General features: G+C 41.1%; 1 protein-coding gene across 1 annotated transcript; it reads right to left on the reverse strand.

The window, feature by feature from the left end:
• Positions 1-29,901: 29,901 nt before the first annotated feature.
• LOC308104208 (H-2 class II histocompatibility antigen, E-S beta chain-like) lies at positions 29,902-41,727 on the reverse strand. Its single transcript, XM_080454562.1, has 9 exons — positions 41,627-41,727; positions 41,480-41,563; positions 40,727-40,975; positions 39,162-39,434; positions 36,509-36,728; positions 35,792-35,859; positions 34,483-34,596; positions 34,269-34,325; positions 29,902-32,368 (listed from the first exon to the last, which is right to left on the reverse strand). The coding sequence occupies exons 2-8, from the start codon at positions 41,544-41,546 to the stop codon at positions 34,288-34,290; spliced, it is 1,029 nt and encodes a 342-aa protein (XP_080310688.1). The 5' UTR covers positions 41,547-41,563; positions 41,627-41,727; the 3' UTR covers positions 29,902-32,368; positions 34,269-34,287.
• Between the last annotated feature and the right edge of the window lie 19,221 nt (positions 41,728-60,948).

Here is a 60,948-nt window from a genome sequence, read left to right on the forward strand (position 1 = left end):
AGACAATTTATATCTGATCTCCTGGTAACCTTGACCAGCTCAGCATTGTATTTTCTGTTTTTTGCTTCAATCACTCTCTGCTATAATCATTTCCAAAATGACATTTCTGTTCTAATAGAGAACAGCCAGCTGGGACAACCATAATACTTCCTGTAAGATGCATGTACAACACAGGCAGACAGGCAGGCAGGCAGGCAGGCAGGCAAAGCAATGGACAAGCAGGCAGGCTGGTAGACAGAAAGATGGACAGCAGTGATTCTCAAAGTTTTTCACAGCAATGACCCTCAAATTAATGTATTTGACCACGGACCACCACCTGAAAATATTTGGTGCCAGCAGGGACCCCCATACAAGATTTGGGTTAACATTTCTCACAACACGTGGCAGTGTTTAGTTTCGTTTATTTCGGTCATCATTTAACCCAAAGCAGAGGTCTGCATAGAAGTCATTTTCTTCTGTCCATGTGTACCTGTCTGTGTGATTTATCCTTGAGAAGTTCTGTTTTTAATGGGGTTGGTACGCTCTGAGTATGATTCCAGTACACATGAGTCAAAAGTCTGTGGACAGTTCGCTGGACTCTCCATCCATGTACTAAGAAGGGCAGACAGCAGTAGGCCTAGTATAAAATTAATGAAAATAACACCACCAAAATGTCAAAATCATATCATGAGAGAGCTCAAACCTTGGACTATGGGAACATATACAATTCAATTTGTATAACTGCCATTGTGCCACTAGTAAGCACATAAGCAAGTTTGGACCATTTATAATTACTGTTTTAGACAGTTGTGAGAAGGTACATTAACCTGTTGGTTTAATTGTGATTAAGATATAGTGTATATTCCATGATGATTGCATGGAATAAACAGTGTTTCTTGGCTCTCTCCTGTTTCTCTCAACTCTCTATGAAATACAAAAAAAAACTTCACATTATACCTACATCATTACAGCAATTCAGCTAGTATGGAAACACATGTGTCCCTTTTAAATTTAAAGCAGTAAGGGCACAGCCCCACCGCACTTTTGTTTTACCTCTGGGGCGGAATCTGCCAATGCTTTGTCATTGCAAATGCGTGGATTCTTGGAAAAAATGTGCAAGACCATGAATCCACGCCTTTGCATTGACAAAGTATTGGCAGATTGCGCCCCAGAGGTAAAATAAAAGTGCGGTGGGAGCGTGCCCTAACAATCTAAATCCTATTCATGATTATTGATAGATTACAGAGGACCTATTAACCACCAGTGGTGGAAAAAGTACTTTTTTACTTAAAAGTATCAATACTGCAATGAAGAAATACTCTTTAAGTAAAAGTCCGGGTATCAAAATTTACTTGAGTAAAAGTACAAAAGTATTGGCATCAAAATATACTTTAAGTAACAAAAGTAAAACTACTCATTATGTAGAATGTCCCATTTCACAACTTATCATACGTGTAAACATTTATTAAAAAAATCTACAAGCTCACAAGAACCCGAAGACTTATACCACTAAGACTTATATCTTATATAGTACATGTGCACAGTAATGAGCAGGAACATATCTGTATAGTTTACATATGAATTGTCTCCAGATTTAGGAAAATATACTTTTATTAGACAAAAGTACCAGTCACACATCAACAACTAGTGATGGCACAGATGACATCCTACCTGAGAGCATCTGGTCTTTCGTTCTTTTACAAAAAATGGCTCTAATGCTATCTGAAAATGCAACTCTCTTGTTGGGGGTCCATTAATGCTCAAGTGCATACAGGTGACAAGGTGTTCCCCTTGTAGCCGGTTTCTGAGGTCAGTCTTCACCTGTGAATACAAATAATCAATCAAGATGGGTGGAAGTGGGTCTCATGGGGGTGAGAGTTGAAAAAAGAGTTCAAATATCTACCCTGTTCAATGTTGAGAAATCTCTTTCACAGTTGACACTGGAAACTCGGATGGTAAGACCAATGGCAGCCAGCTTTCTGAGTGATGGGTAGAGCTGCCCCCATTCACCCACCTCAGATGCCATGGCCTGCATCAGATGCTGCTGATCCATGTCCTGAAACATATTCAACACATTAATCTAGGCTAGAGAACTTCTGGAAAGGAATAGTACTCACAGAAATGTAATGATACCTTGAATGCCCCTGTGCTTTGCCACATACTTTACTTCACACCACTAATCAGGAGAGATAACTCATACAGGATAAAAAAGTGGAAGTGATGGAACAAAGAAATAGTCTGATAATGGTCTTTGTTATTTTGTTTTCTAACAAAATATCACTTAAACCTCTTACTTAGTAAAATGGACCTGAGTTGCAACTGTACTTCGTGCGCCTTTTTCACTCTACACCATATCTCTTTGCCAAAGTAGTCAATCTACCAGCTCACAACGCGACATGTTGTGAGCTTGTAGATCTGGTATTTTTGGTGAACTTTCCCCCCCAGAATAGGGATGCTGGGGTTCAACTGATTAAACTGCTGCCACAAGAAAACATGTAACACTCACAGTAAAACATCATTCAAACACACACATGTCTGCAATTCATAATTTATTCAAATACTGCTTTAATGTGTCGCACTGCATGATGCACATTTTATAGACATCCCAGACAGAGCATGAACAAATGACAAATGATCACCATTCAAAGTGAAAATTACATTTATTTATTTTTCAAAACCAGTATTGTTAGAGCTGCAATGCGTAGGGTTCATGTCCTACCCGGGATTCGTACTCTGGTCTCCTGTGTGGGAGACTGTCTACCATTCTTTCAAGAATCCCTGTGAGCCTCACAGACAGTGCTACCTGTCAACCAGTAGGTGTCTTAACCAGACACCAGGGTCTCCATGTCTCCAGAGAGACCACCTCCAACCACTGCAGGTGGATGGAGTCCCAATCCTTGACCTTGGTGCAGTGTTTATCAAACCTTTTCATTTCAAGGACCCCCAGTTTGATGTGCATTATTAGGCCACAGACCCCCATTTTAAACAATTTTGTTTTATCTCTGGCCTGGGACCCTAATCTATATTATTATTTATACCTTGTAAAACCGGATATTCTACAAAGTACTTTAAGTATATTTTGATATGTGTCACTTAATTAAAACAAAGCAAGTCTTTTGCACACCTACGAAAATTAAAACAAAAATAATAATAATTGCAAAATAAATATGTATATATAAAAATGTACTTAAAGTACCAAAATTAAAAGTACTCATTATGCAGAATGTCCCATTTCACAAGTTTTCTAATGTATAAAATATAGCAGAAAATAGCAGATCTACAATTAAGCTCATAATGCGTCACCATGTGACGCATTATGGAGGTGTATTTTTTCCTCCGAAATGTAGTGGAGTAGAAGTAAAAGTACTGAAAACTGGAAGTACTCCAGTAAAGTAAAAATACCTAAAAATAAAGTAAGTAGTACTTGAGTAAATGTACTTAATTACTTTACACCATGCATTGTTTTAGTTCAATGGTTAATATTTTCTCCTCTAAACTTACGAGTCACTTAATTAAAACAAAAAACTCGCAAAACCAATTCGTTTACGTTATGTTAGGCGATGACGTCATCATTTGGACTAGCTTTATACAAATCGCGACCGCGGACCAATCAACGCTCAGGGCCAGCGACCAGCTGACCAACCAGCGAACAGAACTTCCACAGCTCGGTCGGGATCCAGTATTGCCAGATTCTGTGAAAGAAACAAGCAACCAGGTCTAGGAAAACCAGCCCAAAAGAAGCAACTATGGGCCACATGAGCACTTTAACATATACATCAGCTATTTAAAAATAGCAGATCTACAAGCTCACACCGAGCTTGTAGATCGGCTATTTTCAAATAAAATCTTGTGGGGAACTTATAATAAGCGGATCTGGCAACCCTGGCGGGATGCTGCAGGTATAAAAAGGTTCTGCAGGACCGGTGCTGATCAGAATGCTCAGAGACTGTCTCGGTATCGGACGCATTCACCTGCTTTACAGCGATTGAACCTGCTTTACAGCAATATTATCACCAACGGACGGAGGATACATCATCAGCGGAATCTCTACACATTGTTGTCATCAGAGCCAAGTCTTTTGATCAACGTTTTGCTTTCATATTTGTTGCTTTTTAACCAGCTTTTCTTCCAGAAGTTGTAGTCTATTTGTTTCAAATAGGCTACAACTGTCAACTAACCGGTGAGTTTTGATTGATTTCCTTGGGGTTTGGGGGGAACTGCCTATTTATTGATATGTTTGATTTTAGCGTCGAGTTATGTCTAACGTTTAGAAGCTAAGTCAGTGCGGATAACATCTCTTCCGTTACCGCTGTCATCTTTAACGATAAACAAGCTAGCTGACAATGTCAGCTAGCATGGTTATCGTTAATAGATGTGTAACGTCTGTTATGTAACTTATGTTAGGTTTGTTGTTTATTTTCAAACGTTTAAACGTTCTTAACGAGGATTAAAGCCGGGGTAACTGTCGTTTTAACAGGCTACTGGTTCTACTGGGTTTAATGAGTTACATTATAACGTCTCAACATATGAATCAGACAACGACCGCTGTCGTGTGTAAAAAGAACAGATCTACAAGCTAACAAAACAACCTGTTGCATCGTGGGGCGCCGTTAGCTTGTAGATCTGTTCATTTTTGGCAAACATAACGTCTCTTCCGTTGCCGTTGCTGTCATCTTGTCAGGTATTAACGATAAACTAGCTAGCTGACAATGTCAGCTAGCTAGTTTATCGTTAAGAGATGTGTAACGTCTGTTATGTTAGCTGGGTTGATGATTTTCAAATCGTTCTGATCAGGATTAAAGGGGTAAATGTCATTGTAATATTGGTTGTACTGGGTTTAAAAGAGTTGCATTATAACGTCTTATTGTGGCTTACGTTTGAATTGGTATCGTATGACAAGTCATGTTTCAGGGCTACGTTTGAATCAAACTGTCGTTTGTCGTTCAAATCAGAACAGATCTACAAGCTTAGCTTTTAACCTGTAGCATCAATTTGTGGGGCATTGTCAGCTTGTAGATCTGTTATTTTTTGCCAAACAATACCGTCGTACTGTGTGGTACAAAGCAGCCATGCCTGCATGGGAGCGGAGCCATTAGGCTCATTTTACACAATTTTACACAATTTAGTGGAAGAAGTGGGCCCACTCAGACGATTGTATTTAGGGTACTTAAGTAAAAGTAGTAATACCACAATGTAGAAAATAGTCTGTTGCATGTAAAAGTCCTCGAAGTAGCCTACCAAAGTAACAGTACTCATTATTATGAATGGATTTGGCCCAATTTTTTTTTAAATATGTCCTAATATTTAAAAAATAGCAGATCTACAAGCTCACAATGTATCACGTTGTGATACATTGCAAGCTTGTAGATTGGTATTGTCAAATAGATGCAGTTACAAATGGAAATACTCCATAGAGTGTTTTACTTCCATATTACTATAGTACTGTAGCCTACCTCAAAATTGTACTTAATTATTGGCTACAGTTGGTATCTGTTTAGTTACTTTCCACCACTGACATAATAAACTGACATATATCTCTCTGTCTTTCTCCCTTTCATAGGTGTCTCAGCTCTCTCCCTCTCAGCTCTTTGTCTGTCCGTCTGTCTATCTGTCTGTCTCTCTCTCTCTCTCTCTCTCTCTCTCTCTCTCTCTCTCTCTCTCCCTCCACAGAGCAGGATGGAGCTGTATCTCACCAAGATGATCAACGAGTCGTCTTCCTCTGGTCGTGCAAGTAAGTTACTCTATTATTTGACCAATAATGAATTACTCTAATACATTTCTGCTGTTTGACGTTTAGCTCCTCACTAGATCTACAAAATATTTTAATCCAATTTGGAATTTAACAAACATTTCAACTAAAGGCAGCTCTCCACCGCACCGATTTTGGTTCTCAACCTTTTCATATTTAAACTGGGAACCCCCCCCCCCAACATAATCATATTTGAACCCTGACAAGCACTTGGAATTGTAGGAGTTGAGGCATTACATGTAGTTTGACTCGGTTCCACAGATAAATATTGCGGAAATAGCAGATCTACAAGCTCACAACGCCTCGCAAAGGTTGGCTATTTTCATAATATTTGCGTCTTTCTTATATTATTTGACAATTGTTTAGGTATTAAAAAGGTAGGTATTAAAAGTCCTTACATTGTCACTTCACTGTCCTCTGGGGACCCCCCCCCCCCAAAATCATGTGAGGACCCCCCTGGGGGTCCCGACCAACAGGTTGAGAACCACTAAAGTAGACTGCCAGACAGACAGACAGATAGAGATGTATGCAGCATTCTTGTAAGCTGGAAACTCATGGTTTTATTATGGTTTCTCACTCTGTAGGGAGTCACGGCGTTGATGTTCTCCTGGAGGAGAAGACAGAGAGTTGGAAGTGGTCAGTGTCAACATCCTCATCCTCATCTTCATCCCCTTACTGTGACAAGAAAGGTAAGCTATGCTATGCAGTAGATAGATAGATGGATAGATAAGATAGATAGATAGATAGAGTTGTTCCGATACCAGTATCGGAAAAGCTGCCGATACTGCATAAAATGCTGGTATCGGCGAATATGCCAGTCTATGCCATTCCAATACCACGTAATGATGATAGTGTAATATTTTGAATGTTTCAGTTGATGTTGCACTACTGTTTTATACTCTTACTGTACTCTTTCCGTTATTATTTTACTAACTTATAGCTGCAATTTAACAATTAGAATTTCTATGTATTCCTAGATCCGTGGTTCTCAAACATATTTAATTCCAAGGACCCTACAGGTCCATTTGGTTCCATTTGTACACTCTCAGAGTTACAGACCTGTAAGAGTCCCCAGATCTCAGTTTGATTCTCAGATCCTAGATTTCATTTATTTATTACACACTGGTATCGGATCGGTACTCAGTATCGACTGATACGCTTCGGAATCGGTATTGGGAAGGAAAAACTAAAAGCCGTACATCTCTATAGATAGATAGATAGATATTCAACACATTGTTATATTGTTGTTAGTTTTCAAATGCAGTAGAAGCTCATCATGGTTTCATGTTTCTTATCATGTAGGGAGTAACACTGTTGATGTTGTGGAGGAGACAGAGAGGAGGAAGTGTAAGAGGAAGAGGACATCGTCCTCATCTTCATCCTCATCTTCATCAGTGTCCTGGACATCGTCACAGTCCTTCTCCCAAGGCTACAGGTCATTGTCCTCATCACCATCTTCATCAGCATCCTGTTCCTCATCGTCATGGACATCGTGGGGGTCATCTTCCCACAGCCCTGACTCCAGTGGTGTCCATTTGGCCTTGGTAGAGATGGCTAAGAAGAACTTTACCTACATGTATAAGAAAGGTAAGCTATGCAGTAGAATGTAAGGGCGTAACACTTAATCCAAGTAATCGCTTGTATAAAAAAATCGATAATGGATACTTTGATAAAATAATCTATTAATAATCTATCCCTATTTTGGGCATGTACTTAAGGTTAAAAGTTTCAAAAGAAGATAAAAATTATTTGGATATAATAAAAAGTTTCAATCTACAAGCTCGTAACATGTCGCATTGTGATGTGTTATGAGCTTGTAGATCTGTTATTTTCACTATTTTCACTTTTATGCACAAAAAAACACGATTTGATTAATCGAGAGTAGTGGATAGAATAATTGCTAAGAAAATCATTGATAGAGGCAGGTAGCCCTAATAAGATAGATTGATTGATTAAACTTTTTTCTTTTTTGTCTGTTTAGCTCTTTTAGACGACGTATATGTCCAACAAGAGCCATTGGGGACAGGAGGCTATGGGACTGTCTTTGGAGGCTACCGTAGAGCTGACAACCTGCCTGTAAGGATCACACACACACACATACATACAAACACCTTATTTATTTACCTATCATTGATGAAGCCATGAATGATATATTTGTGTCTCTCTCCTCAAGGTGGCGATCAAATACATTCCTAAGGAGAAGGTGGCCTACACAGAAGTGGTGAGTTGTTTTTAGTTGTTTGAAATGTTCACCAGTTCTTCTCTCTATAATATAGTGTCTGTGTCTCTCTCCATATTATGTGGGGCAATACATTTATCTGAAACCAGTCACTGTCATGACTATTGTCAGTCAATGCACCAGTAAAATATGTAAAATATACTAGTAGATCATTATGTAATAGAGTCTTTGTTGCTGTGACTTCAGACTGTGAACGGGAACCTGCTCAGGATTCCCACAGAGGTGTTGCTGCAGAGACAGGTAGCAGGGACCTCGGTTGGTGAGTCTGCAGCCGTCACCCTTCTGGACTGGATTGACCTGGGTCAGCAGGTGGTCCTGGTCATGGAGAGACCCGTCCCCTCCATGGACCTGTTTGACTACGTCATGGAAAGAGGAGGCAGCCTGCCGGAGCATGAGGCTAAGGTAAGAGGATGGAAGGATTGATGGAAACAATTAGATTAAAAAAACTGTGTGTGTGTGTGTGTGTGTGTGTGTGTGTGTGTGTGTGTGTGTGTGTGTGTGTGTGTGTGTGTGTGTGTGTGTGTGTGTGTGTGTGTGTGTGTGTGTGTGTGTGTGTGTGTGTGTGAGGTATGTCCATTAAATAGATCAATCTAGGTCATGACAGTAGTCCAACAGTCTCATAACATGTCTTTCTCTGTCATATCCCCTGGCCCTGTCTCTCTCTCTCTCAGACCATAATAGAGCAGCTAGTGGACGCACTGATAGAGTTCCATCAGAAAGGTGTTGTTCACAGGGACATCAAGCAGGAGAACATACTAGTGCAGACAGGCTCTCAGGGTCCAGTAGTCAGGATCATAGACTTTGGCTGTAGCTGCGCCCAGACAGATGAGGAATATACCGACATTGCTGGTACAATAATGTTTTGTCTTTTTCTTTTTTGTGTGCCAACTTTCCCCATTATCTGCCACTTATGGCAACACTTACATGTGTGTAATCTTGTCACTGCTGACCCCTACTGGTTGGTTGTTGGACTGGTTGGTCCCAGGGATGATATAACACCTCCTCCTATACACATGGAACCACCTGCCGCTTCTTTTCATGTGCCAGTGAGAAGCTTCACCTGGAGGACGTAGTGTGTGTGTGTGGAGGAACCGCCCTATTCCTCACAGTTCAACATGCCTGCTGACAGGCGTCCTTGATCAACCTGTAGGAGTTGCTAGTGCAGCGACAAAAAACACTGATTGGCTTCCCTCCCACAATATTCTTGTTTGACCATTTCTTTCTCTGTCTGCTCTGGACATTGTATGGGCATAACATAAGGTTATGCCTTATGTTATGGCGTGTTTGTTAGTTCTCACTTGCTCTTACCCTTTCTTTCTCTCTGTGTGGATTCTAGGAACCTTGGATTACTTCCCTCCAGAGTTCTTTGGAGTTGGGCGCTACAGGGCAGTCCCCTACACCGTGTGGCAAATTGGAGTGGTGATGTACACCATGTTGTTTGGATGCCTTCCCTTCAACTTGTTCGATGACGACGCCCTCCAAGAGCCACAGATGAACCCGGAGCATCTGTCCCAATGTAAGCCATACACACACTCGTACACAGCAAAATACTTCCTTTTATTTATTTTTACTTATCCTAACTTAAGCTTTAATGTCTTACTGTACCACATACTGTTTACATTTCTGACTCATAAAGTATTCAATAAAATAAAAATCACACCCTGTGTGAAGTGGGCGGTGTCTTGCTAGCTAATCACAATACTGAATGGAGTCAACCAATCATGTACAAAAGAACAAAAGATAAATACATTTATTGAAACACTCTTTATGATGGACGAAACAATAACTTGAAAAAAACAAATTTATGGTTTCTTATATAGGGCTATGCACATGTGTCATGTGACACTGGCCAATCACAGTCCTGAATAGATTGTGCAGGATAATTGTACAAATTTTTTGGCCAATCACAGCGCAGGATAATTGTACAAATTTCCAAACCTCACTTATAGGGGCGGTTTCACTGCCCAAAAATAAACTATGAATGATTGTACAAATGGACCCGCACTCACCCACTTTTTAGACTGCGTATGGATGTTTGCAAACATGCTTGCTTTCACACAGTCTCTTTGTCATTCTCTCTCACCCACAGTACACGCACAGTCGCACACGCACGCACGCACGCGCGCACACACACACACACACACACACACACCGTTTCACTAACTTTTAATTCTACTTTTCAGGTGGCCAGGACTTTTTGAACCACTGTCTCGTCAAAGATCCAGCATCCAGGGCGACATTAACGGACCTGTTGTACCACCCCTGGATAAATCTGGAATCATAGGGTTAGTAATAGGTAAGTAATATTGTTACATTCTTTTTAAATCTTGAAAATACATACATATTTTTTTAAAGTGAACATTTTAACTCAAATCTTTGCATCTGGGGGATTCTACATGTCTTCTAAATCTTTTTTTTTTTTTTTAAACGTATGTTGCTATAATATTAGTGGTTCTCAAACTGTTTTCATGTCAAGGACCCCCAAAATGATATGTATTTGTCCGTGGACCCCCCCACCCCATCTCAAAATATGATGTTCCAGGGACCCCCAGAAGCAAATATTTGAGTTAAAAATGTATATATATTCAAAGATTTGTACACATCTTCACAACTTTATTTTTCAAAAATAGTAGATCTACAAGCTCCTATGAGCTTGTAGATCTGCTATTTTTGAATAGCCCAAAGAAATCTTAAAATGACACTGAGTTCCCTGTCTTAATGGATTAAGGGGTGGTGGTTGATAACTTTTTATCCGTTTTCTATTGATTGATTGAATAATTTATTAGTCAGAAATGTAAACGAGGTACAGTCAGTCATTAAGGCTAAAAGGATAACACAAGAGAAATAGTTGTTAAGGAAAAATACAACAAAACAAATGTCTGTCTATCTTATCTAATTCATTATGGGGCATCTGTGTGTGGCAGAGTTAAGGTAAGTAGGGGAGGGTGATCTCTGTCTTCCTACAGGTTGGTTGGGCACCTGTTCAGCAGGAAGTGAATCTGGGAAGGTTTACATGTTCCTCTGCATGCATTAGCCCTCCCAGAGAAACTTCTCACTTTTTTTCTGTTGGCCGACTACTTTATAGGCTTTTAACTTTAAATAACTAAAAAATGCACAAAAAAACCAACAAAAACTACAAAAAAAAACTTTAAAAAATAAAAAAATAGAATATATGTCTGTCTGTCTATCTATCGTATGTATGTTCACTGGTTTCTTGCAGCCTCTTCTTTTGTCTGTCCTCTGTGCTACTCAGTGGTAGGTTTTATCTTCACCAGTCAGTTGGCCTCGCGTCTGGCAGGCTAGCTTGAGCCGCCCTTAACCGCTATGATCACTGGCCTTGGCGACTTGCGGGGCCAGGCTCTAGGTAGCGTCTTGCGCCTGAGCGTTTAGCGGCGTCTGTCTGTCTGTCTCTCTGTCTGTCTGTCTGTCTGTCTGTCTATGGGGCGTCTGGGTGTGGTAGAGGTAAAACAAAAAAACTCTCCCACCACCGCAGCAGAAAGCTGGGTTCAACACCCAGCAGCAAAAGCGGTGCCTCCAGTTTGGCCTGGCGCTCCATCAAACACAATTGGCCGTGTTTACGGGTGGTAACTTAATCTGGTGATGGATCTAGTGACCGTCCTTTTTGCTGCACTATAGAAGCTACTGTGTGTATGGGAGGATGCACACAGTAGTTTATACCTCCCCAGCTGTGGAGGTGGTGGTGCCAGCAACAGCGACTGAAGGACACTTGGGGAAAATTGGGAATTGGCGATGACTAAATTGGGATCTCCTCTCATGGGTTGTCACCTTGACGTGGTAGAGGAGCTTGTGTTATCCCAGTGACCCAGAGAGCTAAGCTCCTGGCAGGTCCAACCATGCCGGACAGCTCGAAGGGTAGGGATCAGACTAAGGACAACCCCTAGTTAAAATATGTTACAGAAATCACCACAAGAAACCAAAGCACTCCAGCAGACGTCCAAGGATTCACCAGCCACAACAACACCTGTGCAAGGTAGGAAGCCCCTTTGGGCATGAAATGGAATCTTCTGGAGCCAAAAGAATCCATCAGAGATGGAGCCTGGTATGTAAGAACCAGAGCCATTAGAGTGTTACGCCACCTCCGTTCACTTCATCAGGCCAGGTCTTCTACATAGCCTTCTATTGGCGAATAGTGACAAAGCCCTGAACCGGAAGTTTAGGGAATGCACCGGAGTCTATGACCGTTTGTCACTATTTCAAGTTATATGAACCATGTGACCGGCACTGACTGGTGTAACTCTGTAATAAATGGCTCTGGTAACAACTATTATATACACTGTTATGTGACTCTTTATGCCATTGTTTCCTTAGTATTGTTGATGATGTGTTCAGAAGCTCTACTGTGAAGGAAACAGGTTTGTGAGCAGTGTTGCCATGTAAGCGACTTTGGGATAGTTTTTCTGTAAAGTCACTTGTAAATATTGGTGGTTACTGTTTTTTGGGCTTGTTTCTAAAGTGTAGTTTCTTATTTGGGCTTGCTGTCTAAAGTTTTTTAACCCATTAAGACCGGGAAAGCATCTGTCATTTTAGATTTTAACCACTTTAACCATTATTTTATATTTTGGCTATTCAAAAATAGCAGATATACAAGCTCATAGCGTGGTGCCGCGCTATGAGCTTACAGATATGCTATGTTTGAAAAATCGTGAAACTGCTTTGGATACATATATCTTTGAACAAAAACTCAAATCTTTGCTTCTGGGGGTCCCTGGAACAACATATTTTGAGATGGGTGGTCTGTGGCAAATTTCTTTCCTTCAAAATAGCAGATCTACAAGCTCATAGCGCGGCACTCGGTGGCGCGCTATGCAGAAATCTTTAATTTGGTTGAGTTAATTATACATTATAGTCAACGTAGTGTTGCATATCTAGAGACACTGTAGTTTATACAGTAGCCTGCTGTGTGTAATAATGCTTCTTCCATGTGCTTTTGACAGCTGTCTTGGAGGTGAATACTAGTCTTACTCCAAAACACAGAATGCATGGGTGGACTCCTTCCTTAAGCAGAACGGATATCTGGGTACTCTTTCTTCAATGATGTACTATGTTCTCAATATTAAGGTTATGGACATTGGACATTCTTTTTAATACACTATGACAATCCACAATACAATCATCAGTGTTAATTAGGCCTGTGAGGGTATACATTTCAAAAATAGCAGATCTGCAAGCTCAACACATCGTATGGAAACGTGTTGTGATCTTGTAGATGTTTTTTTTCACTTTTCGTCCTATGACGAGGTTTATAGGGCTTAACCACTTGAACTCCAGCATGCCTATTCTGGGGGGAACATTCGCCAAATATAGCAGATCTGCAAGCTCAACGTGTGGCATGGCAATGCGTTTTGAGCTTGTAGATGGATCATTTCGCTATTCATCACATGAGAAAAGTTTATAGGGCTTAAGAGGTTAACACTGAGAATTTACTGTGTAACTGCCCACTATACCAAGACATCAGAGACACATACTTCCCACAGATTACATACACCTTAAGTGAGTTTGAAAACATGACCAATGAAAGAACTCCCATACCTACTGGGAGAAATACTGTACAACAATGTGTGAACACAGCAGCAAGATTTGGGAACTGTTGTGATAAGCGAAGGTTAGCAAATGGAATACAAGGACCACTAACCATTACTAACCATTCCTGCACTATCTGTACCGAGTGGGCCTCTGACATAGACCTTCTGCACATATGAACATATAAACGGAGCTACTACCTCTAAACACTTTTGAAATCTGAGGCTGTTTTCTCTCTCCCTGACTTTTGCAGAGCTGTCTGTCAGTGGAGGATGGTGTGATGCTGATCAACCAGGCCATGAGGAACGTCAGTGTGCTGTCTTCTGCCAGGGTGCTGGCAGACACGGTGGTAGTCAGCGCGAAATCCATCAACAACTGCCTTTCTCTATTTGATGACGCCATACAGCTTAAAGCTCAAATGGTACAGCTACTGTATATATCTTTACGAAGATATACATTACAGGTGACATTTAACCACTTAAACGCTGTATACTTTGTTGACCGGGGTCCCCCAGACGTCTATACTTGGTCCCCTCCTTTTCTTCCTCTACATCAAATCTCTTTGCCAATAACCAAGCTCACAACGCGTCACGTTGTGATCTTGTTGATTGGCTATTTTTGGTGAATGTTTGCAATTTTTTGCTGAATGTTAGCCTCTTATAAAATGCCCAGAATAGGGACGCTAGGGTTCACGTTTAAGGGATTTAGCAGTGCAACTGTAGAATACACCTCTATTACTAGATCTGCTACATTACAAGTAACTAAAGGAGTACTAGACATCATTCAGCCACTAGATGTCACACTTGTAGAAAACCTCTGTTACATGCTATTTGTTATTTCCCCATCACTTAAATAAGGCAGCATTAGTTGATATGCTTTTGCAGTTAATTGTGTATGTGCGCTGTTGATCCTGTTGGCCAGTGGGACCTTTGAGGGGGTTCCAGGGGGTCCCCAGCTAAATTATTGATAGTTAAGACCAAATGTACCCACAGGTCTGTAAATGGAACCATATATGGACGCCTACGGGTCCATTTGGTTCCATTTCTACAGTTTTAAGAGTCATGGGGGTCCGTGGGCTAATACATATCAAACTGGGGGTCCTTGAAATTAAAAAGTTTGAGAACCACTGCTGTTACATACAGTTACATGTACTTATTGTGCTGTTGGCTGCAAGTTGGTCAGAGTGTGTTATTTTCTCTTAAAGGAGTAGTTCACCCAAACAATGACTCATTTTTCTATCAATTACACACCCCATGAAGCATTGAATTCATGGAGATTGTTTAGTTTTTGTCGCATTCCTGACCCAATAATTCCGGTAGGAGTCTCCTTTGAGTCTCCTACCGGAGAGACTGCCGGTCATAAAATTATTGGCTTAGGAATGCGACAAAAACGAAAAAAGGTCCATGAATTCAATGCTTCAGGGGGTGTGTCATTGATAGAAAATAAGTCATTTTATGGGTGAACTACTCCTTAACTCATAACTATTTTTAATTTTATTCAAATGTCCTTTTATAATGTGTCTTAACCCATTAAGGCCTGAGGTTCCGATTCTACAAAATGTCTTTTAAATCCTAACAGTTTTCTGAAAAAAAACGTATGTTATCAGTGGTTCTCAAACTTTCTCATGTCAAGGACCCCCAAAGTTGTATGTATTTGGCCGCGGACCCCCATCAAAAAAATGTGACAGTATTCACAGTGGGAAAAAAAAGTACAATAACCATACCCTAAGAATGTCATTAGAGGTCAGAGACCTTGTTACAGTACATATAATATTCCAAGTTTTGTTACGGTAGACCTGGCAGAGCAGCCATTGTGTGTCTCGTTGTAAATCCTCGAAGCAACTGGCACGAAGGACCTGCCAAGTCTCATGCAGTTCCACCCCGGGGAGGTGAATTTGTTATTTCCTCTCTTGCTCAGGTGCCCCACTATATCTAGGTGGAGGGGGTGGGAGGGATTCTCCATGATGGCATCCAGCTTCCTCGTTGTACGCACCTTGGCCAACTCCTCCACCCGCTCTCCAGTGAGGTCCCCACGACGGAGCCCGCCTTCCTCACCTGCCCGTTTAGGAAGGCGGGCTACTGTCACGGTACCGGGAAACTGGTGAACCCAAATGCAGAGACTAAGGGCTCGTACACATTGCAGGAGATTTGGTCCGATATTGCTGTCGCCGACATTTTTTGGCGCTCGCCGACAAAACCTCCCGATCTGACGCAGATCGGCATTTGATCTGCGAGATAATGCTCGCTCTGTGTGAAAGGTTCCGCGAGACGATGCGGCCGCGATTATCCGCTCTGCGACGGCTTTCCGACCGTTTTCAGATAACTACCATGTTAGATATTCAGCTCTGTCCCAGACAGGACAGCAGACAATATCGTACAGTATGAAAGGAGCTGCGACCACCTTGTAAAGAGATGAATGCTACAGCCAATGAGAGCACATTACAGCCACCGTGGCTATGGAACCTGACCACAACAAACAGATCCCCCTCATAGTTACCGTCCAGACAGTCCTGTATTAAGTTAAACATTATTATAAAACAGAATGAGAGTGAGTGAGAATGCTCGAAGGGGGCTGTTTATTTGAGACTATTGCACAGAGATAGAGAGAGAGAGAAAGACACAGAGAGCGAGCGATGTGTGTGTGTGTGTGTGTGTGTGTGTGTGTGTGTGTGTGTGTGTGTGTGTCATTGTTGCCAGATTTTGCGAGAGAAATAAGCAACCAGGTTTGTGAAAACAAGCCCAACAACTATGAGCACTTTAAGCCTATATACAAATACATTGGATACTTGAAAATAGACGATCTACAAGCTCACGTTGTAGATAGGCTATTTTTAAAGAAGAAATTGGGGGGGGGGGATTTGTGGAATATTTTCCAAATCCACACAGATCTTGTATGGGGGTCTATGGCACAATATATTTTCAGAAGGGGGAGGTATGCGCCTCTGCGGACAATTAATTATTATTATTAATTTGGGGGGCCTTGCCATGAACATGTTTGAGAACAACTGGTTCAAACAATATTAGGAAACAAGGCCAAAAAAGCAACTTTACAGAAAAACAATCCCAAAGTCGCTTATAATAAGCGGACATGGCAACGCTGTCACTGACTTCAGCGCACTTGACGTGCCAGAGAGAGAGAGGGAGAGGGGGAGAGGGAGAGAGGCATATCACGGGATACGTCGATTAAAATGAATTGGAATAAACACAAATGTATGTATTGGGTCTGACTCTGGAGATCCAGATCCTAGTGAACTATCCTACAGTGTGTCAGCCCTTGTCAGGGATCAATCCTGTTGTGAAGACCACAACGATATTATGACAGCCGATTTCAAGAAATAAACTCCTGCAGTGTGTTATGCTTAACGATCAGATGACCCCCCGACCACTTTAAGGTCTTGCAGTCTGTACCTGCCTTAATAGATTCAGGTTAAAAGATCTTTATTCAAACCAAGGTGGAAGTAGGCGTGGAAGTGAGCAGGCAGGCAGGCAGGGCAGAGGCCTGGCAGGCAGGCAGTGGAACAGGTGAGCTAGGTTCTGAAGCAGAGGAGAAGAGTTTGAGTTGCAGGTAACACAACAGTAGGAATTATACTAGGTAACACAACTTGAAATACAGACTAGTAACTTCACTAGCAAATACAACTGGCAAGAGTCATGCTACTACCATGGAAGGTTGTGCAATAATCTGGCGATGAGTCGAGTGGAGAGAAGACCAGGGTTCAAATACTGTGAGGGTTGATGAGTTGATGGCCGGCAGGTGCGTCAACTGAGGGAGACGAGGTGACCATAGGCAGGTGTGCCAAAGCTGGAAGCTGGGAGCCAAGCCCACGCCCACACAGAGCCACAGTACATCAGTACAAATGCAGTCAGACAAGGCTTATTAAGATGTCATCAGACAGAAGAATAAACAAGCCTTCATTACTGGAAGTACTTTATCTGCCAAGCCTTCTTTATAGTATATCAGTACAAATGCAGTCAGACGAGGCTTATTTGAGATACCATCAGACGGAAGAATAAACAAGCCTTCGCTACTGGAAGTACATTATCAGCCAAGCCTGCTTTATAGGAAGTATGAAACATGCTCTACAGTATGAACTAAACCGTCCTCACTTTCTCCCTTGCAGTGCTTGATTGTCCAGCAAACAGCCATTATGAGCTTTGTGGCACAGACTGCGCGGGCACACATGTGCCAGCAGCGTTGATGCTAGCTGCGAGCAAGTGTGCTCCGAGGGCTGTTTCTGTGATGAGGGTTATCTCAGGAGTGGAGGCCAGTGTGTCCCTGTGGAGCGCTGTGGCTGCCAGTACGATGGATTCTACTTTGGGGTAAGTTGCATTCCAGTCAGTTCCTCGTATTTTCTTTTCACTTTGTCCACTTGGAGCTCCACTTCACAACTTTTTGATAACTATTATGTCCCATACAAATAAGTTGCATTTTTAATCAACAAATCCCACCCTTCCCTGACTGTGTCTCAGGGGTTTCACTAAGGCTAGAGGCTTTACTGTATTATTTGGTAGGGTATGACATACACACTTTAACCATGGCATACTGAAAAACAACAATAATATGAAAGTTCAGATTAAAATATTAACAGCAGGCATTAATGTGATTTGACCAGGATGATCCACACACATTGGCCACTTTGACTTCCTTGGTGCTTAAATGTTTCTGCCGTTTGTGTGATCACTACCAAAGAAGCAAGCTAACAGATTCCATTCCAGCCTATAGGTCTCCATGAAAAAATCCCTCAAAGCCCTCACATTTGAGCATATATTCCAAGTTTAATTCACCAGTCCTATTTTGTGCAAGAAGAATAAGTTGAAATATAGATTGTCTAGATTGCAGTGTTACGAATAATGAGCACATAACTAGTGCAGCAAAAGGATGTACTGCACAGGTGCAGAGTGGAAAAACATTAACATGACTGGCAACATAAGAGCCACTGACAACATGAAACAGAAGTAAAGCGAACTCAGGTAGAACCACAAACTACAATATGTGTAGCATGATTTCTGATTGCAGTGTGCTTCTTTCTTTCCCCCTTAACATGTGACAGGCTGGGGAGTCTTTCTGGACACCCGGTTGCTCCCAGCGATGTGAATCCTTTGCCCCGAATGATCTGCGTTGCTCTGCTGTGTCCTGCACCCCCACGCAAGAGTGCACTATCAAAAACGGCCAACTGGGCTGCTTTGATGCGTTGACCACCTGCACTGTGTGGGGAGACCGCCACTATGTCACCTTTGATGGTGCACTGGCTCATTTCCAGGGCACGTGCTCTTACATCATCAGTGAGAGTGTGAATCGCACTGGCACTGAAACTGGGTTCAGAGTGGTCGCGACTAACAATCACGTGGCAGCAATCGCGTGTCATTTGTGTCAGCAGTGGACATTTACCTGTCAAATGAACAAGAGACAGCCTATATCAGGATTGGAGCCAACAGGATAGTGAAGGTAAATTCATTGCTAAAGGGAAACTCAACCCTATGCCACTTCAGTGACTTTCAGTGACTCTTTTTTTTTGCTACCAAAAGGTAATAGTAATCTATAGGACTAGACTGAGCCTGGGACACAGCAACACAGCTGCTAGATATTGTATTAACATAATACAGAAAAAAGATAACTGAATCCAGAAGCAGCGTTAGACTGTGTTTGAGAGTCCCCAAAAAAGAAAGAAAACAAAATGTAAAAAGCAATTGCACTTTAGACAGCAGACGTGTAAAAGCTAAAGCATACTTCATCACACAACAGCGTTGATTGCCAAAAAGATCTTGCAATTAAAACGTGACACGTCGCGGTACTTTTTGACAAGCGACATGGCTGTAGGATGAAATATAGATTAGGCTTAACCTGAGCCTCTCCATATCCTTGCTAGATGTGGGGCCACAGATGACCGTATAGAGCGTGCCAACGTGTCGTCACCACGGGGGGCTATGGCATTGGGCGTGGCATTGGGCAATGTTAAGTCAACCTGGTTTTTACCCCTCAAAGATGTCCGCCGCTACCAAAAGACACTTGTTGACGCCTCCTTCAGGATTTTTGGCACGCTCTATAGGTGGCGGCGTAGAGAACTGTCGCTTCAATGAGGAGTACTCACGGCTGTGTAGCATCATCACTAACACAACTGGCCCGTTCAGCACCTGCCACCTGCACTCTGACCCTCAGCCATTCTTCACTTCCTGTGTCTGTGACCTCTGCCTCTACACGCCGGCCAATGGCATGCTGTGTTCTGCTGTCTCGTCCTATGAGAGAACCTGCGCAGTCTTGGGGCTGGAAATCCCTCAGTGGCGTGCTGATTTGCAGTGTGGTACGTAAATGGTAAATGGTGCATTTATATAGCGCTTTTATCCAAAGCGCTTTACATTGATTGTGCCATTAACCCATTCACACACACATTCATACACCGATGGCGGAGGAAACCATGCAAGGCACCAACCTGCTCATCGGGAGCAATTAGGGGTTCAGCGTCTTGCTCAAGGACACTTCGACACTAACTCTAGGGGAGCGCCCCAGCCCGGGATCGAACTGGGAACCTTGCGGTTTTCCAGTTCACTCTACCCGGCCACTACGTAGATACTAGTGATGTTTTTTTCATGACCCGCCCCGCCCCGCCACGGAACCCAACCCGCCTCAACCCGCCCGCGAACCCATATATAAATCTATGGCTCAACCCGCCCCGCGGGTCGTACCTATAATTCTGTAAAATCATGAAGGTTAGAAAATCTTCAAGTATACACCCCAAGTGTATTCAAACTGTTTTATTGTTATTATTCTTATTAGGAATAAAGACAAAACAAGAGCATGTGATTTATTAATTTTTTTTGCGTGTGAGAGCGGCTGACCCGCATAATTGCCTCTGAAATCCTGACTCGACCACCCGTGCCGCGGGTTGACCCGCGGGACCCGCGGGTTACGGGTCGGCCCGCTCATCACTAGTAGATACTGCTTTGACAAATTGCCAAGATGACACAAAGAAATGGTTTGAAAAAAAAAACTCTGTCCCAGATGGGACAACAATATATTCCACTTTTTCTTACCCTGTCTTGTTTATTTTATGTCTCCATGTCTCCAGTGGAGACAGACCCCTGTGAGGAGCTGGGCTGTGTCGAGCATGAGTGGTGTGGGGAGAAGAGTGGTGTCTACGGCTGCTTCTGTGATGAGAACCACCATCGCCGCAACAACGAGAGCTACGGTACGGTACAGGTCACAACTATGATGAAACCGTCTTTCAACTGATAGGTTAACAGTGCTGTATGGATTGTCTGTTAATTACATGAATGCAGTTGTTCTGACAGTGGAATGGTTGTACTGTATGCCAAGTCAGCCCATCAGGGCCCTGAGACTTGGGAACAATCTACATGGGGTGTAGAGGTTCAGGTCAGGAGTCTGAAACGCTCAAGCATATGATATGACATTTTATTAATGACATGATAGGGTCTGAATGCAGAGTTTAGAGTCCTTATTAATCCTCAACAGGAGATTCTTGCATTTGGACGTGTGTGGTGGAAGAAGTACTCAGATTTCTTACTTAGGTTTAAGCAGCAATACAAAATATAAAAATTGCCTGTTACAAGGACATGTCCTGTATTCAAATTTTACTAGAGTAAACGTACAAACGCATCGGCATGAAGATGGACCCTTTCGTTTTAAGTATAAATTTGCATCCCTAATACACTTTTATCATTTCCCCTGACAGAGCAATGGGTCCTACTTCATGTACAAGAATGTCATCCAGGGTGAGGTGGACCCCTCTGACACGATCATCAGTCGTCAGAGGAACATCCACCTGCCTTTCAGCTGCGAGTACCCTCTGACCCAGTCTCTGTCTATGGCTGTCGGCATTAACCCCGTAGAGAGGTGAGCGCATTACCATCCCATTATCCATGACCCATTCCACCACAACCCCCTTATTTCTCATAAATCCTCCCATTGGAAGGCACCAAGGTGTTTTGACTTAGTCTGTTCTCTATACATGAATCACTCCTTGTGCCAGCTAACATCTCTGACTGTTGGCCTCAGCTTCATTGGGGTGTGAACCAAGACATTTCCTGATATTATTTTGATTTGAATAAAATTACTGATGCATTTACCTTTTTTTGCAAAGGCTGATAGGCCTACTGATTAAACACAAGTGTTGTGTATCAAATTAGTCGGTTTTCAATTATGTCTTACCTTTTAACTTTGATCACCATACATTATATCATTTATTTGGTTGTTTTTTCTGTAGCATTGTGTCCAGGAGACTTCCATCAGGGATGGGCCATTATCGTATGAGAATGATCGGATACTTGGACGCCGGCTACCGTTACCCCTACACCGGCAACAGTAACATGGAAGTGGAAATAGACATCGAGGTGCGATCGGAGGGAGTGGACAGACAACAGATCGCCACTGTTCTGGACTCCTGCTGGGCCACGCCTGTCAACAGCGCCGACTATCCTGTCCGCTCGGATCTCCTTGTTAGAGAGTAAGCGATTTTAAGAATTTCAGTTCAATTTTATTATGGTGCCAAATAAATCATAACGAGCTGTCTCATGACAAGTTAATAATACTGTAAAGCAGAAGCCCAACATTTCCCCCGCTGAGCAAGCATTTAGCGAAAGTGGCAGGGAAAAACTAGAACAGGGATTCTCAACTTGTGGGTAGGGGACCACTGGTGGGCCGTGAGGGTATTGCAAGTGGGCCCCCAAATAATTGGCAAAACACCAAGATTTTAATGATTGATAATGTAACATTATATTAACATTTTTTTTTTTTTAAAAGGACATGGCATTCTTTCACAGATAAATGGGAGCTTAAAGTGTACTACGTTATTTATTGATCCAAACGGGAACGCAATCAATGAATTGATCATTAAAACAAAATGCTCTGAAAACGCACACAGCCCACCCATCAGGTTTCAAGATTTTCATCCAGAAAAGGTTGAGAATAACTGAACTTGAACTATAACAAGGCTCTGGGTGGGGCACGACCATCTGCCAGAGGATGTATTTCATAGTACCTGTTTATGAAGAGAAAGCAACAGTAGGGGGCAGCACATGATAAACCACAGAAGACAGCATTGCTCATTGTGGTTAAGCCTTCATACTATGATGATGATATGCTCAGATTCTTTAAATGTGATAATATGTTTTCTTAAAGTATACTTTGTTAGTTTCATTGATCCAAGCCGGAACACAATCAATTAATTTATCAAAATCAATTAATTAAAATAAAATGCTCTGAAAACTCATGCGGCCCACCCATCAGCCCAACCATCCGCTAGAGGATGTATTTCATAGGAGAGATAGGCTACTGTGCGATTTAATGTGATGAGTATTAACACTGTAATTGATCCCTTGCACCTCCTGCACAGTAAAATCATCAGTGTTATTAAAGCTTTCAAATAATTGTAGTGGAGTAAAAGTAAAAGTACAATATTTGTTTCTGAGATGTTAGATGTAGTGGAGTAGAAGTAAATGTACTGAAAATTTGAAATACTCCTGTAAAGTAAAAGATACCTTTTGTACCGTACAGTACTTGAGTAAATGTACTTAATTGTACTTAACTGGGGGACCCCACTACTTTGAGAACCAATGTTTTAAACAGATAAGAATTGTAATATCAGGGTCCACGCAAACCCAACGGGCACAAGATGACATGATGGGGAAAGTTGAGGGTCTTCTATCTCAAAGTCATTATCGTGTGATTGACCTTTTCTACTCATTTGTAATATTTTCAACTGTAATGTTTAGTTTTCGCTCAAATTGGAATATTTCAAATGCAACTATGAGCAATGGTTGATGCAGCGCCAGACACGTTATGATTATGATAGCCTACTACTTCAGGTAAGACCCAAGGAAGAAGTACTCAGATATTTTATTTAAGTAAAAGTAGCAATATCATTTTTTTTTAAGAGAAAAAAAGATTGTACAACATTAATCAAAAGGGTTGCCCAACTGAGAATATTGTAACCTTTAGGCTCTTCTCTGCGTCCGAATGCATATGTATATTAATTATACAACGTGAAATAATGAACAGTCTAACAATGGTAATTAAAGAGCTGTAGAATATTGTAGTTCTAGTTCTAGTGCATATTTATAAAAGCAAACTTATCATTCTGTTACTGAGTCTCTCTGCTTAACATACACTTAGATGGTCCTAGAGTGCCATCTAGTGACCAAACATAGCAACGACCAAAGCACTTTATGCACATCTAGACAATCTATCTGGACATTACAAGTGTGTGTGTGTGTGTGTGTGTGTGTGTGTGTGTGTGTTCGAACACAGTAAACATGACAGGATCATAATAGTAAAACAGTAGCCTGAGGCTACGAGCTCAATCCATGGTCTTGAAGGGCGGACCCAAACACAGCCGCCTGGATTTGTGCGTGGCTTCCTATTGCTTCACCAATCTATGTCCCCGCCTCCCCTCCCCTCCCCCCCTCGGCCTGTGCACGGAGCACGCTGACGTCACCAAATTTAGAGCGACGCCCCTCTGCACTCTGATTGGTTAGGAGATAACAAGGTCCAAGACCATCGTTCCTACATCGCTCCCCCAGGCTTTTTTTCTTTTGTAACAAAAAAAAAAAGCCTGGGTTTCCGAGGCTAGTAAAACAGTGACAAATCATTCTCATTATTGGCCAACATAGAACAAGATTTTCTAATGTATTAATATTGTATCAGAACTTGACAGCACAGCAATTCAGTGATGACTTATAGAGAATCTAACTAGTTAATAAGATGAAAATGTAGGAAAGAACAGGACAAATGGTGGTCATTATTCTTCTCCCCTGTGTATCATCAGATGGCCAGCCCATTGTCGTGGCGGCCATGCCCTCGTCTCTGGTCCTACGTTGAAGAGGCCTGCTCCTGAAGGTGGTCTTTATAGGGGTGGCAGGTGGTAATTATTTGTTTGTCAGTCTGCTCGGACTCGCTGCACGCACTCACATGCTGCACTGTCTGTCAAGCCTCACTTTTGAAGCAGCCACAGGCACACCGTTGCTCCAATCCTCACCAATAAGCCACGAATGCAGTTCAGGGATCTGCCATGACAGTAGTCACACCAAAAAGAAGGCTAAAATGCTCTAAAAAATAATGTAGTAGGCCACTAATGAATCGGACTGATTGATAAAAAAAATAGTGTATTAGTTGCGGCCTTTAGCCTAGTAAGTTGTTTTTGTTGTACATTGACAATACATTTGAGTATCGTTAGATAGAAATACATATGCTGTCCATTTTATTTCCACATTCAAGCTTTTCCTCTGTAGTGCAGACTGCATATTCATTGTGTATTTTGACTATTATCTGGATCCTCTTTGAGTTCTCTCTTCATCTTCTGAAACTCCCGGACAGTCTTCTCACAAAGCCTGGCTGATTCACAGATACTATATCTTAACTTGTCATCTTGTTGCCGGGTTGATATGGGCCAAATAATGGTGTTCCATAACAGTCTAAATTGCTCCATTATCTGAGACTGAACAACAGGCACAGTCAGAACCACCTTGCTCACAGTTGGCAGATTATCCATGCTATTAATAAGACTTTTAAATTCTGTTGTGTCTAATAGACTTCTCTCTGCCTGTACCATCAGTGAGGATTCTTCACTTAACTCCTCGCAAATGTCTATCATCTTCTTCAGGCATTTCATTTGTGGTTCGACAATGATTAGGAACTCTTCACCCAGATCTTTTACACATTTTGTGTATATGTTCTGCATCATTATCTTTGCTGCATTTGCTGCCACAATAATAACAAAACCAGCTAGTGCCACTAAGCCTAAAATCACAGAAGAAATTGCAAATACAAATGCAATTAATGCTGCATTGGCTTTGACCTTCATCAGTATGGACAGAAATGTCATGCCAAAGAAAAATGCCAATATTGCAATGACTACAATAAACTGTCCAACTCCCCTTGCAGTGTCTGTGTTACCATGCAACTCTAGAAGGTTATCAGCTATGCTCCTGAAAATAGGTCCAATAGCTTCCATCCTCCCTTCGTTGGCATCAAATTGTTCTACAAAGGACACAGCACTCTTACAAAGTTGGCTAGGCTGAGTAGAGAAATGACCTGGTTCCTCATTACGTCTTGTCATTTTTTACTCAAAGGTTAAAATCAGTCTGTCCAAAATGTCTTTCTCAGTTGAATCCCTCGGTCTGCAAGCTGTAAGTCCTCAACTGGGTTTTTCCATGTGTCTGTTTAACTCATTCTAAATTCAGACTTATTGCGACACCAACCTGGAAGTGGAAAACACACATATAATTTGTATTTGTACAAGGCGTAACCAGTCCATTCAACATGTGAGTCACTGAGAAACAATTGAATCGCCACACTGCCTCCCAGTGGTGGCAACAGTGGGAAAGTCCCACTGTATGCAGTGCTACTGAGAAACCTTGTAGTCAAGGGATAATTGTCCATGCTTGTCCATGCTGGTTCACATAGAAACATGCTTTTCACAAAAATAACAGTTTTAAAATAAAAACGAAAAGAAATTCACAAACAAGTTAACAACATAAATGTGACCATACATTTTGTTTGCGTCACATATCTGCAAAAAATGAAAAAGTAGTGTCCCATGGTGTATGCTTGATCTGTTGTTCCCATAAAATATATAAACCACACAAGGTCCATACAACTCTACTTTTATCAAACACCAAAGTTACATCCACAATTGTTTCTTATTTGGAAAAATAAAACATACACAGAGCACGGTGCAAAACGCATATTTGCATTTTTTTTCACAATTAATATTGTGTGTACTATTTGTGGTCTCGCCCTCCCTTCAGCCCATTAGTGTGTTGGTTCACATGTTTTATTATTATTTAAGCCTATTGGGAAACTCGAAAGTGGGAAAAAGTGCATTAAGAATTTATTTTCCTGAACTTGAACTGTCAAACTGGTGGTGTTGCTATTTTGTATGCATGGTGGTTAAATACAATAAATGAATCTATTGCAGAAGGAAAAAAAAGAGAAAAATACACTATTGTAGACTATCAAGGATGGCAAGGGCTATCGTTACTTTTCATGGTAAATTCACCCCAGAACCTTCCATACAGCACCATAAATGTATAAATCCCATATATCTATTTACTGTAGCGATTTAATAGTATTTTGCTTTTTTCCTTTTCCAGTTGAACGGCCGGTGAGGTCTGTGTTAAGGAGTGGCACTCCCAGTCATCACTTTGCATCCCTGCTGATCCTGGTAGTCACTTCACTGACTGGTGCAACCCTGGCTTAAGAAGAGAACACACGCGTGCACACACTATGTGCTTAAAGGTAGGGTAAGTGATTTGCAATTATTCAAATAATTGCAAAATGGGTCTATGTTCTGATAGTGCTCGACTCGTTACTATAGAGTGTCCTGTCCATATAAGGAGTCTCCCATGTCTCTCCAGCTCTTTATTAAACAGAAAATGCATTTTCAGTGCTCTCTCCTGATTGGCTTAAATTGTGTCACCTACCTGAAAATTTACTATATTCTGTTTACTAAAGAGCTGGAGAGACCCCTGTGACCGAACAAACGCTCTGTAGCAATGATTACTATAAGAATATAGTACTTTAACCTTTTTAACAAAAAAATAAATATATATATATATATATATATATATATATATATATATATATATATATATATATATATATATATATATATATATATATATATATATATATATATATATATATATATATATATATATATATATATATATATATATATATATATATATATATAGTACACGGCATAATGAGGATTAGTGGGAAAAAAACGAACTTTGGAGGTGCTAAAATAGGCGATTTTCATTTATACACATTACTCCATTATGCCAGGGGAAGGGGTCTCCACAATGGACAACAGGGGCTTCTCTGGAAAAATTCAACGGCCCTTTGTATGTTGGTGAGTGATTAGCGACACATCAAAGCAAACATCTAAAATTACTGGAATTCTCCTTTAAGCCTTCATACTATGATGATTATATGCTCAGGGCCTTTAAATGTGATATCTTTTCTTACTAAGGATTTTTTTGTTATGTTTATCAATATATCAAGATATGTGCAACATTCAACTCTTAGCTTCTGATTTTTCTGAACACTATCTTTCAAATAACAAATAAATTGCATCTTAAATGATAGTTGATCATAACCCAGTAATTTATTTGACCACTTAACAGATGGAAATGACTTTGAGTGTATGGAAAAACTCAAAACACTCAAACAGGACACATACATGTAACAACAACCAAAATCCTAACCATTGATATACAAAAGCTCTTATTTGAGATGAAAGAGCCTGTCAGTGATACAGTATGTCAGGTTGAGTTTCTGTCCCCTTTGTGGTGAACCTCCACTGTCGGGGCCAGAGTTGGGGCAGACAATACTGGTATCCCCTGTGTCCTCTTGTCTGGTGAGGAAAGTCATCACTGTCCGCCAATGTGTCCTGAAACAGTACAGAGTGAGACCCGAGACATAATGATTATCACACACCCACAACATGGGATTTGTCATTGGTATTATGTTATGGTACAAATGCGTCAAAAGAGTCATCGGTTTCCAATACTTCTTGTGGACACATTCATTTACATCACATCAAATTAATGTAATTCAATTAGCAGACAGTCTTATAAAGACCACCTTTTGCAAGTATCAACAGTATTGATCATATTCACATGGAGGTCATTTTGCTATTATTTCATACTCAACCATGACAAGGCGGGTTCACTCGGGGTCAGACCCCACCCCCCCTCTCCAAGAAAACTGTTATTTTCAGCAAATGTCACTATCGTGCATACAGGGTATTAATAATGTAAGAGCCATTTTGTTTCTAAATTGATGATGTCAAGGCCAAGGTTGCCAGGGTTACAGGGTATTTAACCCTGTCTGTAATCAAGGGCAGGTGTTGCTGATGGGAGGCAAACAGTTTTTGGACTGTGTTTAGGAGGGCTGTGGGTTTATCCACCCTACGTCTAAGTGTTATGTTTAATTGTATTTATTATTTGTAGGCTGGAGTGATTGGCACAAAAGCTATAAGAGTAAAAGCATTTATTTATGAACTTTACGTACGGTTTGGACTTCAGTCTTTTTATCACACGTCGAAACAACCCTAGCCGTCGGCAACCAGTAGTGCCAGAAGTACAGACTTTGGACACTACATTTAAAGGAGAGATCCGCCCATTTTAAGTGTTATCTTTGATGTGTCGCTAATCACTCACCATCATAGAAAAGGACGTTGAGTTATTCCAGAGAGTCCCCTGTCGTCCAATCTGTCGACCCCCTCCGTTGGCATAATGGCAGTCCGTGTAAGAGTGAAAATCGTCTATTATAACCGATGCAAAGTTAGTTTTTTCTCTACTACTGCTCATCGTGGAGTCTCATGATACTCAAACGTGCACTGAATGTCGCGAACGAGCTATCGTTCGTGCAGAACGAGATGATGCTGGTTGCTTATTTCTTCCACAGACGCCAGGTTCAATGTTGGTGAGTGATTAGCGACACATCAAAGATAACACTTAAAATGTCCGGATCTCTCTTAAGTCAAAAAAACTGCCTCGGTGCAGGGGGGCGTGTTTATTGGAAGCAAGTCACACCAGCGGAGCTCGTTTTGGACACGCACGGACAGGCCGTGTGTGTTTGAAGTAGAGTGGTGTGGAGCCAGGAGTCGACGGATCCACGGCGGAGACGGGGACCCACGGCGGAGTCGGCCAACCCGGCGATCAGCTGCAAGGTGCCGTTGGAGGTGAGGATCGCTGCCACGCCACCCGGAGCTACAGGGCGCTTACCGGGGACATCAGTACTTCAGTAGCCCAGCAGAGATCGGGACTGGACCGGTGACGCACGGACAGGCAGTGCGTGTGTTTGGTGTATGTGCGGTATGGCGCAGCGCCGCCGACACAAAAAATGGCCATATATAAATGTGTGCACAATAAACTAACCTAAACCCGATAGACCCCTTAACAGACGACGTCACACTGATAAGAACCAGTATGCGTGCAACCAGTATGCGCGCAATGAAACCCTTCTATCAGGTGTTGCTAGGACGCGCCTCATTAGCCAACACACAAGAGGGGCACCCCAAAACAACAGGTTGGGAATTGATTGATTGCATGAAACAATCACCTGTGCGTCCAGTCACGATGTTAGTAAACAAATAATTGGTCTAGAGTGTTTGTTCAGAAACGGGAGTCTCCATGTCTCTCCAGCTCTTTACCAAATAAATGCATTTTCAGTTCGGGATACCAATCTTATCCAATCAGGAGAGAGAACTCACACAGGATACACATTAAACAAGTGGAATTGGAAGTGATGAAACTTAAACTGGAACACTATAACATTGAAGCTGATGAATGGGCACTCTCTCTTGATTGGCTGAAATTGGCAACCCACCTGCAGTGAAATTTAAGAGAACATGAGGCACAATTATGTTTTCTCATTCCTTTATTGATATTGTGACATTCCATTCAAACCAAGCAAATTAAAGCCAAAATCTAACATCTGAACTTGAAACCATTCATTATCAGGGGCGAAGGAGGGGACATGTCTGACATGTTCCTCCAATAAAATATATAGAAATAAATTATATAATTTAAAATATATATTTACAAGAAAGTGTGTCCTGATCATCAACAACTGCCAAGTTGTAATGAGATCTGCTCCCCTGCTGATAATACATACTAGGCCCGATCCGAGGTTGGTCCAGACAGCACTGGCCTATAGTCACTCTGCACACACGTCATGCGAAGTCCGGCCCCTCTGGCCTCTCCTCTCGCTCCTCCCCTCTCCTCTCTCTCCTCCCTCCCCGCTTTGCTTTGCGGCCCTAACCTCTAGTCCCAACCTCCCAACCGTGGTCATGTGATAAGGAGGTCAGACTTCCTGTATCTGGTTGCTATGGCAACCTGCCAGATCAGGCTGAGGGTCTGATAGGCAAATCGCAAAATCAATCAAGCCGAGAGTCTGATCACTGATCGAGGTGGGGTGAGGAGCCTAAAACATAGCCAGAGCTCTGATCAACAGTCTGTGGCGGGTCTTGGAGGCATGTGGAGTGATCCTGTGCTTGAGAATCCCGCATGAACTTTCGGAGCTTTTGTCTAGTAAGATAGTAAGATGAACTAGAAAGTACTGTTCCTGAAGAAACAGTGTGGGATCGCTAAGAATGTTGAGCTGGTACTGAGTATTGATAGTGTTAGTAGTGTTATAGTAGGGTCATAATACAATGACGTCACTAGAATGGCATTACCATTCACTAGAATTGCATTATGACGTCACTAAATGGCACTTCTCCATTGAAATGACCCAAAAAACGGGGGGAATAATAATAATAATAAATAGTGAAGATAACATTAGTGTGATCGCTAAAGCGATCCCACAACCCCACAATGATTACATATAAATCATTATATTAAGTAATGATTTATATGCACATGCCATCAGCGTTTCCCATTACTGTCATAGACTGTGGCAGTCCACCATTCTCACCTCAGACCACCCTAGAAGGTCTAGGTCCACCCATCACCTCAGACCACCCTAGAGGGTTCAGGTCCACCCATCACAGGGAAACAGTGATGTCATAATGATCGTAACACATTAATTATCACACATTATAAAAGATTACTACATAATAAATGACTTATGGTCAATTATAAAATAATAAAACCTTTTTCACAAACATGGCTGACTGACTTCCATTCAGATGGATATTAATATTAATGTTATGAAGAACTCTTATTGTGTGATCATTTATTTAATGTTTCAATATAAACTGAAATATTATGTTTGTGTTTTTTTTTAAACTATACGTTTTATCCCTCGATTTTGTAACCCTTTTTTCTTCACCCGGTGCCAATTTGCTAAGTGATCCTGGGCACTACACTCCCCCCACCAGCCTAGGGAGGCCAGGGCCGAGCTCATGCCTCCTTCAATGCATGAGAGCCAACTGACCATCTTGTCACCTGACAGGGGGGAGTTTCCCTGGTAGGACGTAGCGCGTGGAAGGAACACATTATTCCAACCAGTTCCCTTCCCCTCCATCAGGCGCCCCGGCTGACCAGGGGGAGGCAGTATAGTGACCAGGATTACTACATGTTTTTGTGAGGGTATTAACTACCCTAGGAGACATGGGGAGAACATGCAAACTCCACACAGAGTAGGTCCTTTCGACAACCCCACCTAGGGTATGGGCGCTGATGACGCGGAGGAGAAGACACGCCCCCAGCGCCAGCAGCGTCCCCGGCGGGAATCGAACCCAGGACCTTCTAGCTGTGAGGCGACAGCGCTACCGACTGCAGGCGCCACCGTGCCCCTGTATGTTTGTGTTTTCTGACGACAGAAACTATACAAAGTAATCTGATGAACCGCCCACACTAATTGGGACTCCCTCTTCCTTTGGTGTGGCGCCCAGGTGGCGCCTAAACCCTGACCTTTAACCTCATACACAAAATGTCTATAAACATAAACATTAAAAATAAATATTAAAAAAAAATGAAAGAAGTTATGGCAAAATCACGGCCCCCTCACACATTAGTAGGACACTCTAATGCGTGAGGGGCCGTGATTTTTCCATTACTTTTTTCATTTATTTTTAATATATTTTTTAAATGTTTATTTTATTTGAAAGTGGAGTATCCCTTTAACCCTAAACCCTGACCTTTAACCTCAGAAACTATGTCTATAAACCTAACCTTAACCCTAACCTAAAAACCACGTCGACCTGGGCGCACACTAATTATTGTTAGCTTTGGCTAGCAAATTAGCGTTTTTACACATTTGTGAAAAATGTTGATGATGTCATCATTGTGCTGCTGTGAGTATTTAAAGCTGAATGGACACACAATTTTCCTCCTCTCTCCACCAGAGGGCAGCGATGACTCTCTGCTTCTCTGAAAACACACCCAGGTGTTCTGTGAAAAGACAATAAACCAATAAGAATCAGAATTTATTTATTATTATTATAACATGTGAACATGTTAACACTTCAGAATAACCTTCCCTTATAATAGTAAATTAATCATTCCCAAATGATTAGTTAATGTGCTATTTATAACTTGTTAAATGTTTGTTAATGGTTAATGATTTAATTATTTAAAACTATGCTAGAAATAGTTAATAGATCATGAACAAGTTATTAGTAAACTAATTAAAAACCTAACCTCCAAGCACCCTCCCTGCATCTACAGTAAACATCAAACTCAGTCCATTCAATAAACATTTGACCAATACTTTGTCAATAGTGTATCTTAGTAGGAAGGGCAGCTCAGTTGGTAGAACACTCTCCTTTGGACCACAAGGTTCTGTCTTTGATCCTGCTTGTGATGGAATGATCAGTGTTTTTAATGAACTGAATCATTGGTACAGTTCACTGAAATGTTGTATTCAATGTACTGAATCATTGGTACAGTTCACTGAAATGTTGTGTTCAACTGATTGGTTCAGAGTTTGGCTGCATTGTGTCGTCTCTTCACTGAACTGAATCACAGGCACTTCATTTCCTGACTGAATCCAAGGAATGTATTTTAAAAGGAAGACGTCATTTTCTCTATCCTGCAATTCCAGCCGGCAGATTGGTCTCACTGGGTGGCAGACTCACACCGGAAGTCGGTGAAATAACATTGGAGTCTATGAGAGCCGACTGGACAGCTTATGAACAAACACTCTGAACGATTGAGACCTTTATAAAATACTCTGCTCAAGAAAATAAAAGAAGACTTATCACACTTTTTTCTGTTGTTTTCTGCTGTGTTGCTTTTCGATGTGTAAACTGTATCATTTTATAGAGGTATCTAAAGAGCACAAAGTATGTTTCTGAACGGCCAAAGTCCTGTCTGGCAACCAAATCTCACAATACCTCAGAGACAGAAACAATACCTGCCGCTGTTTAGATGCCTCAATAAAATGATGTACTGTCTCAATCGTTCAGATATAATGTTTGTTCATGAGCTGGGAACGATGTACAAAAAAGAATTGCACCCACTTTTTTACCTTGTAAACCTGTGATGTGACAATAAAACTGATTCTGATTCTGATTCTGTCCAGCCGGCTCCATTCACTGCAATGTATTTCTAGAACTTCCGGTGCGAGGTTTGTGCCGCATCCCCGACGTCCAGCACGTCTCTTCCTTTCAAAAGCTTCCTTGACTGAATTACCTGAACGTCCTCTCAGGCTTTATTTTCGTAAAGTTAAGTTAAAGGAGAATACCGGACAAATTAAGTGTTGTCTTTGATGTCTCGTTACTCACCTATCGACGTGAAAAGTGGCGTTCTTTTTTTCCATAGATTCCCCTGTCGTCATTTTTTAAACCCCCTCCGTTGTCATAATGGGAGCGCGTGGGTTAGGGAGATTCGTCTATTATAACCAATGCAAAGTAGTAGGCCACCGTTAATGGCGAACGATTTAACACTGGATGCTTGTTTCTTTCCAGAACCTGGCAACTCGTGTTGCCAGGTTCTGGAAACAAGCAACCAGTGTTGCTTGTTGTCGTTCGCCATTAACGTTGTCGTTCGCCATTAACGGTGGCCTAGCAGGAAATTTCAGCGCATGTTTGACTATCATGAGACTCCACAATGACTAGCAGTAGAGAAAAAAACAACTTTGCATTGGTTATAATAGACGAATCTCCCTAACCCACGCGCTCCCATTATGACAACGGAGGGGGTTTAAAAAATGACGACAGGGGAATCTATGGAAAAAAAGAACGCCACTTTTCACGTCGATAGGTGAGTAACGAGACATCAAAGACAACACTTAATTTGTCCGGTATTCTCCTTTAAGGCTAAGTTTAGTGAAAAGAAAGAGGAAGTGAACCTGGGTGTGTGGGAGGAGTCTAAAGATTCTCATCGGTTGCCGGCACCAGAATACGACCTGATAGAAGAAGAAGAGAGACAGTTAAAACACACAAATAAATCCTATGTACTGTATTGTGTGTATATCTCCATAAAATGCATAAATGTACACACAACACAATAACACAACAACATTAGGGTTGTAATTAAACATGTTAATTAAACATGCTAATCACCTCGTTTCTTCCACTGGAAGTAAATGAATCCAGACAGGAACAAGACCAGACCCAGAACCAGACCTGATGCTCCCATGGCCACCTTGTTCTTCACTGACTCTGACATAGAGTCATCTGACAATACAAATATCATATATCATATATCATATCATATATTATTACAGTAGATTAAAACACCTTGTTCTTCACAGACTCTGACATGGAGTCATCTGACAATAAGCTACAACAACCAAACACAATAAACAACTAGAAAAAGGGCTCCTCGGAGCACAGGTCTCCGCCAGGTCAGGTACGTTATTGTGGCCTCCTGGTGGCGTTATAAAAGGAAAATATCTGTTAAGGGTGCCATTTATTCTTAGACCTTTCAATCGGACACTGCATTCATGATTTGAGGCATTTTGTTCCATAAATATGTTTTGCTAAATTAGACCTGCTGGTGGCGCTATAACAGGCCAATGTGAAAAGGGTGCCATTTCTTCCTCAGCCTAGTGGGAATGTGCGTGTGAAATTTCACGGAAATCCTGTGTTCATGATTTGAGGCATTTTGTTCAAAAAGGACCAATCCTGCAAACTTTGGAGGCCAACCTTAGCCAATGAGGATGGAATATGAAAAATTGGACAGATCCGTGTTGATCACATGACTATAGAGAGACTGTGTACTGATTTGCATGACGTTTGCATAAAATCTGTAGGAGTAATATAAAATATATATTTTGCACAAATCAGCCTCCTGGTGGCGCTATAACAGGCCTATGTAACAGGCCCACCTTTATAGCCTTTGGTATGACATGCCCAGGGATTGAACCCCAACCCTCCAATCTTAGGGCAGACACTCTAACCACTAGACCATTACCATTGATATTAATGCAGCATTGATATAAGGCCACTTCCATCTCTCAGGACTGTTCTCATACTTTACAGTCACTTTCAGCCCCTTCACTCCAGCAGCTTCTAAACCTGAGGTAGAAATTCTATATATTCTATAAATTCTCTAAATGTCTTTGTATCTGCAGCCATTAGTAAACTAAAATGATGTACCTCATCTAGACAAGACACTTAAGCTCTAAGTAGGTAAGGCTCCTGTCATGACCTGAATGAATGGTTACTTTTTAGGATGTTTTAATGTATTTGTATTGATTTTTATTTTTGGTGTCTGTATTATTGTGTTTTGTCTTTAATTGGATTGCTGTGTTTCCTTTCTGCAAAACAAATGTACCTTCAAGTACAAAAAGAGAATAATCCTTGAACCCTTAAAACAGAGTGTAGTGTAACACATTACAGTAGATTACACTAGATTACAGTAACTGACCCCAGTCCATCTTGATAGGCGCGGTCAGGCTGGGATGTTCCACCATGCATGTGATCTTCTCTCCTGATCTGTAATACACACACGCACACACGCACACACACACACACACACGCACGCACACACACACACACACACACACACACACACACACACACACACACACACACACACAGTAGTAGTAGCCGATCTACACGCTGAAACGCGCTGCGATTCGACACATTGATCCGTTGATCTTTGTTAACATTTTGTTTGACTATTTTTGTGTAGGAGTATGAATGCCCCGCTGGGCTCTCCTCCGCTCTAATGTTTATTGTGTATTCTACTATTCCCTCCCCATTGCAGAAAAAATAGGAGGCAGAAGAAACTTAGTAACGAGATACGCACGTTATAGCATATTCCTGTGTGTGTATTGTATTGTAGCACGCTCGCTCGAGTCGCGGGTCTCTGTGTGCGTTCGTCATGCGTGCACGACGGCAAGCTTGCTGCGTGGTTGTGTGTGTGTGTGTGTGTGTGTGTGTGTGTGTGTGGGTGTGTGGGTGCGTGCGTGCGTGCGTGTGTAGCAATTAATGGGCCATTTTCAGCGAGTGAGTAACACTTGTTTTATTTTTAAATAATATATGTATACTGTAGGTATCTTATTAGGTGTGTATTTCTATATATAGGTGTCTGTTAGGTGTGTATTTCTATGTATAGGTGTCGTGTCTGTTAGGCGTGTACCTGGGTGTGTACTCCAGGTAGGAGTGGTACTGGTAGTACCAGTCTCCATCAGACAGCTCATCGGTAGAGGAGAGACCAGAGGTCAAAGGTTCTTGACCTCTCCACCAGGTCACCAGGATCACTTTAGGATAGAAGTCGTAGCTGCTGCACCTCAGCATGTGAGTGTGTTCACCACGACGAGGGGGAGTCTCTGACTTCAGTCTCACTTTGGGCTCCACTCCTAAAAAAGATGATTATTATTATTATTATTAGTAGTAGTAGTAGTAGTATTATATACCAGTCATAGGAAAATGTCATTATCATTAATAATTGTATATCATCCAAACGAGATCCAAATGATCCAGAAAGCTGCAACACACTTGGTCTTCAAACAGCCAAAATGTTCACGTTTCTCGGCTCTCCCCCGTTCTCCTCTCCCTCCATTGGCTCCCAGTTGCTGCCCTCACAGAGTACAAAACTCTAATGTTGGCCTACAAAGCAACCAAAGGTATGACACCCCCATATCTTCAAACCTGATCCAACCCTACAACCCCTCCCGTTCACTCAGATCAGCTAACACAGGGAAGCTGTCTGAACCTTCTCTAAAACACCCTGGACAACGCTCCACACGTCCTAGACTCTTCTCCCTTCTCTAAAACACCCTGGACAACGCTCCACACATCCTAGACTCTTCTCCCTTGTTCTAAAACACCCTGGACAACGCCCCACACGTCCTAGACTCTTCTCCCTTCTGGCTCCCAAACTGTGGAACAAATTCCCCATTGCAGACTCACTCCCAATCTTCCGACGTAATCTGAAGACTCTCCTCTTCAGACTCCACCTCAGCCTGTAGCACTAGACATAGCCTTGATGACCTTGCAGGCTTATGCAAAGGTTGAAAAGGTCATTTAGATAGCATGTTATGTAGACAGATGCCAGGTCATTTGTAGACCTGGCATCCCATAGTTTGGATAGTTTTAATGTACAGATGATTTTTTTGTTTGATATTATACTGTTTAGACTGATGATAGGTTATTGGTTTACCTATGATCCTAGATTACTATTTCTATGCATTTGATGTATTACCTTGTGTTTTCCTTGCTTACTGTAAATCACTCTGGATTAAGAGTGTCTGATAGATAGATAGATAGATAGATAGATAGATAGATAGATAGATTTTTAGCGGTGCCAGCCGCTCTACATTTGACCGTGTGTGTTTGCGTGTCCGTCCGTCCGTCCGAGCACGGCATAAGCAGCTGCAGCACAAACAGGACACAGTGCAACACAATTTGACACATTTTCAGCCATCAGAGCAATGTCATCAGCATATAAAAGAATACTCAAATTAATATTTTCAATTGATAGACCCAAATTGGCCTCCTTGATTTCCAGAGCTAAATCATTTACATAAAGAGCAAACAGAGTGGGTGAGAGCACATCCCCTTGCTTCACACCAAATGGCGTGGGAAACCAGCCGGTTCTGAGGTCGTTTAACTGCAGGCAAGCGACTGGGGATTTGTATAAAGCTTTGATGGCATTATACAATGTACCGTTGATACCCGAGCAGAGTAACTTGTATTCCAACAAGTCTCTATTGATCCAATCAAAAGCTTTTTTTAAATCAACAAAACAAACATCTGATAAATGCATACATTGTCATTGCAAATGTCAGTGTTTGACCACCAGATGACACCAGAGAACAACATTTCTTATAGAGTACTGTAGATTCTAGTCTAGTTCTCTACAACGTAGAATGCATTTATATAATATAATTTTAACATATTAAATAACACAGTTACACAGTGCTTTATATAAACAACAATAAACCAAGCTATATCATGTTATGAAAATAGTTTGAATGAACTAGAGTAGAAACTGTAAAATATTACTAAAGTGATTAAAAACATACAAAACAAACTAGTAAAGACAATAATTAAAATATAAAATCAGGTGGTGAAATGAAGTAAATGTTTTAGCCTACATGGTTCTTTTTTAAAGTTCATTTAAAAACGTTAATCCTGGTATCTCTATTTTAGGCAGGTCATTATATGTAGGTGAAAACACTCAGAAATAGATCTATATGTTTCATTTATACTCGGAGTACGATGGTGACACCACATGTTGTGAGCTTGTAGATCTGCTATTTCCACTGTGTGACAGCGTGTTAGGATACAGTATAAATCAGGCTTAAAGGGATAGTTCACCCCCAAAAAATATTTGTTTCTATGGATTAGTCACCCTATGGGGACTTGAATTCATGGATATTGTTTTGTTTTTGTCTCATTCCTAAGACAATAATTTGATGACAAGCGGACCGGTAGGCAGCGGTTCCGGTAGGAGATACAAAGGAGACTCTTTGTGTCTCCTACCGGAACCGCTGCCGGTCATCGAATTATTGGTTTAAAAATTCGACAAAAAAAAATAAAAAAATCCATGAATTCAAGTCTCCATGGGGTGACTAACCCATAGAAAAAAAGTCATTTTGGGGGTGAACTATCCCTTTAAGTGTTTAAGAGGATCTGAAATGTTTCTCAGCAGATTAAGTAATGTTTTATAATCATTATCAGATCAATATTAACACCATTAATCATCTCTGAATAGAATCATTTATTATGATGTCATGTTATAGTTTATGAGGTGATGAGTGTTGAGTGCTGCTCTGAGATCAGCTCACCTCTCTTGTTCAGAACAGCAGGGTAGTAGTTCTCAATGTTGTATTTGCAGAGTCTCTCTCGTTCTCCTCTCATGTTAGCCAGTAGTCTAAGATCTTTATTGAAGCGCTCTGCCTCCTTCACACCATACTCAGTGTTTCCAACCCACTGATCTACTCTACTGTCCCACCTGGTGATCTCATCCCCATCGAAATTATCTGTCTGTATGAACTGTATGTCCTTCAGCTCACTGGAGTTAAACACACAGCGGACAGCCATATAGTACATATATCCATCTGGAAATAGACAATTAAAAATGTCATTAATATGTTCAGTTTTATTATCATCTGTATAATATCAACACTAGGCTAACTGTAATCTGACTCCACCAGATGGGGACGGTATTGAGTTCACAAAACAAATGTGTGTGTGTGAAGCAAGCTTCTTCCAGCTGGTGGAGTCAGGTTAGGCTAACTGCCCCCTATTGGCCAAATATGTCACTACATAATGTCTAAAATAGGTTCAGGAATGTGAAATCTGGCATTAAAATGTTTTGAATGTATATTGAATATCTTAAATACAATGAGATTGAGCTACCAGTTAAGTTTTGTTTCTCTATGTGTCCAGTTGTCTCTCTGTCTCTCTGTCTGTCTGTCTGTCTGTCTGTCTGTCTGTCTGTCTGACCCCATCATGTATTTCCAGGATAACAGAGATAACACTCACATAAAGGTTGTTATTTTGAGAGAGAAATGCCTCACAATATGAATATATTTTGATATGTTTTATTTTGATGGTAACTGTTGTATAATCATATTATCTATTATATTATATAGAAAATATTTCACCATAAAAACCATAAATGCTTAATATACATTTTTAAACATTTTCATTCATGTTAAATACATTCAACCATTTAGTTAACTGCCAGAGTTTATTCATAATGTACTCACCCCTGTGCCAGCGAATTACGTTTTATAACCCTTTTCAACCGGTCACAGAATTGTTTCTCTTTTGTTGATCGTTTGTCTGGCTGTGTTTATAAACACACACGACAAATAGAGAAGCACTCAAAGAGTTAAGTTTTCTCTCTACGTCTGCATTCTCTCGCTCCCCCCCTCCCAATCAGACTGCAAACGTCATATCCGGGTCGCTGACGACGTATTTCCGCCCCTCTTCCGCTAGGCGGAAATAGCTTAGCTTAGCTTTGATCGTGTTTCAGATCGTTGGTATACACAACGACGATAACTGTTCGTCATCTAGACTAAAGAAAATAGAACCGGAGCTCTCCGTTCGTTTTTTATACCGTGTGAAATAACGTGTTTTGCCCTATTTTAGCCTAAAATTTGAATTTTTCAAGCCAAAACCGGAAACCGGAAACGGAAGTCGCTGATTTTTCTTCCGGGTGAGTGGAAAGCTAAACTGATCTTGGAATGTAAATAAAACAGCGCGATCGTCTATTAAACCACAATTAATCAATAGATCGCATTAATGCGATCTTGGCGGACAAGTGCGCTATTTACTAGAACGCATTTATGCGCGATTGGCAGGAAATGAGTTAATAACTATTGTGTTAATAGTATTCATGTACCTTTCACTGGTGGTTTCTTTAAGGCAGTGCGAAGGGTGTCCAGCTCGGTTTTGCATTGGCCCTGATCACTCAAAGCTCCTTCATAAGCTCCTGGGGTGGTGATATGATCTACAAACGGAGGCTGAGGCTCCACCGCCTTCCCTTTGTTGAAGTCTACGTACACCGTCACTTCACCATCCAGTGCATGCATGTACTCTTTATATGAGTCTGTGTCTGAACAGCCAAGGACTCCAATCATCTCATGGAACACTGGAAATAAAACAAAGATGACATTAAATTCAACAACAAACTTCTTCACAGTGACAATAACACATAATTATCATGTTAAACAATCATGTTTGGTTCTTATATGAAGTGAAAGGTTGGATATTAAAAGTAGCTTCCTGTCAAACGTTTTATTCATACTGAAACGGATTCAAATGTTTTAATGTATTTATTTATCTTTATTATGAAGGTAATTAATACGGAATGATTTATTTCATGATGTCACAACAACAGTTCCTAACATCTGTTTAAATGTTTATGTATTTGGACCAACATTCAAGATCCAATACTGTATATACAGGTAGTAAAAGGAGTGTGTGTGTGTGTGTGTGTGTGTGTGTGTGTGTGTGTGTGTGTGTGTGTGTGTGTGTGTGTGTGTGTGTGTGTGTGTAATTTGTTTGTATTGTGCATTGTTCATATTTTGTTTTATATAATAACAGTAGATATAAATGTATATATTATATAATAACCTAAATATAATGTACTTACTTCCTGGGATTGCTTTGACATGAAGTACAGAAGAGAGGATGAGGAGGGTGGCTGTAATCTTCATCATCACTGATCAAAACTGAACTGAATTTAATAGATGAGAATAAACAGATGAGAATAAACAGATCAGAATAAACAGATGTTTACTGAAAGAGAAGTTCTGGAGTCTGAAAGAGAATGAAGGAGGACTCGTTCTGTAGTTTAGAATAATCAGCCAATCAGATTAAAGATATGATGTTACATCATCTGTTTCCAGCAAGACGACAGTCTGGATTATTGCACATAACAGTATATAGCTGCTGCTTATGCACCTTATGAACCTTATGTACATACCGTACCTTATGTCTCCTCATGTATATACTGTACTTTATGTCTCCTTATGTACATTAGGTACCTTATGCACCTTATGTCTAACATCATGCACATACTGTAGGTCAGTTTTAACAGATACATTCAGTGTAAAAGTGTAGAAATGTAAAATGAATATGATGTGTTTGTTACATACAGAGTAAAACAGTAATCAGTATTATTAATATAATATTATTATTAATATGATGTGTTTGTTACATACAGAGTGAAACAGTAATCAGTATTATTAATATAATAATATTATTATTAATATGATGTGTTTGTTACATACAGAGTACAACAGTAATCAGTATTATTAATATAATAATTCAAATAATAATATTATTAATATGAGGGGCATATGGACCCTGGGGACATTAAGGTTCATCCTTTGTCTTCAGTCTAGATTTGAAATGACCAGAAGGACTCACATGGGGTTAAAACACACAACAACACACTGTGTGTGTGTGTGTGTGTGTGTGTGTGTGTGTGTGTGTGTGTGTGTGTGTGTGTGTGTGTGTGTGTGTGTGTGTGTGTGTGTGTGGAAACTCCCCAAACGTTCATTTCACTTCCTGATTCACTCAGCCAATCAGAATTATTATTGTATTAAACATCACTGGTTACTAGAGAGAGAGAGAGAGAGAGAGAGAAAGAGAGAGAGAGAGAGAGAGTTTACAAAGTTTCTCAAAAGTAACTCTTCACTTTCACCACTTTTATCAACATTTTGTGTGTGTGTGTGTGTGTGTGTGTGTGTGTGTGTGTGTGTGTGTGTGTGTGTGTGTGTGTGTGTGTGTGTGTGTGTGTGTGTGTGTGTGTGTGTGTGTGTGTGTGTGTGTGTGTGTGTGTTGTCGTGGCGGCCATGCCCTCGTCTCTGGTCCTACGTTGACGAGGCCTGCTCCTGAAGGTGGTCTTTGTAGGGGTGGCAGGTGGTAATTATATGTTTGTCAGTCTGCTCTGACTCGCTGTACGCACTCACATGCTGCACTGTCTGTCAAGCCCCACTTTTGAAGCAGCCAACCCCAGTGCGTAGGCGGTTCAGCAGGGTCTATCGCCGGGGTGGTAGGACTTTCTACTTGACCTTCTTTGCAGAAAATAGTCAATCTACAAGTAAATGTCAGAACTTGGCACAAACACTGTTCAGACAATAGTCACATCAGGGGCCCCTGGTGGCCCCCAGGCACACTGTTGCTCCAATCTGCACCAAACTTGGCACAAACACTGTTCAGGGGTCTGCCTAGCCTGGCTCCAGACCATAGACCCCGCCCACACTCTGAGTAATCAGGCTAGGGTCTGCCATGACAATAGTCACACCAGGGACCACGTTAGGGTCCCCAGGGGGCCACAGGCACACCTTTGCTCCAATCCTCACCAATAAGCCACGAATGCTGTATCTGCCATGACAATAGTCACACGAAGAAGAATAATAATGTGCACACACATGTGGCACTACAGCAGTGTCTAACATTTCAAATGGCCATAACTCTGATCAGCGGATATAGGACTGGATTTGAAAGCCACATAGCGGCCTGAAAATAGAGTTATTTAAAAACAACTTGAAATAATGTAGTAGGCCACTCATGAATCATACTGATTGATTTTAAAAAAGTGTTTTGTTTATTAGTTGCATTCAGTCAGCGTTGATCACTCACTGAAACAGTCTTCAGTGAGTGAAAAATCCATATTAATTCTTTAGAGATATGCAAAGTGCAAGAAACAACCAGGGTTTTCATGGGTAAGTTTCCAAAACACATTAACCACACAAAAACATGATTTTTCTTTTTTTCAGGTTAATGTTTTTGCTTGTTTACAATATGCATTAATCCTCTATACACTTTATACCTCCTTACCCCAATTCTGGCACTAATGATATTTTTCCTTTGGTGGTCAGTTCACACCACTTTGGTTCAGTCCTGTGATGGCCTTTAGCCTAGCAAGTTTTTTTTTTGTACATTGACAATACATTTGAGAATCTTTAGATACCTGATGAAGGTCCAAGAGGCCGAAACGTTGCATCCTAAATAAAAACCTCTTTATAAGTGAAGACAGTGTGCAGGACTCCCTCTCTCTTCCATATTCAGTATCTTTAGATAGAAATACATATGCTGTCCATTTTATTTCCACACTCAAGCTTTTCCTCTGTAGTGCAGACTGCATATTCATTGTGTATTTTGACTATTATCTACACCTCTTTGAGTTCTCTCTTCATCTTCTGAAACTCCCCGAGAGTCTTCTCACAAAGCCTGGCTGATTCACAGATACTATATCTTAACTTGTAATCTTGTTGTGTGGTTGATATGGGCCAAATAATAGTCTTATTTAACAGTTGAAGTTGATTCTTTATGTGAGCCTGAACTACAGACACAGTCAGAACCTCCTTGCTCACAGTTGGCATATTATCCATGCTATTGATGAGACTTTTAAATTCTGCTGTGTCTAATAGACTTCTCTCTGCCTGTACCATCAGTGAGGATTCTTCACTTAACTCCTTGCAAATGTCTATCATCTTTTTCAGGCATTTCATTTGTGGTTCGACAATGATTAGGAACTCTTCACCCAGATCTTTTACACATTTTATGTACATGTTCTCCATCATTATCTTTGCTGCATTTACAGCCAAAATAATAACAAAACAAGCTAGTGCCACTAAAATACTTGAGTGAAAAGTACAAAAGTATGGCATCAAAATATGCTTACAATATCAAAAGTAAAAGCACTCACCACGTGTGTGTGTGTGTGTGTGTGTGTGTGTGTGTGTGTGTGTGTGTGTGTGTGTGTGTGTGTGTGTGTGTGTGTGTGTGTGTGTGTGTGTGTGTGTGTGTGTGTGTGTGTCATCAAAATATGCTTACAATATCAAAAGTAAAAGCACTCACCACGTGTGTGTGTGTGTGTGTGTGTGTGTGTGTGTGTGTGTGTGTGTGTGTGTGTGTGTGTGTGTGTGTGTGTGTGTGTGTGTGTGTGTGGGGACAGGATCATAATGGTACAACGGTGATAAATCATTCTCATTATTGGCCAACATAGAACAAGAGTTTCTAATGTATTAATATTGTATCAGAACTTGACAGCACAGTGATGACGTATAGAGAATCTAAGTTAATAAGATGAAAATGTGACTTCCGGTTATGCAGAGAGTAGACGTGTTCTCTCTCTGCTCCCCCGCTTCACATCTCTACCTAAATAGAAACCCCACTACCTTCCTCATAAATGGTATGATTTGAATTTATAAAGTTTCCGATTCAGTTTTGACATCGAAGAATGAACACTAGAGCTTCCACTCACGCCAAAAAAGACACTGTTTTAATGGAAGCCGGTGCCACCGCTAGCGACATCAACATGGAGGCATTGACTAGCCTACTAGAAGACCATAGAGCGGCTCTTTCGGCTGAATTTAAATTAAGCATCACATCGCTGGAGTCTAAGATAGATCTTGTACATGCCACTATAACTGATCATGGCCAGCGTATTACATCATTGGAGTCGAACGCGGACTCAGTCAGTGACCGCATTGTTTCCTTGGAGGCGGCCTGTGCGGAGCTAACTGCTAGCTACGCTAAGCTGCGTGCTAAAGCCTCGGATCTCGAGTCGAGGGGTCGCCGTTGGAATGTACGTATAGTCGGGGTGAAAGAGTCGGTTGAGAGTGGGACGAGGCCTACCACCTTTTTCTCCACCTTCCTGTTCGAACTCCTGGGGGACGAGGTTCTGCCTGAACCGCCCGAATTGGACTTAGCTCACAGGTCGCTAAAGGCTAAACCGGGTGCTAACGAAAAGCCGAGGCATGTTATCATTCGCTTCCACAACCTTCCGATCAAGGAGAGAGTTATTCGGGAGGCACGCAAGCTGAGAAACCTGCAGTACGAGGGTCAAAGAATCGCCATCCATGAAGATTATCCCCAGGATGTTATGGAGGAGCGCGTCAAGTACCGTGATGTGATTGCCGAATTATACAAGCTTGGCTGCCGGCCTGCTCTCCACTTCCCATCCAAGTTGATGATCGCTAACGAGAACGGCGGAGCTAAGGTCCGGTTGGCGTCCGTTGAAGAGGCCCAAAAGTACATCACATCTAAACGCCACTAATCGCAAGTATTGGGTGCTTTGCTTATGACTTGATCTGTTCAGATCTGGGTTTGATAACTGTATTTGGCCTGGCAGGTGTATTGTTTGCTGCGTGGACTTGTTTAGCTGCTAGCTTGCTAGCCTAGCCGCTCGCTAGCTGGCGAGCTGCAGCTGGACACAAATGAACATTGCCGGGCTGAAGATGCGCTCTTTTTTCTCTTTTCTTTTTTTTCCATCTGGACAGTGTACTTTCGTGACGCTCAATCTGATTATTGTATCGCTTGATGTGGGACCAATTTTATTTCTATTTTCATTTTTTTTGCTTTTTTTGGACTTGGACTTAATAGTCCGGGCTGGCTGGGCTGTTAGCCGGCTAGTTGGGTCCCTGCCTGGTTAGCCGCGGCTCAGCTAGGACGGCAGCACTGTTTTGATGCAACGCCTTTTTTTTTCTCTCTTTTGTTTGGACATATGCTCATCTCCTCTCCCTACTTCCCCCCCTCCCTTTTATTTTTATTTTTATGGTAATGGTGTGTTATGCCGCAACTACATTGAGTTAATATATCCACTTTTCATGGACATGGTAATTGTATCTAGCCCGACTGTTATATTGTTACATGGACTAACCCAGCTGTGACTGATTGACGAGCCTTGACGCTGGCTAACGTTGGACGAGATGACGGGTCCGATTTGTTTTAAATACATTTTAGTTTTAATTTGATCGTTTTTGTTATAATCTTAAATATGTGTGTTTTTGAATGAACAATTGCTTCTCTAGCCAAATTAATTTTGTATACAACAGCCGACTTTCTTTATGTTTTTCTCTCTTTTTTTTATTGTTTTTGTGTACATCAGACTAATACTATTTCCCTTAGGAGTGTTGATTACGTAGTTTAAACGGCCTTGGGCCAATCATTTATTTAATTGACTACTATTACAGACGCCCCCCCCCCCTTTTTCCTCCTTCTCCTTATTATTTTGATGGCTTGGTTTTTATTTGTCATACTATGAGGCTGGTTGGACCTGCTTTACTTTTGTTAATTTGTTTGTTGCTGTCTACATAAATGTTGTTATAATTCTGGCTGGTACTTTCCTTATGTCACTTATAAACACAGGGTCCCCACGGTCATGAAATTCCTGGAAATATTTTGAAATTGAAAAAAAAATAATCCAGTACTGGAAAAGTTTGGGAATTGATCAAAGGTCCTGGAATTTATCAAGGGTCCTGGAAAAATATTTGGCTATGCATTGTTTTTGGCTATTGATTTTGTTAATACAAAACATTTTCATAAACATGTATAACATTACACGAAATATGTAACATAAGTAGTTTTTCGCCGAACGGGCTGTGTGATGGCATATATTATTTAAATAAAATAAGTCATAGGGATGCCATAATGAGTCTTCCAGTGAGCTATGCCCTAATTTTGAATGAAATTGTACTATTCTATGCTTTATTTTTGCTACACTGTCTATCTTTGGGCATTCTACATAGGAGTAAGAGACACATTATTGCGCTGAATGATTGTTATATAGGCCTGGAAATTGGGCTAAATATTCTGGAAAAGTTTTGGAAAAGTTTTGGAAATTCATTGCTAAAAATGTGTGGGGACCCTGTAAACAGTGGTTGCCCTTGTAATACAGAGGAGTACTAGTCAGGCTTATTAGGACCTGCTTTATTTATTTATTTCTGTTTAGCATTGCTTGTTCTTGTTTACATGTGTGTTATACCTATGTTTATACTTTCCTTTTTTCCCTTATAAATAGTCCTCTGGGATAATGATGCTTACGTTAATTTGAGCCATCTGCCCTCTTATATGGGCTTTTCTTTTGACCCTAGTTTTGTACCTATATATAATGGTTGTAATGTGGCCTTGATGCAGTAGTTACCATAATGTCGGTCCTCTGTAGTTGAAACACCTTTAGTGTCGATTTGATCTTTAAATGACTTAAGAGACTTTAAGACGGCCAATTGTTTTTTCGCAGGGGGGTGGTGGAGGGGGAGTGGGTGGTGGGGAAAATGTAGGGCTATTTTATTTCTATTCTATTTGGTTTTCAAGTTTTATTGTAAAGGTTTTGTTGTCAATGCTTTATAAATGCACTTTATTTGTGTTAAGATAGGTATTTTATATATATAGGTTATTCCGAGCTTACTCTCCCATATATTTTTTATTGTGCACCCTAAAACTTTAAGTGACCTTAAGGTAGCCAATTATTTTAGGGAAAACAAGTTTGAATGACATTTTCGTTTACATGGTTTTTCCAAATGGTTTTGTAAAAGCTTATCTTATAGCTTCTTTATGTGTATTTCACCTCACTGTGGAGCCTAAACCTGAGTACAAAAAAAAAAAAAACTTACATTTTTCAAAAAAAAAAAAAAAAAAAAATCGAAGTTACTTTTTAATTGGGCTTTCACTACAGGTTTTATTTGGAGGTTATTTTGATACTACCTTACAAGTGAAATATTTTCGAGATAGGATATGTGTACTGTATTATGCCTGTTTTTGTTTTACTAATGAGGAATATATTTTGTTACTACCTGCTTGTTGAATGATGTTATAACACTGCTAATCAGATTATGCCGAATTGATGATTGATATTTACACTTAAGGTGTGCGCTGAGTGGAAAAGGGAGGGTAATATACCTGTTTATATTTTATTTATATTTTTTTGGATTGTATACCTTTTCTCACTCAGCAGTTTGTAGGGGGGTGGGTTATGGGGTTATCAATTATTGTTCAATATAGGGGGAACGGAAGTTAAGTAGGTAGGATTAGGACTGACTTATGTCAGGAAGGTTTGTATCCGGAGTGGTACGCATTTTTGGTGCTCCCTTTGGAACGAGGGTCCGTGTTCTCAGAGAACCGGGTTTATGTATATGTTTTTCTCTCTTGTTTGTTCTGGATGTGTGTGTATGTGTGGGCCCCTCCCTTCCTTCCCTCCTCCCCCTTCCCCTTTCTCTGCTCAGATACCGGCATATCAAAAAGGGTGACGTCGATGAGTGGTAGGAATCTCCGTTTCATTTCTTGGAACGTTAAGGGAATGAACGGTGTCATTAAAGCTGGAAAGGTAATTTCACATTTACAGCAGCTCAAGGGAGACGTATGCTTCTTACAAGAAACACATATGCGCACTGCACGGGTTTCGCGTATTAAAAAGCCGTGGATGGGCCACCTGTTCCACTCAAAATATTCTGAAAGCTCTAGAGGGGCCGCCATTATTATACATCGTGACGTTGCATTTGAGTTGAACACCACTGTGTCAGATCCAAATGGACGGTATGTTATGGTCTCGGGCAAATTGCTAAACACCCCCGTGGTCTTGGCCTCAGTCTATGCTCCAACGTGGGATGACGACAATTTTTTCCCCAAATTTTTTTCTTCTATACCCAACCTTGATGAATATCAGATAATCATTGGAGGAGATTTTAACTTAGCCCAGAATTTAGATCTCGATAGGTCATCTACTAAACAAACTACTTTGTCAAAATCAGCCAAAGTTTTGCAATATCATGCTGACCAACTTGGGTTAAGTGACCCTTGGAGGACTAGGTTTCCTACTCAGAAGGTGTTTTCATTCTTCTCGCAAGTTCATCACAGTTACTCAAGAATAGATTTTTTTTTACTTGACGACAAATTATTGCATAATGTTCTCTCCTGCGAGTACCATAGCATAGTTATCTCCGATCATGCACCGACATCTGTAGATTTAAAATTTCCACATAGCAGACCACCCTCCAGGTTTTGGAGATTCAGCCCACAGCTGTTGTCTGAACCTACATTTAAGGACTTCCTTGAGTCACAGATTAAATTTTACTTTGAAACCAATGACACTCCAGATATTGACAGTAACGTATTATGGGAAGCTTTCAAAGCCTATCTCCGCAGACAAATTATCTCATTTGTTTCCCACTTCAGAAGATCGGAGCAATCCAAATTGACAGCAATTTCAGCCGACATTCGAAATTTGGACAGCCAATTTTCGGTCAATCCTTCGCCCACCTTGTACACACAGAGATTACAACTACAAGCTCAATATGACTTGTTGTCAACTGGTAAGGTCGAGAGACAATTGTTACAGACTAGGCAGCGCTATTTTGAACAAGGAGACAAGGCGGGCAAATTACTTGCATACCAGGCAAGGGTGGCCAGTGCCTCCAGACTGATCCCTAGATTAAAATCACCTACGGGGGAGGTTAGGACAGACCCAGGGGAAATTAGTTCGATTTTCTCTGCCTTTTATACAGATTTGTATTCCTCCGAGACCTGTCCACAGGACTGGGAGGGGCCCAATCCCCTAGAAGACTTAGAATACCCAAAATTGGATGAGGGTTCTGCCACTAACCTTGGAGCTCCTTTAACAGTTTTGGAAGTATCAGAGGCAATCAAGTCCCTACAAAGTGGTAAATCACCTGGGCCCGATGGCTATAGCACAGAGTTCTTTAAAACATTTTGCGACGTTTTGGCCCCAATTTTGGTACGGGTATTTAATGACGCCTTTTCAAAGGGAGAGCTACCCCCTTCTCTATCTGAAGCATCAATTACATTGCTGCTGAAAAAGGATAAAGACCCACTCTTATGCAGTAGTTATAGACCCATATCTCTTTTAAACGTTGATTTCAAGATTATGTCCAAAGTCTTATCTATCCGTCTCCAGAGAGTCACTCCCGACCTAATTAATTCTGACCAGACTGGCTTTATGCCGGGAAGGCACTCGTCCTCCAACACGAGAAGGCTGTTTAACATCATCTACTCTCCTACCACTAGGGTTCCTGAATTAGTGCTTTCCCTAGATGCGGAAAAAGCCTTTGATAGGGTGGAGTGGAGGTATCTGTTTTACATCCTTGACAAATTCGGTTTCAGCCCTAACTTCATTTCATGGATTAAGCTTTTATACACTTCCCCGGTAGCTTCGGTCAATGTTAACGGAGTGAGATCTGGCCTGTTCTCCCTCTCCCGTGGAAATAGACAGGGTTGTCCTCTATCTCCGTCGCTGTTTGCGCTCGCAGTCGAGCCTCTGGCAATTTGGCTCCGTAATGAAGAGAGGTTTCAAGGCATTACCCGTTTTGGCTCTATGCATAAGCTCTCCTTGTATGCAGATGACCTTCTGTTGTACATTTCTAATCCGTCATCCTCTGTTCCTACAATTTTACATATCCTAGATCAATTCAGGAAACTCTCTGGTTACAAACTTAACCTCCAGAAGAGTGAATATTTCCCTGTTAATGTCCTGGCCGACGAGCTTCCTCAAACTCTCTTTCCCTTTAAAAAGGCTACAGAGGGATTTCAAATATCTGGGAATATTCGTTACTAAAACTTTCATAGAGCTATTCGCGAAGAACATCAGTCCCCTGGTGGAACGCTTTAAATCTGACTTGGATAGATGGTCCACCTTGCCTCTCTCATTACTAGGACGTGTAAACCTGATAAAGATGGTGGTGTTGCCCCGTTTTTTGTATTCTTTTGGATACACCCCTCTCCTCCTACACACGACAGATGGATTCATGAAATTCTATACTGTCTCAAACTTGAGAGGATCAGGTTCTCCCTTAGCGGCTCTTTGAAGATGTTTCACAAAGTTTGGCAACCTTTTCTGGACCACTTTGACACCCTTACTATGGTGGAAGAACTAACAAATTAGTGTCTCTCTTGATGTCGAAGCTACATTGGTTCTCCCTCAATGACTTCTTAATATGTTCCACTAAATTGTATAACCTTTCTGGACCTCATTGACTTCCCTACTATGAAAAATAACTCATAAATTAATATTCTGTGCAGAGAAACAACCTCCCCTCCCCCCCCCCCTTCTTTTCCCCTTCCTGTTCCCTGGTATGAATGAGTGTCTTGTCTGTTGTTTGTCCTGTCTGTTTACTTTATTATTATTTTCTATGTCTCACGTTTAAAAATTACATTGATTACTGTATCCATTTTACTGTTTGTTTTGTTGTGCTGTGTATTGTTTAATTGTTGTTTTGTTTTGTTTTTGTTTTGTCAAAAAAAAAATCAGACCTCTTTGTTTTCATTTTTATTGTCATGATGCCCCTGTTGTCTGAAAAAAAATAATAAAGAGATTTGTAAAAAAAAAAAAAAAAGATGAAAATGTAGAAAAGAACAGGGCAAATGGTGGTCATTATTCTTCTCCCCTGTGTATCATCAGATGGCCAGCCCATTGTCGTGGCGGCCATGCCCTCGTCTCTGGTCCTACGTTGAAGAGGCCTGCTCCTGAAGGTGGTCTTTGTGGGGGTGGCAGGTGGTAATTATATGTTTGTCAGTCTGCTCGGACTCGCTGCACGCACTCACATGCTGCACTGTCTGAGTAATCAGGCTAGGGTCTGCCATGACAATAGTCACACCAAAAATAATAATAATGTGCACACACATGTGGCACTACATCAGTGTCTAACATTTCAAATGGCCATAACTCTGATCAGCGCAATATGGGACTGGATTTTCAGGGCGTATAGTGGCCTGAAAATCGAGTTATTTAAAAACAACTTGAAATGCTCTCAAAAATAATGTAGTAGGCTACTAATGAATCAGACTGATTTGATTAAAAAAAAAGTGTATTAGTTGCATTCAGTGAGCATTCAGTGAGCGTTGATCACTCACTGAAACCAGTCTTCAGTGAGTGAAGAATCCATATTAATGCTTTTAGAGATATGCAAAGTGCAAGAAACGACCAGGGTTTTCATGGGTACATTTCCAAAACACATTAACCACACAAAAACATGTTTTTTCTTTTTGGGGGGGGGGGGGCATACAATATGCATTAATCTCACATCCACTTTATACCCAATGATATTTTTCCTTTGGTGGTCAGTTCACACCACTTTGGTTCAGTCGGGTTATGGCCTTTAGCTTAGCAAGTTCTTTTTTTTTTTTACATTGACAATACATTTGAGTATCGTTAGATAGAAATACATATGCTGTCCATTTTCTTTCCACATTCAAGCTTTTCCTCTGTAGTGCAGACTGCATATTCATTGTGTATTTTGACTATTATCTGGATCCTCTGTGAGTTCTCTCTTCATCTTCTGAAACTCCCGGACAGTCTTCTCACAAAGCCTGGCTGATTTACGCATACAATCTCTTAACTTGTAATCTTGGTTTGCGGTTAATATGGAAAAAAAATCGGTGTCCCATAACAGTTGAAGTTGCTTCTTTATGTGAGCCTGAACTACAGGCACAGTCAGAACCTCCTTGCTCATAGTTGGCATATTATCCACACTATTAATGAGACTTTTAAATTCTGCTGTGTCTAATAGACTTCTCTCTGCCTGTACCATCAGTGAGGATTCTTCACTTAAATCCTGGCAAAGGTCTATCATCTTTTTCAGGCATATCATTTGTTGTTCGACAATGATTAGGAACTCTTCACCCAGATCTTTTACACATTTTATGTATATGTTCTCCATCATTATCTTTGCTGCATTTACAGCCAAAATAATAACAAAACAAGCTAGTGCCACTAAGGCTAAAATCACCGAAAATGCACATCTAAGCAATTCTTTATCGGATAAGACCTTCTCTTGCTCTATGGACGGAAATGTCAAAATTGCCGATGCCCCTACAATGAGTCCAACAACCAGTCCAACTACCTTTGCCCCGTTTATGTAACCATGCAACTTTCGAAGATCATGATCAGCTATTCTCATGAAAATAAGCCCAATAGCTTCCATCCTCCCTACGTTGGCATCAAATTGTTCTGCAAAGGACACAGCACTCCTACAGAGTTTGCTTGTTTGAGGAGAGAAATGACCTGGTTCCTCATTACGTCTTGTCATTTTGTACTCAAAGGTTAAATCAGTCTGTCCAAAATGTCTTTCTCAGTTGAAACCCTCGGTCTGCAAGCTTTGTAAGTCATCAACTGGGTTTTTCCATGTGTCTGTTTGACTCTGAAATTCTTGCAACACCAACCTGAAAGTGGAAAACAAACATATTAATAAGATAATTTGTATTTGTACAGGGAGCTTTCATACACCGAATGTAGTTCAAGGTACTTTACATTATTAGATACATTGTATCTGTTACAGGTCTCAGATCTAAGACCCATATGCAGATAAGGTTGCTGGAAAGCCCTGGTAAGGCCTGTTAAATCAGTAATAAAATAATTGAGACAAGTGACAATGTCTTGCTCCAGTCAGCCTTTTAACCAAAACAGAAAAATATAGGGAATGCTCCTTTAAATGTCTGTCATAGACAGTAGTATGGAAATAAACTAGCATACTGTACTGCTACGAATAGGTACTGGGTAAGTATTAGTACTAGTGATGAGTTTAATTAAGACTTTGAAAAAAAATGAACACTTCTGAACACTTCTACTAATCTAAAGACAAAAATGGAATGATCTGGAGTCTGCCTTGATCACAAACAAACAGTACAGATCCACCATTTTAGGAGCACATAAAAACAACAGTTTGTACTTTGTCACAAAACCACTCAAATTGACATTACTTCACAAAAATGGATCTTAAATGAAAAAAAATGGTAGGCCTACAAAACACATATTTTTGCTTTTTTTCACAATTAATATTGACTGTACTATTTGTGGTCTCACCCTCCCTTCAGCCCATTAGTGTGTTGGTTCACATCATGTATTATTTTTTTGTGTGTGGGAAAAAGTGCATTAAGAATTTATTTTCCTGACCTTGATCTGTCAAATTGGTGGTGTTGCTGTTTTGTGTGCATGGTGGTTAAATACAATAAATACATTTTTTTAATCTATTGCAGAAGAAAGAAAAGAGAAAAATAAACTATTGTAGCTATCAAGGAAGGCAAGGGCTATCGTTAAATCTTTCTTCTCAGTTATAAAAAGCAGTGTTATAGGTAAATGTTCAAAGGTACAGTATTACTTCCACTTCAAGACTGGGAAGGTTCCTTTCAATTCTGATGCAGATTACAATTATAATTTGATTGGACTACAGTCATTGGTCATCAAACGATAGTTTATGTCAAAATATATTAACATCTTTGTCTTTCTTAAGTTTTCAAGTAGCCACTTGACAGTATTTTCATATAGCTCAGCAGGCTGATCTTAAGATACTGTCTGGTCCTGCTCCTGCATTGGTGTGACTCTGACTCATTTCTGGTGTTAAGATTAGATGACTTTTCTAGGACCAGCTACAAATTAAAGTCAATTTACTTTGCTGGAGATATTATAGATGTCCTTTCAATGGCAACATCTGAACACCGAAATGAAGAAAAGGGTGTAGAATAAACCAATAGACCATCACATTGTCACTGTGTTACTTGAGTGAAAATTACAAAAGTATGGCATCAAAATATGCTTAAAATACCAAAAGTAAAAGTACTCACCACCACAGATACATACTCCGATGTTTGTTAATTGAAATTACTTTTGTACTCATATAAGACCATTTTAATGTGGCTTCTTCCAGCATGAAATATACCACTACATTCTTAAAAGCATCAAAGGGAACAGAGCAATCCAGCTTCAACCTGTCCTGACACTTGTGCAATACACAAAATATAGGCTAATTATTACCCAGCATTCTGGTGCAAGGAACCTCCAACCTCCAATCATGTGATCTGGTACAATGACTTGTATGATTCCAAAATCATGTCTGATTTAGTTACAAATGAGTTATGCCATAAAATCTGAAGCTGATGCCACAACACCTGTACCCCTTAAAAACAAGCCACATCCCAGTGTGAGCTCATTAAGTCAGTTATGAGGAAAAATATCAGTGAATTTGTCAGCAATCACATGGGCTTGGTAGGATAAAACTATAAGACCTTGCTCTCTCTATTTTGCTGTGATGTATCCTGGCCCATTTTTCAGAAATAAAAACAGACTCAGTTGTGTGTTGTGTCTTGTGGTTGGGTCATGACTCGTATGTAGCACCCGCCACCAACCTGAAAGTTTACAACCGGTTTATTAGTCATTCACAGTAGTCCAAGGTACAACTTTATTGTCCCTTTGGGAGATATATTGGTCTAGTAGTGTGATAAAAGCAGGGCACATGTATGCATGTGTGGGTGTAGTACCTAGGGATCCTTAGTCTTCCCGGTGATGGATTGGTAGAATGAAACACTCTCAAACTTGAAGTTAGTTATATCAGCAGAAGAGGTTTATTACAGTAAGCATAGCAAGGCTTAAGCATTACAGCAAACGATGTTGCCTCTCTGGGCTCCCGAATATCTCTCTCTACTCCTTTTCCGTCTATCTTACTAATATATCTGGGCACCATCGTCATCACTGGGCTTCACCCGTAATCCTCTCATCATACAAATATTTGTTATCTCTCCACTGTGTCCCACATGGGACCACAGTGTCGAACACCACCTGTTGTTTGCTTGCTTAGTTGTCAAGTCATCTTGACATGACTCGTATCTTTTAACGAGTAATTGATCCTCCGTGTCGAGGCATTCCCCCTCCCTTATGTTCTTCTAGTTCTTTCTAGCTGTTTCTACGTTGTTTCTTTATAGGCCTGAGGTTACTAGGCCACGAGCGCTCCTTGGTTGCCCCCTAATCAAGCGCCAACCAGCTGTGCTCAGCTGTAGACCTTGTTCGTCATACGCTGTCAGTAGGGATGCTCGCTGTCAGTAGAGAGATTCCTCTGCCTGATTTACCTCCCATTCTGGGCATATAGTATTCTTTTGGTTTACACCCACTTCTGGGCAGAGGAGTGGGCAGCTTATCTCGATTTACTGACAAATCAACTGGAACTGGAAATGGACTGGAACTGAAATGGAAGTCCACTTCTTCCAGTACCTTCTCTATTAATACAATTTAGTTTAGCAGGCCAGGGTCATAGGTCACGACCTTCTGCCCCCACATAATCCTTCCTCTAGACAATAATTTGTCTATCTCTGCCAGGTCGGGATTGCCAGGTCGGGTTGTCTATGAGATAAGTATGGCTAAATATGGCTAAGTATGGCTTTCACTTCATAAAGTGCATAATGTGCAGTCAAACATTCTAATGTGCAGTCAAACATTCTTATAATGCACTCAAACACTCTATAATGCACTCAACATAATGCACTCAACATTCATGTTTTATAGGCTATAATGTGAGACTAGTCAATTACTCTTAACTTTTAACTCGTTTTGGTATGATGCACTTTTGGTCGTTTTGGTATGATGCTGGTCGTTTTGGTATGTTGCACTTTTGGTCGTTTTGGTATGATGCACTTGTAAATACTCTTAAGTAAAAGTAATACACGATTGTCCTCTCACTGTACTTTTGTAAATGATTCTACTTGTATCATAAAGTAGTAATAAATGAAATGTAATAATAAATGAAAGTCATTGAATGTATTAAGTAATGAATGAAAATCAATGAAATTAATAATTGAAAATACCAAGAAAGACTGTGATGGTTATACAGACTGATGGTTAATAATAAATGATGCATAAAATAAAATGATGCATAAACATTAATCACATTTTCTTTTGCATGCAAATCTGCTTGTACGTGCAATGCTGCGTATTCTTTTCTTATAACAAAGCTTCCCGCTTCCCTCAACTAATATTTGTCTTCCGTACTCCGTCCCATAGTGCAAAAGCGATAGTTCAGAAAACCTTCGATGTGACAGTTCTTCCTGGTACCGATCGTACCCATCAATCATCCCTTCCTCTGTCACGGACACGTGACACTTAACTGTCCAGTATCCAAGTCCACTTGTGCTGTGCCTAGAAATACACAGCCAAGTATAGTTGTCCATTTCTACTGCGGCGGTACGGAAGTTGTTTTTCAGCCAGAACGCCGAGGAAATACATGTGCGGAGTTCGGAAGATGTTTCCCCAGCCGGAACTCCGTCATTATGGACATAAAAGAGAGGAAATGCATGTCTTAGTAATATATATATATCACTCTTTTTTTCTTTTTCTCTTTTCTTTTTCTATAACATACACATATACACATTATGATCACCTTTTGGGATTATATATTGATTCTTCCTCTAATATCTCCCTAAACTGTCTTCAGAGTCCTTACTGGCTCAGACTGCGTACAGTCTCGCCCAGCCTGTCTCCACAAAAAACAAACTAAAATAACAAACAAAACAACGAACGTAATCCCCGAAGACCCCAGCCGACCAAGCCGTCTGAGGTTGGGAATCCCCTATGCTTAGAAAGAATCATTTTATCATTCTTATAATACCAGTACATATGTAGCTGTTGTACCAGTTTATATGTGTACCAGTTTATATGTGTTATATGTATCTGATGCAGGTTGATTTTGGGTTCTTACCCTTTTTAATTGCTTTCGTTGTGTTCGCTGTCCTCTCTGGCCTCTCTTTTGGTCTCTCCTGTCTCCTGGTCGTTGCGGGTCCCTCTGGTTCTGCTTGTCCTGTCCTTGTGGTCTCTGGCCCTTCTGGTTCTTCTGGTTCTGCTTCCGTCTCTCCCTCTCCCTGGCACCTGGGACGTGGTTGGATGCTCTGGAACACTGGTCATCGATGATTTCTTATCTGGAGTTTCATCTATTGTTGTTCTTCCCTCGGTAGTGTCATTGCATCTGTTGCTTTCTCCTTGACTGCTCCCTGGGCTGTTGGTTGGTCCCTCTGGTGGCACCTCTTCTTTGGACGTAGTATACTCTTCTTCTTTGGACGTGGTAGGCTCCTCTTCCTTGTACATGGTAGGCTCTTCTTCTGTGGTAGGCTCTTCTTCTTTGGACTTGGTAGGTTCTTCTGCTTTGGACTTGGTAGGCTCTTCTTCTGGATCCTCCTCATGCGTGGAAGTGTCTGATGCTCTTGTATACCATATCTTTCTTCCCTGGTACCATACCTTTCCTCCCTGGGTGAGTATGGTCCCTGTTCTGTCTGGGGTGGTGTGGTTTCAGGTGTCGTTGGGTCCCACTGGTGACAACCTTCTTGACAAAACCAAGCTTCCTCTGGGTTTTGTCGCTCACCTTCCTCTGGCGGTTCCTCTGGGTTTTGTCGCTCACCTTCCTCTGGCGGTTCCTCTGGGTTTTGTGGTGATTTTTGCTCTTTGTCTTGACTCTTGTTGGTCTTCCTTGTCTTGGGGTTGGTTTACCTGTCTTGGGGTTGGTTTACCTATAACGAAAAATGTTCATAACTAATTTCTTGTAAACCAACGAAAAATGTTCATAATTACTTTCTTGTATTGTCTCTTCCTATCCTCCTCTCTTCTATACGCAGGTTTCTTGTCCTCCTCCTTTTTGGTCCCTTCTGTTACTTCAAACTTCCTTGCTTCTTATTCGTTTTTCGCCATCTGGATTCGCATCTGGGTCAGTTTTCTGGTTTGTGCTGTATCGTTTTCCATCAATCTGGTTTCTTCATTTCTGTATTTTTCCAGGACATGTTCCACATGTTCGCAAAACATGATAAAAGTCATGGAAGTGATCCCCACGAAATCATTCAGCGATGAGCGCACTTTATTAGGAAGGCCACTCAGAACTGCCCCCCGGAACAGTGTTCTCATTCCGTTCTCATTTTCGTCATTTTCTGGATTCGTTCCCATCTCCAGTCTCCAGACTTTCTGTATTCTCTGGATGTAGACCCCTGCTGTCTCTTCATTCTTTATTTTTTGTCCTGTCAGCATTCCTGGCTTTATCCGAGCAGGGTATCTTCTCTTCATTTCTTGCCACAGTGAGTGTCGATAGTTGTTGAACAGATCTGCGTCTCTTGCTTGTGTATCAATCGTGTGACACATCGTCGTCTCATGAAGTAAATCTTTCATCTCATGTCGTCCTAGAGCGCGACAAAGAACACTTTTTATGTCGCCGACACTCAAGATGTATTGTACGGTGCGTTCCTCAAATTCTTGTATGAATTTGTGGGCTCCTTCGAATATGTTTGGGATTTTTGATAGCAGACTGTCCATGTCTCCAGCGGAAAATGGTGTGTAATCGAAACGCTCTCCTTTGATTATCACTGGTCCCATCATCTGGCTCCCTTGTGGGTCTGGTTGTACCATCCCTGCCTTTTTGGTGATGTTATCTCTCGATATTTCCATTGTTGCTATTGGTATGATGAATGGTGGTTGCTGGTGTCCTTGGTTTGGTTCATTGAGGCTGACATCTGTGCTGCTCTCTAACACAAAAACTGTCCCTCCGTGGTCTTCCTTGCCTTGGCTTCTGGACTCCCTTTGATGCTGCTCTTCCCCTGGGGCTCTGGGCTTCCCTTGATGCTGTTTCTCAAACTGTCTGAATTTTTGGAGTGCTGTCCTCATATTGTCATGGTGGTTTTGTCTTTGTGGTGATGTCATGTCTCTGCCCTCTTGATGGTGTTTTCTGGCCGCACCCCCTCTGTTGTGTTCTAGTGACATCCTCTCCATCTTCTTCCGACCGGTATCCTCATCTTCGGCTCCTTCTGCTTGTCTGAGTTTCTCCATCACAGTCTGTTCATATCCTCCTTGCTTCTTTTTCTTTGGGCTTGTATCTGTGTCTGGATACAGCGTGCCTGATCTCAGTGTTCTTCTTGATGGAGCATTTGATTCTGCATCCTCCCTCTCATATTCATAGTTTCCGCACATTGTGATTTTCTCAAAGACTGGAGCTTGAACGTGATATTCCGGTGGTGCGCTTGCATTTTCCTTCATGGCCGTTCTTCTGCACGCTAGGAGATTGTCAGCAAGCTCCTGTCCTTTCTTCTGGTACATTTTAAGGATCGCAAGTTCTTTCACCCTCTTCTCTTCTCTTTTCTTCCCGTTCTTTTCCTTCTTGTGATTTCTGATTAACGTGTGCATTTGTTTGCACACATTGATGTCAAATGTTCCCTCTGGTGGCCAGATTGTGGCCTTTTCTTTTGTTCTCTTCGCCCATTTGTTATTAGTCTCCTGCAGTACTTTTTCCAACATTGGGTATTCTTCTGTCAGTATTGCCTGAGCCGTTCTCTGGACCACTGGCCCATCTTCTTTGCCTTTAATCACGGAAACATTCTTCTTGTTCTCCAAACTTGTTTTCTTCTTTGTCTTTAATGACAATGCTAGCTTCTTTTTCTCTGGTTGCTTGTCCATTCTTTTATCTGGCGGCCGCCTTGAGGTCTGTCGACAGGCGAAGCCAGAGATTGGTCCGGTCCTCCTCTTGTGAGCCCTCTTCCTCTTCCTCTTGTTTCTGTTGCAGGGCTCAGAGTTGTCTGTTCTTTAGCTGT

This window comes from Gymnoscopelus braueri (assembly GCF_963280865.1).
Source record: "Gymnoscopelus braueri genome assembly, chromosome: 17".
In the NCBI taxonomy this organism is placed as follows: Eukaryota; Metazoa; Chordata; class Actinopteri; order Myctophiformes; family Myctophidae; genus Gymnoscopelus; species Gymnoscopelus braueri.

Bases quoted from the DNA above. Each gene is read 5' to 3' on its own strand.
- LOC308104208 (XM_080454562.1), bottom strand. From the start codon at position 41,546: ATGATGAAGATTACAGCCACCCTCCTCATCCTCTCTTCTGTACTTCAT. The intron at 40,976-41,479 runs GTAAGTACATTA...TTTTATTTCCAG, and splicing joins TGTCAAAGCAATCCCAGGAA to TGTTCCATGAGATGATTGGA. The intron at 34,597-35,791 runs GTCAGTTACTGT...TTGTATTGTCAG, and splicing joins GCCTATCAAGATGGACTGGG to ATGACTCTATGTCAGAGTCA.